This window comes from Eretmochelys imbricata, chromosome 6, assembly GCF_965152235.1.
Source record: "Eretmochelys imbricata isolate rEreImb1 chromosome 6, rEreImb1.hap1, whole genome shotgun sequence".
Lineage (NCBI taxonomy): Eukaryota > Metazoa > Chordata > Testudines > Cheloniidae > Eretmochelys > Eretmochelys imbricata.
In genome coordinates, this window is record NC_135577.1 from 2,183,171 (window position 1) to 2,253,607 (window position 70,437).

Here is a 70,437-nt window from a genome sequence, read left to right on the forward strand (position 1 = left end):
CTGCACATTCAGGATGAGATAATTAACCCCAAAGCTGCTGGGTAGTAGTGGAAAGTAAGATAAATGACAGTTAGGGAACAGCCCCCTAGTGAATGAGGACCCTGGGAGTTCAGAACCATGTCCATTCCCTGGGAGTTCAGAACCATGTCCCTCCCTGGAATATCTTTGGGTTTCTGCAGAGGGTTAATCCCTGATGCCACAATAGGACAGGGGCTTAGCTTTGCTCCTGATGATCTCTTTTCAGCTGGATGCACTAGACCGGTAATTACAGTGGGTGGATGGATACATGGGCTGAGGGATTAGTCGCATTGCCGGCACATATTGGTTGACTGGATGAACTTGACATTCATTGGTTGGTTGCTTGCACTGGCTACACATGTTGGTTGGACGTACATAAGGCGTTAGTTTCTTGAATACACCAGATGCACTAGATACATACACTGAATGGTTGGTTGGACGGATACATTGGATACATTGGTTGAATTGGTTGGAAGGTTGGCTGGATACGCTAAATAAATGTGTTGGTTTGCTGGTTACATGGGACAGCCTAAACACCTTCGTTGGCTGGTTGGCTGGTTGGCTGGCTGGCTTTTTACGTTGGATACGCTAGATAACATTTATTGTTTGTTTGGATGCACTGGCTACATTCATTGGTTGGTGGTTAGCTGGCTGAATATGTTGGATAACATAAATGAAACAATTTGTGGGTTGGTTGGCTGATGGTTGGTTTGATGGGGTGGGGCAGATAGGTTGGCTGCAGTAGGTATATATTTTGGTTAGTTGGTTGGATGGATACATTGCATGACTGGAATCACTGGACACACTGGTCTGATGGATCTGGGATATTTTCCCAGAGGAAGCTGTGAGGATGACGGGCCCACAGGAGAAGATCGTCTCTTGTGGCATAGGAGACACAGGTTCCCGAACAGGGGTGACAGCATGAAGCCCAGTAGCATCAGCAGAGCGGGAACTAGGAAATGCTCTGGGGGACAGGGGTGCTATTGATCAATTCACACCCATGCCCCTCTCCGATCCCCTGTCTGTGGGGTTCACCAGAAGGCCTCCACCTCCTTCCCCTTGGCTGTGCTCTGCTGGGGTGGCTGGGAGACATAGTCGAAGGAACTCTGACCCCCGAGGTGGGGCCCACAGCGCAGGCTGTACTGGAACCAGATGCGGCCGTGGTTCAGGTAGCAATCCTTCTGGTGGGGCCCCGCAGCCTCCAGCGGGATGTCGCAGCTTCCCAGCAGGTCATCGTCCCACTTGTTGTCCTTGTCCCAGACCTGGACTCGGATCTTGCTGGCACTGGTGATGCGGACGGTACCGAAGTCCAAGGGGACGCACCAGACGGGACTGTTGTTGTCCCAGATGGTGTCAGTTCGGATCTCCCTTCTCTCAAAGAAGACCTTGACAAAGGCATCCGTAGCAGTAGATTGGTCCCCTCACAGGCCACTGACCATCTTCACTGTCACCACCAGCTTCCCCAGGCCGCGCTCCCGCGAGCAGCACATGGTGTTGGTCATGGTATCCCCAAGGCAAACGCAGGAGCAGGAGTCATGGGCGCTGCGTTGAGTCCCTGAGGGGCAGCTTCGGGTGCAATTCCTCCACAGGGCCCTCTCACGGATGTACTCACTCACCGCCCACCTCAGCGCCTCCCGCTTGGGATTGTCCAGTGCCAGCAAGGTGTGGATGGGGTGCAGCGAATAGGACACCAGGCCAGGGCTGCCTTCGAGGCTCTCTATCCAGGCTGAGAAGAGTGTGGTGTCACTCCCGGAAAAGAGCATGTCAGTCATGCTCTCTCCTCCCTCCACCTCCACGTGGCACTCCCGATACATCTCATGGAAGCTCCCCTGGATCTTCCCCTTCTTCTTTTCCTCCTCACACTTGCTGTACCCACTCTTGAGCGAGCCCATTCCGATACGCACGGCCACCTCCATACTCAAGCAGTCCTTGATCTCGTTGTCAGTCAAGCTGCTCATTAACGCTTCGCAGACTAGCATGGCTGTCACGTCCCATGCCCAGCCCCCCAGTTGCAGTTGGGACAGGTAGTGGGTGCCATAGTTGCTGATTAGCTGCTGGTACTCCAGCTTGGATTTGCTGTCGTACTGCTCCGGGAGGTTCTCCAGCGCCAGAGTGAAATGGCTGGTGAGCGGGGGCATCTCGCTGACCCAGAACCTGGTCAAGGACACAAGAGGTGGATGGTGCTCAGCCCGGTGAGTCAGCTGAGGTCATTAGCTGCGTATCCTAAGGCCCCAGCCAACCCACAAGTAAGGATCTAAGCAGGTGGCTCCTACTCAAAGCAACCACCCACTCTACTGAATCTCACAAGCTTGCTGGGGATACTGCCGGCTGCTTGATAGTTATGACAGACTGCCCCAACTCTAGCCCCAACTCTGGCAGGTTGCTGGGCAGTCCTGAGACACAAGAGAAGAAAATCCCCCATAGCTGGCCAGTCACAGATGGTAGATAGTGCCTTCTAGAGGGGAAAGGCTCCGTGTCCCATTCCCTGCCCCACTGAGCCTGCCAGTCCCTCCCTTCTGGACCTAGATTGGAGCCAGCACCCCCTAAAGGAGAAAGGCCCCATATCTCTGTGTGGTGTTGCTGTGATCTGAATTCCAGGTGATGCCTCCTGACCCAGGCTGGCTCTCACCTGTAATAGCCGCAAGAGACCTCGTGGCTCACAAAGCTGTATTTGTCCATCAGTGTGTGGTTTACCACGAAAGTTGCCAGTTTGGAATGCGATCTGGCCAGCGCCACCTGGACCTTAACCTTGGGCTTCACAGGCATGTCCAGCCCCACCTTCCAGTCGTTCTGCACTGTGGATGCTGCGGACTCCATAATGCCCATCGCTGACTGCTGCACCGAGCTACTCAGCTTCCTGCGGCACGAGATGTGGACCCTCCAGTCCACTGCGGCCAGAGGCAGCCTCTGCCACTGGCCTCTGCAGTCGGTTCTGGCACAGGATGCAGGTACTGTCCTTTTGCTGCCAGTGGTTGTTGTCCACCAGATAAGCCCCCTTCCTGGCCATCGTGGTCACATCGATGCCCTCCCCAGCCAGGCTGTGCCCGGGCACAAAGGCCGTGTGATTCTTACATTCATTGACCGTGCCTGTGTGACAATGGGAGGAGGCCCCAAGGAAGATGAAGAGGAGGAGGGGGATGAAGGCACCAAATCTGGGCATGGCTGACATGACGGGTTCCCCCACCCAGTTGGGGCTGTTGGTTCTGAACGTCCCTAAAGGGAGAGACACACAGAGGTCCAGAATTAGTGACAATCCAGTTGCAGTCAGTTCCGTTGTTTAACTTTGTTGTAGAGACAGAGGCATCCACCTACCACCCATGACATCAGCCATGTTCTGTAGCACACCTATGAAAAATTTGAGATCTAGGAAGCCTGGAAGCATTATGCAAATGACGTGATATCTCGTTTGCATGTTTGACTTTGGATTACGTAATTTGCATCAATTCCCTCCCCTCCCTCTTTTCTGGGTGTTGTAATCCCAGCACTAACCACGAGGTGGGTATAGTTTCACATTCCCATCTAGAACATGCAATATAATAAGGGGCCACTGAAATTGCTCAGTGGAACCAATAGAGGGCAGTGCCATGTGGACAGAATCTGTGGCTGGGTCTGGCCACTAAGAGGAAGTGAGAAGCCACCCACAACCCGTGGCTTGCAAGACATTAGTCCCCCAGATGGTGGGTTTTATAGCCAGCGACACCAGTGGGAGCTTTGTCCATGCTGGCTGTGACTGGTTTCCCTGTAGAAGCTGCTGGGCCCTCCTAGTGGCCACACAGAGTTGTGGATTTGATTATGTTTAACGACCACCGAAGGGTCATTTTCTGGAGTTTCTCATGGTCAGAATCAGACCCAGCATACAGTGCTGTGTCCTTTACACTGTGGCTGTTGGGGAAAATGGCAGGAAACCCTACCACCCTGCAGGAGATCCTGGGCCCACCTAGCCCAGTATCCTGTCCCCACCCTTTTGCCCTGCATCAGGCTCATGGGCCCATCTAGCCTGGTATCCCGCCTCCTCCCTAAAACTCTGGAACAAACCCCAGGCCCATCTACTCTGGTATCCTGTCCCCTTCCTTCTGCCCCAGATGCTTTGACCACCTCACCCCTCTGTTTGCGTCCCTCTCGTTACTAACCACAAGGAATGCTGGGTTAAATGTAGATTTGAATTGTGTTTCACTTGGGTTGGAACTGTTCAGCAATGCTGGCTGTGGGGCAGGAAAGGGTGACAGCTCTGCATCCTGTCAGGGTAGCAGGCTCAGACTGGGAGAGGACAGTAAATGTGTGAATTTGCCCCAGCATCACTGGTCAGGAAAATCACATTTGAATATTAACTGCTTGGCTCTGCTGGTGCCTCTCAATCCTCACCCGTAGAAAGGTGACCAGATGTCCCGATTTTATAGGGACAGTCCAGATATTTGGGGATTTTTTTTATATGGGCTCCTATTACTCCCCACCCCCTGTCCCGATTTTTCACACGTGCTGTCTGGTCACCTTAACCTATAGCCCCCTGCTAGCCCAGCCTTGGCTTTCCACCCCCCTCCCCCCGCTCTGCCAGTGCGCCTCAGTCCCAACCTGCTGCCCCACTGCTTTGTTGAGAATAGAAAATCAAACAGCCTGCAATTGCAAGATGCCTCTGATATGAAAGATATCAACCGTGTAAATTAATTGTCAAAAGCTGATTGGCAACGTGGTCTAGGGGATAGAGCATTGGATTGAGAGCCAGGACTCATAAGAACATAAGAATGGCCAGACTGGGTCAGACCAAAGGTCCATCCAGCCCAGTATCCTGTCTACCAACAGTGGCCAATGTCAGGTGCCCCAGAGGGCGTGAACTCAACAGGTATTGATCAAGTGATCTCTCTCCAGCCATCCATCTCCACCCCCTGACAGACAGAGGCTTGGGACACCACTCCTTACCCATCCTGGCTAATAGCCATTAACGGATTTAACCTCCATGAATTTATCCAGTTCTCTTTTAATCCCTGTTATAGTCCAAGCCTTCACCACCTCCTCAGGCAAGGAGTTCCACAGGTTGACTGTGCGCTGTGTGAAGAAGAACTTCCTTTTATTTGTTTTAAACCTGCTGCCCGTTAATTTCATTTGGTGGCCCCTAATTCTTCTATTATGGGGACAAGTAAATAACTTTTCCTTCTTCACTTTCTCCACACCACTCATGAATTCATATACCTCTATCATATCCCCACTCAGTCTCCTCTTTTCCTAGCTGAAAAGTCCTAGTCTCTTTAATCTCTCCTCATATGGGACCCGTTCCAAACCCCTAATCATTTTAGTTGCCCTTCTCTGAACCTTTTCTCATGCCAGTATAGGCTTTTTGAGATGAGGAGACCACATCTGTATGCAGTATTCAAGATGTGGGCATACCATGGATTTATATAAGGGCAATAAGATAGTCTCCGTCTTATTCTCTATCCCCTTTTTAATGATTCCTAACATCTTGTTTGCTTTTTTGACTGCCGCTGCAAACTGCGTGGATGTCTTCAGAGAACTATCCACGATGACTCCAAGATCTCTTTCCTGATTTGTTGTAGCTAAGTTAGCCCCCATCGTATTGTAGGTATAATTGGGGTTATTTTTTCCAATGTGCATTACTTTACATTTATCCACTGTGACGGGGCAAGACCAGATGGCTATAGAAAAGTAGTGGGAGATAGATATATTAGCTCCAGGCTAAACAAATCCCTGGTACCAGGATAAGTGAAATGGCAGCTGCTCCAGGTCAATTAAGACACCTGGGGCCAATTAAGAACTTTCCAGAAGGCAGGGAGAATGCTAGGTTGATTGGGACACCTGAAGCCAATCAGGGGCTGGCTGAAACTAGTTAAAAGCCTCCCAGTCAGTCAGGTGGGTGTGCATGTCAGGAGCTGTGGGAGGAAGTTGTGCTGTTGGAGAGACTGAGCAGTACACGCCTATCAGGCACAAGGAAGGAGGCCCTGAGGTAAGGGTGAAGTGGAGCTTGAGGAGGTGAGGGCTGCTGTGGGGCAAGTAGCCCAGGGAATTGTACATGTCATGTTTCTAAAAGTTCAGCTACCATAGCTGATACTATTAGGGTCCCTGGCCTGGAGCCCGGAGTAGAGGGTGGGCCTGGGCTCCCCCCCCTTTGCCCCCTGATTAATCACTGAGACTGGGAGACAACAGAGACCGTGCAAGGAAGGATAACTTCTCCTCACCTCCCTTGCTGGCTTATGATGAAAATGGCTCAGTAGACTGTGACCCTTGTCTCCAGATAGAGAAGGGTTACATGGAGGGTCACAGTGAGCCTCTGAGGCTAGTGAAATCCACCAGGAAACGCGGGACCCATGGAGGCAAGGACAGATCTTTGTCACACCACATTAAATTTCATTTGCCATTTTGTTGCCCAATCACTTAGTTTTGTGAGATCTTTTTGAAGTTCTTCACAGTCTGCTTTGGCCTTAACTATCTTGAGCAGTTTAGTATCGTCTGCAAACTTTGCCACCTCACTGTTCACCCCTTTCTCCAGATCATTTATGAATAAGTTGAATAGGATTGGTCCTAGGACTGACCCTTGGGGAACACCACTAGTTACCCCTCCCCATTCTGAAAATTTACCATTTATTCCTACCCTTTGTTCCCTGTCTTTTAACCAGTTCTAAATGCATGAAAGGATCTTCCCTCTTATCCCAGGAAAACTTAATTTATGTAAGAGCCTTTGGCGAGGGACCTTGTCAAAGGCTTTCTGGAAATCCTATGTCCTATGTCCACTGGATCCTATGTCCACTGGATCCCCCTTGTCCACATGTTTGTTGACCCCCTCAAAGAACTCTAATAGATTAGTAAGACAGTAAGATTAATAAGTTTCTCCCTTTACAGAAACCATGTTGACTTTTGCACAATAATTTATGTTCTTCTACATGTCTGACAATTTTATTCTTTAATATTGTTTCAATTAATTTGCCAAGTACTGACGTTAGACTTACCAGTCTGCAATTGCCAGGATCACCTCTAGAGCCCGTTTTAAATATTGGCGTTACATTAGCTATCTTCCAGTCACTGGGTACAGAAGCTGATTTAAAGGACAGGTTACAAACCATAGTTAATAGTTCCGCAATTTCACATTTGAGTTCTTTTAGAACTCTTGGGCAAATGCCATCTGGTCCCGGTGACTTGTTACTGTTCAGTTTATCAATTAATTCCAAAACCTCCTCTAATGACACTTCAATCTGTGACAATTCCTCAGATTTGTCACCTACAAAGGACAGTTCAGGTTTGGGAATCTCCCTAACATCCTCAGCCGTGAAGACTGAAGCAAAGAATTCATTTAGTTTCTCCGCACTGACTTTGTCGTCTTTAAGTGCTCCTTTTGTATCTCGATCGTCCAGGGGCCCCACTGGTTGTTTAGCAAGCTTCCTGCTTCTGATGTACTTAAAAAACATTTTGTTATTACCTTTTGAATTTTTGGCTAGCTGTTCTTCAAACTCCTTTTTGGCTTTTCTTTTTACATGTTGACACTTAATTTGGCAGTGTTTATGCTCCTTTCTATTTACCTCACTAGGATTTGACTTCCACTTTTTAAAAGATGCCTTTTTATCTCTCACTGCTTTTTTTACAGGGTTGTTAAGCCATGGTGGCTCTTTTTTAGTTCTTTTACTGTGTTTTTTAATTTGGGGTATACATTTAAGTTGGGCCTCTATTATGGTGTCTTTGAAAAGTGTCCATGCAGCTTGCAGGGATTTCACTCTACTCACTGTTTCAGAGTAGCAGCCATGTTAGTCTGTATCCACAAAAAGAAAAGGAGGACTTGTGGCACCTTAGAGACTAACAAATTTATTTGAGCATAAGCTTTCATGAGCTACAGCTCACTTCATACCTTTTAATTTCTGTTTAACTAATCTCCTCATTTTTGCAAAGTTCCCCTTTCTGAAATTAAATGCCACAGTGTTAGGCTGCTCAGGTGTTCTTCCCACCACAGGAATGTTAAATGTTATTAAATGTTATTATATTATGGTCACTATTTCCAAGCCAAGTGGGGTCGAATGGGTTAAAGGGGGGGGGGACTGGGGACCAGGATGCCTGGGTGTGACTCTCTGTATCTCGGGGGAACAGTCTGCACCCCCATATGCAGGCTTATAATATAATTGTGTGGTATCCAATGCAAAATTTGTCATGTTGGGTGTCTTCGGAATGCTCTTGATGCACCGAGCATTGTTGTTATAGTACTGTTATAGGTTGTAATTTCATGTATATAGTTATGAGGCTAAAAATGTGTCCTCATGGCTTAAAACAAGCCCAGTAAAAACTCTCCAGGAACAGAGGGGCAGTTCACACCTCATCAGGGCATGTATGGGACAAACCCAGCCCAGCCTCTCAGGAACAAAGGACACTGGCCTAGGCAGCAAGAAAGGATCTGCTGGACTCTCGAGTGAGTCACCTCCCTTCCCTTGGTCAGTTTGGGATTATGATGAGGTAATGCTCAGCTGACTCTGAAGGGGGGGTGCAAAGCCAAGGGATGAAAGGACATGATAAAAGGGAGAGACGTTTGTCATACTGGCTCTTTCTTCCATCTACATCTACAGACACCACCACAAAGGGACTGAAGCGCTGATCAAAGGGGAGAGCCTGGCTGAAAAGCAACCAGCCAGCCTGTGGTGAGAAGCATCTAAGTTTATAAGAGCACTGAAGGTGTTAAGATCAGCTTAGAATGCGTTTTGCTTTTATTTCATTTGACCAAATCTGATTTCTTGTGCTTTGACGTTTTATCACATAAAAAATCTACTTTTTGTAGTTAATAAATTTGTTTGTTTATTCTACCCGAAGCAGTGTGTTTGGTTTGAAGCATGTCAGAGATTCCCTTTGGGATAACAAGACTGTTAAATATCAATTTCTTTGTTAAATTGATGAACTCATATAAACTTGCAGCATCCAGCGGGCATAACTGGACACTGCAAGATGGAGGTTCCTAGGGTTGTGTCTGGGACCGGAGATAGTGGCTAGTGCCATTTGGTTGCACAATCCAAGCAGCGGCTGGCCAGAAGTGCTCACTCATGTAGCTGGGAGCAGCTTACATGCCAGAGGCTGTGTGTGAACAGCCCAGGAGTGGGGGTTCTCACAGCAGAGCAGGGAAAGGCTGGCTCCCAGAGTCGAGGATTGGCGTGACCTAGCAGATCACCAGTCCAGATAACACCAGGGGACTGTCACACCAGGTTCTATCCACAGCCCTGGGAGTAGAGTGGGGTCTGGAGGGTGAGAGCAGTGGGGGGACTGGGAGCCCTGATCTTGGTTGAGGTCTGTGCGATGCCCACTGTGATGGGGACTCCAATCTCAGTTGGGGTCTAATAAGTGCCCGGCACAATGGGGTCCCCAGTCTTGGTTGGGGTGGGGGCGGGTGGGGGGGTTGTGCACTGCCTAGAGTGATGGAGGCCCTGATCTCAGTTGGGGTCTAAGCATTGCCCAGCGTGATGGGTTCCCCTGATGATGGCCACAGTCTGAGCACACCCACCCATCACTCATCTGTCTCAGGAGCTGAGCTGTTCTGCCATGACTCCTACCGGCGGCCAGGGCTGGGCTGTGTCTCTGTTCAGAGAGACACACTTTGAAGATGGATCAAGGCACCAGAAAAAGTCTCCTGAGGTTCTTCTCACTGTCTCACCCCAGCTGGGCGTGAAGGTGTGGCTGGCAAATATTCCACCAACGGGGTGGATCAAACGCGCCTCCCATGGGTCCCCATCCAGGGTGTGAGGAGATAGACAGGGTGCAGGGGAACCTGTAGTGAGAGAAGCCCTGAACAGGGGCATTGGGGGGAAGCACTGTCTGCTGGGGGAAATTTGCCCCCTGCTGAGCCCCTATCCTGCAGCATAACACCCCCTAGTGCCGCACTGTAGCCAGCACCTAGTGCCTCAGGGACCCTACTGTAAATACAGAGCCACCCCACCGATGCCAATGGAATCAGGCCAGGATTCTGATCCCTGGGTAAATCTGGATCAAGCCCGATGCCCTGGCCCTGTGGGGCAGGCTGTGGTGGGAGTGGGGAGATGGGGCACTGCGGGCGGGGTGGAAGGGAGATGGCCCTGGGCTGCTGTAGAGCAGGTCTGAGGTTTCCTTCTCTCTCTGTTCTCCCGTGTTTTGTTCTATCCATGCTTTCATCCCCTGGGACTCCAACCCCAGGGTCCCACAGCCCCCATGATAGCCCCTGTGTGCCCCCCATCAGAGGATTCTGTCACTCCAACCCACTGCTGATATGACCCCATCCCCCTGCACCCCCATTATCTTGCCAGAGGTCCTCCCACTGCCTAAACTTCACATTTATCTTGCCAGGGGTCACCTCACTGCCTGAACCCCCCATTATTCTGCCAGGGGTCCCCCTCACTCCATCCCAGGCTGCCCCCTGCTTTTCTCTCTCCTGATCCCCCATGCATTTACAAGCTGGGGGTGGAGGTATGCTACTCTGTACCTCAAAATAACACCTGGGAACCACTGTGTTATGACTGAGAGGTTTTGTACAATACATGCTTTGTGAGATATCATTGAAGAAGTCATGATCTGTTGAACATGAATATCCTGTTGAACGGTGAGTGCTATCATTGTAAGTGAGGTTATCAAGTGTTGCTATGTTTGCTTTTGAAACATGTGGTAAATGGGAAACGCCTTTCAGTGGCAACAAAGGCATAACAAACAAGACACATTTATATGAGAATGGGCCAGACCCCTGGTGATGGCCCATCAAGAAGAATCCAGACTCCCAGTGACATCACCACTTGGCCTCTCTCCTCCCCCATTTCAACATCGTTGGGAAGACAAAGACTTTGAACTGGGGAGATTGGTCCCAGGCTGAGAAGGGAATCCAGCCTGTGTACAGAGAACTGTCAACTGCCTGGAACACCCAGTGGGGTGAGAAAAGTTCTTGGATTCAAATCTTCTAAGTTTAACAGACTAAGCAATTTAGACTGCAATTCTATTTTTATTTATTGTTTAACCAACTTTGACCTCTGTGTCTAACATTTCTAATCACCTAAAATCTATCTTTCTGTAGTTAATAAACTGACTTTAACATTTTATCCTTACCAGTGAGTTTGCCTAGAGGGTTTGGGGAATCGGCTCAAGTTACAAAGGCTGGCGCATGTCCACTTTCCTTTGACAAAGTGGTGAACAAATTAATGAGCTTGAATTGTTCAAGAGAATTTCTTGAGCCATGTAAAATGGTACATTTCTGTGGTGCAAGGCTGGGGAGATTTGCTGGTGTCTGTCTCTGTCTAATTAGAGTATTCATGCAATTTAGCTGGGTGTCCCCTTGCCTATTGTTGGCAGAGTGAAAGGGGTTTTGCTGCTTGTGACTGGCAAAGCATTGTTAGTGTTAAGGAAAAGTTAGCACATGTGACTCCATTTTGGTTTGGGGCTCACCATTGTTTAAATGCCAGCACATCATACACCAGGAGAAGTGATCCTTAGATACTGAATCCCTGTGAAAATCCTCCTCCTTGTCTCCAGCCTGCCTTGACTCCCAGTATCTGGTTTTTGTCAGTCTCTAACTCCCTGTCTCTTGGCCTTGATGTGAGGCCTCCCATCCTGATAATAAAAGTTACTGATGCATGGCTTTAGGACCATGCTGTGTAATTAACATACTGGTATAGCATGAGGAATGCACCAAGCAGGGATAGGTGGTAGATAAGACAAGGGTTTGTTTATTGGCTAAGGTTTCCGATGCACGAGGGCAACATGCTTTGCTAAAAAGTATATAACCTTTGTATAATCTGTATTCGGGGTCCCCTCCTGGCTAGCAAGGGGGCACCACGCTCGAGTGTAATAAACTTAGTGTCTTTTGGGAACTCTGCAGTTGTGGACTTTGTTTCTGTGCCTCAGCCTAGATTCGAACTGTGCGTGACCTATCAGGTATAATTCGCAGCATTGGTGTGCGTGTCCTACCAGGTGTAATTCGCAGCATTAGAGACAGCCCAGGTTGGAGAGTTAAGGGGGCACAGTGGCACCCCAGTTTGAGTTTCTACCTTGGGGATCCAGTCACAGGAGGCCTATCAGAGGCATGGGGAATAAACTGCTTTGGGGTTTGCTTTCCCTGCCAGCTTAAAGCATGGCCCAGGGCGCTGCAGCAACTAGCTGATTCATACTCTACCTCTCCTAGCCCCAGGGCACTGGGGTATGGGGAAGGGCTAGGGCCAGGGGGCAGTGGACTGAAGGTGGGCCATGCCAGATAGGGCCATTTACTCTGCAGGGACTTGCTCTGAAGCCACTGGGTGTGCGGCAGGGCAGAAGGCGGCTATGGAAAGATCCTCTCCTCTCCACCATGCATCACAGCAGCACTCCTGGAGCCGCCCCATCTCTCAGCCTCTGCACCAGGATCCCAGGCTTCATTCCAGGGGCAGATCAGGAGCTTATCCCCCAGCTCCCTAGCTAACACCTTCCATGCTCTCTCAGAACTGACCTGCAAGATGGATTTAGCTGATCAACCGACTCCGGGCTGCACGAGTCCAGGATGCCACCTGCTGGCGGGAATTGGAGTTGTACCATTGGAGGAGGACTATTACCCTAATTCCCCAGTGCCCGCAGCCAGCCATGTCATGGGGCCAGATCAGAACCAGCGCCGCCTAGAGGGGAAAGGCCCCATGTCCCATTCCCTAGCCTCCTGAGCCAGCCAATCCCCCTGCCCTAGAGCCAGCTCAGAGTAGAATCCCCTTAGAAGGATACTTTCTCATATCCCCTCATGGATCTCTTGGCAATAGCAGTGTCTTGCAAAAATCATCTGTGGGATATTAATACCCTCTAATAATACTGCCCATCTCCCTGTATTTCTTTCCCACCCACCCCACTCTGTGCCCGACAGAAGCCATTTGCTTTGACTGGAGTTAGCCACATTACACTCTATTCGCCGTTTCAGCAAATTCATCCAGCTGTCTAGCTCCCCTGTCTTGCCATACCTCACTCCTCCCTAGCCCAGAGCTCCCCCGACTGTTCCCAAGAGTGTATTGCAGCCACTTGTTTCTACTCTACATCTGGGTCCAGCCCACTGGGGTTAGAAGAATGATAAGGCTTTCTGCTTACAAATTTGCTTTCACAAATGTTTATTGAAGCAGGGAGATACACTTGCAAGAATTCAGAGAGCTGGAATCATCCCAGAAGCAAATCATTTTGCAGTGGTGCTGCAAATCTGCATGTCAGTTTTCCAGGCTGGAGATATTTAACTTGCAGTCAGTAGGGTTCAGAGTTAACCCCCCCTCCATCAGTGAGGTACAGCATGGAGCTATTGATCTAGGCTCTCAAGAGATGCAGATAGGGATGAGACAGGAAGAATCTTCAATCCACGAATTAGGGAGAATTTGCTTAGGAAACAGTCCCCTAATGAATCCTCCCCCCGGGACCCCGGCTCATCTGCTGGGTGTTTAGAACCATGCCCACCCTGGAATATTTTAGGGTTTCTACAGGGGGTTTATCACTGAAACTGCAATAGGACAGGCCTGAGTTGTGCACCTTATCCCCTCCTGTAGAGACAATCAATTTTCAAATGGATACACTAAGCAGATAAATACATTTCGTGGATGGACACATGGGGCGGTGGATTGGTTGCCCGGCCTGCACATATTAGCTGACTGGTTGGTTGGATGCACTTAGGACATTCATTGGTTGGGTGGTTGCACTGGCTACACATATTGGTTGGTTGGTTGGCTGGATGTACTTAAGATCTAAGTTGGTTGGTTGGTTGGTTGGCTACGCTGGATGCACTAGATCAGTAGTTCTCAACCGGTGGCCCGTGAGTCACTTGTGCCTCAATCAGCACACAGCTGCAGCCCGTGTCACATCCTAAGGGCCATACAGATAGTATAATGTGATTGTGGCCCACATAACACATAGAGAGATGCCTATGCAGTCCACAATGGTAAATAGCTTGAGAATATGTATGCACTAGGTACATACGCTGGTAAGTTGGCTGGATGGATGCATGGGATACATTGGTTGGCATATAGATTTGGATATGCTAAATATATTTGTTAGTTGGCTGGTTACATTGGACACACTAAATACATTTGTTTATTGGCTGGCTGGATATTTTATATATAATAAATACGTTCATGGGTTGGTTGGCTGGCTGGCTTTCACATTGCATGCTCTAGATAAATTCATTGATTGGTTGGATGCACTGGATACATTCATTGGTGGGCTAGTTGCATACATTGGAGGCACGAGATTAGTGGTTCTCAAACTTTTGTACTGGTGATCCCTTTCACATAGCAAGCCTCTGAATGAACCCCCCCCTTATAAATTAAAACCACTTTTAAACTTATTTATCACCATTATAAATGCTGGAGGAAAAGCAGGGTTTGGGGTGAGGCTGACAACTCACGACCCCCCCCCCATGTAATAACCTTGCAACCGCCTGAGGGGTCCTGACCCCCAGTTTGAGAACCCCTGCACTGGATACATGCTTTAGTAAGTTGGATGGATGGATGGATGGATATGGCGGATGCACTGGATACGTTCTTTGATTGGTTGGCTGGATGGATAAATTGGATACACTAAATCCAGTTTGTGGTTTACTGGTTGAATACCTTGGATAAACTAAATGCAACCATTTGTTGGTTGGTTGGCTGGATGGGGGAGGGGCAGATAGTTTGGATGCGGTAGGTACATACGTTGATTTGTCGATTAGATGGATACATTGGATGTTTGGAATCATTGGAGACACTGGTCTGATGGATTATAAATGGACGGTGCATGATGGGATGTTTTCCCAGAGTGGGGATGACGGGCCCACAGGAGCAGATCGTCTCTTATGGGCATAGGAAACACCGATTTCCAAGCAGGAGGGACAGCATGAAGCCCAGTAGCATCAGCAGAGCGGGAACTAGGAAATGCTCTGGGGGACAGGGGTGCTATTGATCAATGCACACCCATGCCCCTCTCGGATCCCCTGTCTAAGGGGCTCACCAGAAGGCCTCCACCTCCTTCCCCTTGGCTGTGCTCTGCTGGGGTGGCTGGGAGACATAGTCGAAGCAGGTCCGGCCCCCGAGGTGGGGCCCACAGCGCAGGCTGTACTGGAACCAGATGCGGCCGTGGTTCAGGTAGCAATCCTTCTGGTGGGGCCCCCCAGCCTCCAGCGGGATGTCGCAGCTTCCCAGCAGGTCATCGTTCCACTTGTCCTCGTCCCAGACCTCTATGCGGATCTTGCTGGTGCTGGTGATGCGGACGGTACCGAAGTCCAAGTGGACGTACCAGATGGGACTGTTGTTGTTCCGGATGGTGCCGGTCCGGATCTCCCTTCTCTCAAAGAAGACCTTGACAAAGGCATCCGTAGCAGTAGATTGGTCCCCCCAGAGGCCACTGGCCTTCTTCACTGTCACCATCAGCTTGCCCAGACCGCGCTCCCGCGAGCAGCACATGGTGTCGGTCATGGTATCCCCGGGGCAGAGGCAGGAGCAGGGGTCATGGGCGCTGCATTGAGTCCCTGGGGGGCAGCTTCGGGTGCAATTCCTCCACAGGGCCCTCTCACGGATGTACTCACTCACCGCCCGCCTCAGCGCCTCCTGCTTGGGATCGTCCTGCTCCACCAGGATGTGGATGGGGTGCAGCGAATAGGACACCAGGCCGGGGCTGGCTTTGAGGCTCTCCATCCAGGCCGAGAAGACCTCGGCATCACTGCCAGAGAAAAGCATATCAGTTGTGCTCTCTCCTCCCTCCACCTCCACGTGGCGCTCCTGATACGTCTCGTGGAAGCTCCCCTGGACCTTCCCCTTCTTCTTCTCCTCCTCGCACTTGCTGTGCCCACCCTTGACTGAGCCCATTCCGATACTCCTGGCCGCCTCCATGCTCAAGCAGTCCTTGATCTCGTCGTCAGTCAAGCAGCTCATTGCCGCTTCGCAGACCCTCACGGCCATCACGTCCCGCGCCTGGCCCCCCAGCTGCAGCTGGGACAAGTAATGGGTGCCGTAGTTGCTGATTAGCTGCTGGTACTCCAGCTTGGATTTGCTGTCGTACTGGTCGGGGAGGTTTTCCAGCGCCAGAGTGAAATGGCTGGTGGGGGGGGCATCTCGCTGACCCGGAACCTGGTCAGGGACACAAGGGGAGGAGTGTGCTCAGCCCGGTTATCAGCTGAGATCATTAGCTGTGCATTCTGATCATTAGCATCAGCCATCCAGTCTGCTGAACCTCACAACTTGCTGGGGATACTGCCAGCTGCTTGACTGTTCTGGCAGACTGCCCCCGCTCTGGTCCCGGCAGGTCACTGGGCTGTCCTGAGACATAAGAGAGGAAAATCCCCCTGTCATAAATATAAAAGGAAGGGCAAACACCTTTAAAATCCCTCCTGGCCAGAGGAAAAATCCTCTCACCTGTAAAGGGTTAAGAAGCTAAAGGTAACCTTGCTGGCACCTGACCAATATGACCAATGAGGAGACAAGATACTTTCAAAAGCTGGGAGGAGGGAGAAAAACAAAGGGTCTGTGTCTGTCTGTGTGATGCTTTTGCTGGGGCCAGAACAGGAATGGAGTCTTAGAACTTAGTAAGTAATCTAGCTAGATATGCGTTAGATTCTGATTTCTTTAAATGGCTGAGAAAATAAGTTGTGCTGAATGGAATGGATATTCCTGTCTGTGTGTCCTTTTTGGTAACTTAAGGTTTTGCCTAGAGGGATTCTCTATGTTCTGAATCTAATTATCCTGTAAGGTATTCACCATCCTGATTTTACAGAGGTAATTCTTTTTTACTTCTATTAAAAGTCTTATTGTAAGGAAACTGAATGCTTTTTCATTGTTCTAAGATCCAAGGGTTTGGGTCTGTGGTCACCTATGCAAATTGGTGAGGATTTTTACCAAACCTTCCCCAGGAAGTGGGGTGCAAGGTTTTGGTGAGGATTTTGGGGGGAAGAGATGTTTCCAAACAACGCTTTCCCAGTAACCCAGATAAACCTTTGGTGGTGGCAGTGGAAGTCCAAGGGCAAAGGGTAAAATAGTTTGGACCTTGGGGAAGTTTTAACCTAAGCTGGTAAAAGTGAGCTTGGGGGGTTTTCATGCAGGTCCCCACATCTGTACCCTAGAGTTCAGAGTGGGGAAGGAACCTTGACACCCCCATATCTGTCCACTCCCAGGTGGGAGCCAGCACCCCCTAGAGGTCAAAAAAGTCCCATATCACTGTGTGGTGTTGCACTGATACCAGTTCTAGGTGAGCCCTCCTGACCAATGTTCCCTCCAATTATTGACAGGTCGTGTGTACAAAAAATGTTTTCTGTGCAAATTTTTGTGCTTGTGTGCAAATATTTGTGTGCGCGGTGTTTCGCCGTGTATGTGGGGTTTAGTATCTGTGTGTGCACGCCCAGGCACACAGCTTAGAGAGAACAGTGCTCCTGACCCAGGCTGGCTCTTACCTGTAATAGCCACAAGAGACCTCGTGGCTCACGAAGCTGTATTTGTCCATCCGCGTGTGACCTACAACAAAACTGGCCAGTTTGGAATGTGATCCGGCCAGGGCCACCTGGACATTAACCTTGGGCTTCACAGGCACGTCCAGCCCCACCTTCCAGTCGTTCTGCACCGCAGATGCCGTGGACTCCATCATGCCCATCGCTGACTGCTGCACCGAACTGCTCAGCTTCCGGCGGCATGAGACGTGGACCCGCCAGTCCACTGCGGCCAGCGGCAGCCTCTGCCACTGCCCTCCTTGAAGTCGGTTCCGGCACAGAGTGCAGGTGCCGTCCTGGTGTTTCCAGAGGCTGCTGTCAACCAGGTAGGCCCCCTTCCTGCCCATTGTGGTCACATCGATGCCCTCCCCAGCCAGGCTGTGCCCGGGCACGAAGGCCGTGTGCTTCTTGCATTCATTGACCGTGCCTGTGTGACAATGGGAGGAGGCCCCGGGGAAGATGAAGAGGAGGAGGAGGGGGATGAAGGCACCAAATCTGGGCATGGCTGATGTGACGGGTTCCCCCACCCAGGTGGGGTTGTCGGCCTCTGAACCCTCCTGCAGGGAGAGACACACAGAGGTCCAGAATTAGTGACTATCTAGTGGCAGGCAGTTCTCTTGGTTAATTCTGTTGTAGAGACAGAGACATCCACTTATCACCCACGACATCTGCCATATTTTATTGCACACCTATGAAAACTCTAGGCTCTAAGAAACCTGGAGGCATTACACAAATGACCTGATGCCTCATTTGCATGTTTGACGACAGATTATCTAATTTTTATCAATTCCCTCTCCTCTTTGTTTTCCAGATGTTGGAATTCCATCACTAACTACGAGGAGGAGGTACAGTTTCACATGCCCATTCTACAGCGTGCAATATAATAATGGGTCATTGCAATTCCTCAATGGGGCCACTAGAGGACGGTGCCACATGGACAGTGTCCGTGGCTTGTACTTAGTGAGCTGATTCAGTGGCTGGGTCTGGCCACTAGGGGGAAGTTCAAAGCCAGGCACAACCCGTAGATTGGGAGTGGTGGCTTTCATAACCAGCGAGAGCAGTGGGAGCTTGGGCCACGCTAGCCAAGACTGGCCTCACTGTAGAATCTTCTGGGTCCCCCTTCTGGTCACGCCAAGTGGTGGTTTTGGTAATGTTTAACCACTGATGGAGGGTCATTTTCTGGGGTTTCTCATGGTCAGCGTCAGCCCCAGCATCTAGCGCTGTCAGCTTTACGCTGTGGCTGTTGGGGAAAGAGGGAAGGAAATGCCACCGCCCCGGAATAGATCCTGGGCCCATCCAGCCCAGTAACCTGCTCCCTCCCTTTTGCCCTGGATAAGGCCCATGGGCCCATCTAGCCTGGTATCCTGCCCCCTCCCTACCATGCAAGAGCAGATCCATGGGCCCATCTACTCTGGTATCCTGTCCCCTTCCTTTCTCACCAGGTACCTGACCACCTCACCTTTCTCTTTGTGTCCCTCCCCTTACTAACCACAAGGGATGCTGGGTTAAATGTAGATTTGAATTGTGTTCCACTTGGGTTGGAACTGCACAGCAATGCTGGCTATGGGGCAGGAAAGGGTGTCCGCTCTGCTATGATTGTAGCAGGCTCTGACTGGGAGGGGACAGTAAATGTTTGAACTCATCCCAGCAGAACCGGGCAGGAAAAACTCACTTGAATATTGACTGCTTGATTCTGCCCGGCCTGCAGCCCTCTGCAAGTCCTTCCTTGGGGTTCCCTCTCCAACTCTGCTGGTGCTCCTCAGTCCCGACCTGCTGCCCCACTGCTTTGTTGCCAATAGAAAATCAAACAGCCTGAAATTGCAAGATGCCCCTGATATGAAAGGTATAAAAGACATAAATTAATTATCAAAAGCTGAATGGCAACGTGGTCCAGAGCAGTGGTTTTCAAACTTATTTTCTGGTGACCCAGCTGAAGAAAATGGTTGATTCCCATGACCCAACGGGGCTGGTGATCAGGGATTTGGGGTGTGGGAGGGCTCATGGCTAGGGCAGAGGGTTGGGGTATGGGGGTGAGGGCTGTGGGATGGGGCCGGGAATGAGGGGTTCAGGGTGTAGGAGGGTGATCTGGGCTGGGGCAGGGGGTTAGGGTGAGGGAGGGGGTCAGGGCTCTGGGCTGGGGGTGCAAGCTTTGGGTGGGGCCAGGGAAGAGGGGGTTTGGTGTGCAGGAAGGGTCTCTGGGTGGGTCCGGCTCCTAGGCGGAGGTTCACAAGTGGCTCTGCGTGGCTCTTGCCTGCAGGCACCCCCACCCCCCACAGCTCGCAGTGGCTGGGAACTGGCCAATGGGAGTGCAGAGCTGCTGGTCGGTGTGAGAGCAGCGCACGGAGCCCTGTGGCCCCCCCGCCTAAGAGCCAGACCTGCTGCTGGCCGCTTCAGGGTCGCAAAGCGGTGTCAGAACAGATAGGGATTAGTCTGTCTTAGCCAGGCAGCATCACAACCACCTGGACTTTTAAGAGCCTAGTCGTCAGTGCTGACCACAGCCGCCACGACCCAGTGCCTTACATTCTGCCACCCAGTACTGGGTTGCCACCCGCAGTTTTATAACCACTGCTCTAGTGGGTAGAGCGCGGGATTGACAGTCAGGACTCCTGGGTTCTCTTGTCACACTAGGAGGGGAGTGGGATCAAGTGGGTTAGAGCAGGAGGGAGTGGGGACCATGATATTGGTTGAGGTCTGTGGAGCACATGGGGTGAACAGGCTGGGACTGGGGGGGATCTGTGCAGTGCCCGGCATTAGTGGGGCCTCAATCTCAGCACAGTCCTCATTTCAGCCAGGATTTGTGCAGCACCCAGTGCAATGGGGTTCCCCATCTCGGCCGAGGTCTGAGCAGCATCCTGCACGATGGGGTCCCCGATCTTGGCCAGGGTCTGAGTAGACCCACCCATCACTTACCTGCTTCAGGAACTGAGCTGAGGTATATTTCGGCCCTGGGGCCTGTCGGCGTCCCGGGCAGGTCTGTGTCTCTGCTGGGAGAGATGAGCTCTGAAGGTGGATCAAGGCACCACAAAGGGGCTCCTGTGTTCTCAGTGTCTCAGCCGTCCTCACGCTCCCCGCAGCGCTGAATTCCTGCTCCCCTTCACACCCCCAGCCACAGCCAGCTCGACAGGAAGCTGTGGCCAGCAATTATTCCACCCCTGTGGTGGATCAAACGCAGTTCCCATGGGTCTTGACCCAGTGTATGATGAGCTAGAGAGTCTGCAAAGGAAACCACAGAGACAAACTCTGCACTGAGTCATTGGGGCCAGCACTTCCTCCCGGGGAGAGTGGCCCCCTCCTGAGCACCCCGCCCTGCAGCACAGCACCCCCTAGTGCTACACTGGGGCCAGCACTGCCTTTCGGGGAGAGTGTCCCCCATTGAGCCCCCACCCTGCAGTAGAGAAGCCCCTAATGCCACACTGGGGCATTGGGGCCAGCATTGCCTGCCGAGGGAGAGCGCCCCCTGCTGAGCCCCCCCACCCTGAAGCACAGCGCACCAGTGTGAGGAAGTGGAACGGGTGAGCACAACCTTGTAAAATTGTTCCCTTGGCACAGTTCGGAAATGAACCGGTTTCAAGGCGCGCAGGCGGCTCGGCCTATGGAGAGTAGGGGGGGCCGGCAGTCAGGGGCTTGTGGGATAGTGGCCAGACTAAAAGCTCTGGAGGCCCTGGGGTGAGGGGTGGGTGGGGAGCACCCCCTCGCAGGACCTGCTCAAGGAAAACCTGAGAGGTGGGCAATAAGGCTGCCCCCACCTCCTGGAGTACGCACACAGGAGTGGAGGGTGGAGAAGGGTGGAGAGCCCCAGGCACCAAATGAGTGCTCAGGGATCCACCCAGTCCCTCCTGTTGTAGTCCAGGAAGTCTCAGATTCTTGTGGTTTCTGCCAGGACCAGCCTTTGGCTAATCAAGGGCGACTCCGCCACTTACATACTGGGGGTCATGCAGCAGGGGCTCCGCGAGCAGGTCTGCCCCCTCGGTGGCCACAACAGACCTGGTTGCCGAGAACAGCTTGCAGGTCCGGAGGAGGTCCTGGTAGAAGACCAGCAGCTTGGAGAGATCTTGGAGGACCCCTCGGACAGAGAAAAAAGAGCTGCCGGTCGTATCGGAGCCCTCGGAGGCAGCGGAGGAAGGCGTGTGCCAATGTGCTGCATGCCAGACTATCTGCACCATAAAGGAGTCTCTGCAGGACCTGGAGGTGGAAGACATGGACCTGGCTGCAGAGACAGACCAGGTCCTGTTCTCCCTCCTCCAGGGGTAGACTCAGAACCCCCGCAGAGACCCTGTGCAGTCCTGGCCAGAAGAACTCCAGAGCCATCCTCTGAAGCCTGGCCAGGATCCCTGGAACTGGGCTCAGGGCGTTGAGTCGGTGCCAAAGCATGGACAGGACCAGCTGGTTGAGCACCAGTGCCCTCTCCCACAGGGAAAGGCAACGGAGCAGTCCTGTCCACCTCCGCAGCCACTCACCCACCCTGGCCTCCAAATCTTGCCAGTTCTCCAGTGGAAAAGGATATATGGCGGAAAGGTAACCGCCAAGATAGGGCAGTGGACCCGCACTCCACCGAATGGCTTGAAGCGTGGGTGGGAGGGAGTTCATCTGGCACCCATCTCTGACCATCAGGACAGAGCCATTGACCCAGCTGACCCGGACAAAGGAGACCACTGAGTAGATCCCCTGGGAGGCCTCCACCCGCACCAGGTCTCTTTGGTCCTGGACCAGCCGCAACTCTGGCTCACGAATCACCAACCGTGTCATCCTCCGGTGGAGGAGACAGAGGAAGGGCTTGATTGTAGAGTATACAGCAGGCCTGACAGTGGACAGCCCTGATGGACCCCTGGCTCGAAGCTGACAGTTTGGTCAGGTCCAGTGTAGCCTGACCAAACACTCCACAAAAGCATCCAGCACCTGGAGAAAATCCACAAACTGGGGCCCAAAGCTAAATGCCCGTAGAGTACCCAGGAGATACCTGTGGTTTAACTTGTCAAACACCTTGTCCTAGTCCAGAAACAGGAGGACGAATGACAGACCATCCGTACACCCAAGATCCAGGAGGTCCTGGACCAAATACAAATGATCAAAGATGGTGCGGCCTGGGACAGTCTAGGTTTCGTTGGATGGACCATGTCCGCCAGCACAGACCCCAGCCGCAGCAAGATGGCCTTTGCTATGACTTTGTAGTCCATGCTGAGGAGTGAGAGGGGATGCCAATTCTGAAGGTCGCAGAGGTCCCCCTTCTTTGGTAGCAAGGCGAGCACGGCTCGCCTGCACAACAGAGGGAGGACCCCGCTCCCCAAGGACTAGCCCCAGACAATGGCAAGGTCCGGGCCGAGGATGTCCCAGAACACACAGTAGAACACCACGGTCAGCCCATCCATGCTCAGAGATGTATTGGTAGGTGTCAAGGTTCCTTTCCCACTCTGAACTCTAGGGTACAGATGTGGGGACCTGCATGAAAGACTCCCTAAGCTTATTCTTACCAGCTTAGGTTAAAAACTTCTTCAAGGTACAAACTTTGCCTTGTCCTTGAACCCTCTGCTGCCACCACTCTCTGTTTTTAACTAACTTTACACCCGAGAGTTAAAAAAACCCAAAAAACTGGCTTGTAATTTTTTTTTTTGTGCTGTAATGTGATACCTATGTTCTCTGATAGCTATTCTCAGCCTACAGAAAAATCCTTTGTCTCCAGGCAAATAGTCAGAAAAACGAAAGCTCATGCTCAAATAAATTGGTTAGTCTCTAAGGTGCCACAAGTACTCCTTTTCTTTTTGCGAAAAACGCTCTAGTTGCTCTTACCTAAAAAAACCAAAACAACCTCTTCAGGTCTGTGAAAAACTTGTGAATTTCCCTGCAGGAGGTTAACTACCTTGCCTTGAGATACAGAAAACTCCAGCTCAAAAAAGACAAATCCCTTTTGTCTCTGCTCTGGCCCCCAGGCAGAGACAAAAAAACCTCTAACTGCTTTCAGCTTAAAACCTGTTTCCAAGCAGCCCAAAGGGAAAAAAATGTCCTTTTAAAATCCTACTGTGCTTCTGCTTCAAATGATTGAAAAAAAAAATCTCAAAATTATCTAAAAAAAAAAAATCTTAAAATGATCCCACCGCTCTGCCACCATGTCAAGGTTCCTTCCCCACTCTGAACTCTAGGGTACAGATGTGGGGACCTGCATGAAAGACCCCCTAAGCTTATTCTTACCAGCTTAGGTTAAAAACTTCCTCAAGGTACAAACTTTACCTTGTCCTTGAACCCTCTGCTGCCACCCCCAAGCGTGTTAAACAAAGAACAGGGAAAGAGCCCACTTGGAGACATCTTCCCCCCAAAATATCCCCCAAGCCCTACACCCCCTTTCCTGGGGAAGGCTTGATAAAAATCCTCACCAATTGGTACAGGTGAACACAGACCCAAACCCTTGGATTTTAAGAACAATGAAAAAGCAAACAGGTTGTTAAATGAAGAATATTAATTAAAGAAAAAGTACAAGAAACAGCTCTGTAAAATCAGGATGGTAAATACCTTACAGGGTAATCCGATTCAAAACATAGAGAATCCCTATAGGCAAAACCTTAAGTTACAAAAAGACACAAAAACAGGAATATCCATTCCATTCAGCACAGCTTATTTACCAGCCTTTTAAACAAAAGAAAATCTAACGCATTTCTAGCTAGATTACTTACTAACTTAACAGAAGTTCTGAAGAGCATTCCTGACCTGGTCCCGGCAAAAGCATCACACAGACAGACAGACAGACCCTTTGTTCCCCCACCCCCTCCAGCTTTGAAAGTAACTTGTCTCCTCATTGGTGATTTTGGGTCAGGTGCCAGCAAGGTTATCTTAGCTTCTTAACCCTTTACAGGTGAAAGGGTTTTGCCTCTGGCCAGGAGTGATTTTATAGTTCTGTACACAGAAAGGTGGTTACCCTTCCCTTTATATTTATGACAGTGGGCATGAGATGGAGGGCTACCGAGAACTTGGCCAGAGCAAGAAGTAGCACAAGCCAGTCCCAGTCACCCACGCTGACCATTGTGAGTTCATTACAGAGCACTCATAAAGGCTCATAATGTTTGCCCCCTCCCTCAGTGTGGAGAACAGCCTTTGCCCCTTGAGCTATGAGTCCCATACACTTCCCTTCAACTCACTGGGAGAAAGTTTGGGTACAGAAGGGGTACAGGTTCTGGGAGGTAGTTTGGGTGCTGGGTGCTGACTCAGAGGGTTGAGGTGCAGGAGGGGAGCGGGGTGTGGGCTCTGGGAGGTAGTTTGGGTGCAAGAGGTGGTTTGGGGTGCAGGTTTTGGGAGAGAGTTTGGGTGCGAGCTCTGGGAGGGAGTTTGGGTGCTGGGTGTGGGCTCTGGGCTGGTACAGGGGATTGGGGTACAGGAGGGGGTGCCGGGGGAGTTTGGAGTACTGGGTGCAAGAGGGGGTTTGGGTGCTAGGTGCAGGCTTTCGGAGGGGGTTTGGGTGCTGGCTGCGGGCTCTAGGCTGGGACAAAGAGTTGGGATGTGGGGAATGGGACTGGGCTGGGGATGAAGAGTTTGGGGTGGATCAGGCAGGCTGCCCTGGGGCTGTGGGCCAGAGAGGAGGACTCCCCCAAGCCTCCTCCCCGCCAGCAGCAGCGAGCTCCATTGGAGGGGAGGCCCTCCCTGGACCCCCTGGCCCAACACTCACCCAAGCCCCCCAGGCTGCTACTCAGGAGGTCCAGCCAGGATAAGCCCTACCCCCCGGAGTTGACTTGGAGTCGCCTCAGCTCGCCCCTGACACTGCTCCCTTGTAGCCAGCTGCGCCAGTGGCCGGTAAGGGAGCACAGTGCGGAGCTGCAGGGGGCAGCCACCCACTGCCCAGGGCAGGTAGGGGAGGTGCGTGGGGGAAGCAGGCGAGGCCCGGGGACACTCCGGGGGAGGTGTGCAGGGGCAGCAGGTGGGGACGGGGGAGAGACCTGGCCCCTAACATTGGTGGAGCTGTGCCCACCAGACCCTGAATTTGCTAGACCCCGGGGCCCATGGGCTAATACAACTTGCCACCCCTGTAGAATTTCCTGCTTAGAAATTTGATTTCACACATGTTTATTGAGGCAGGGAGATACATTTGCAAAGATCCAGAGACCTGGAATCCTCCCAGAAACAAATCATTTTGCAGTGGTGTTGCAAAGCTGCTTAGCAGTTTTCCAGGCTGGAGATGTTTAACTTGCAGTCAGTAGGGTTCAGAGTTAACCACCCCCACTCCATCAGTGAGGTGCACCATGGAGCTATTGATCTAGGCTCTCAACAGATGCAGATGGGGTGAGACAGGAAGAAGCTTTAATCCACGAATTAGGGAGAATTTGCCCTTCCAAATGTGACCCCAATGTAGGACCATCTCCCTGAGCCTGCTGACAGCCTGACACAATAGCCTTGTGGTGTGTTCTCCTGTGTATTAACTCTGAAGCCTACTGATGGTGAGTGATACATCACCATCTTTCTTTACAATCTGAGCAGAGAACATCCAGCTGGGTGGTGGTCGGGGCCTGTGTATTCATGATGATATAACTAACCCCAAAGCAGCTGAGTAATTGTGGAAAGCAACAGAAACAACACTTAGGGAACAGCCCCCTAATGAATCCTCCCCTCAGGACCCCGGCCCATCCGCTGGGTGTTTAGAACCCTGTCCACCCTGGAACATCTTAGGGTTTCTATAGAGGGTTAATCACTGAACCACAATAGGACAGGCCTGAGCTTTGCACCTTTTCCTTTGTTAAGGAAAAGTTAGCACATATGACTCCATTTTGGTTTGGGGCCCACCATTGTTTAAATGCCAGCACATCATACACCAGGAGGAGTGATCCTTAGATACTGAATCCCTGTGAAAATCCTCCTCCTTGTCTCCAGCCTGCCTTGACTCCCAGTATCTGGTTTTTGTCAGTCTCTAACTCCCTGTCTCTTGGCCTTGATGTGAGGCCTCCCATCCTGATAATAAAAGTTACTGATGCATGGCTTTAGGACCATGCTGTGTAATTAACATACTGGTATAGCACGAGGAATGCACCAAGCAGGGATAGGTGGTAGATAAGACAAGGGTTTGTTTATTGGCTAAGGTTTCCGATGCATGAGGGCAACATGCTTTGCTAAAAAGTATATAACCTTTGTATAATCTGTATTCAGGGTCCCCCCCTGGCTAGCAGGGGGGCACCACACTCGAGCGTAATAAACTTAGTGTCTTTTGGGAACTCTGCAGTTGTGGACTTTGTTTCTGTGCCTCAGCCTAGATTCGAACTGTGCGTGACCTATCAGGTATAATTCGCAGCATTGGTGTGCGTGTCCTATCAGGTGTAATTCGTAACACCTTTCCCATAGAGACAATCGGTTTTCAAGTGGATACACTAGACAGATAAATACAGTTGGTGGATGGATACATGGGGCTGTGGATTGGTTTCACCGCCTGCACATATTGGTTGACTGGTTGGTTGGATGCACTTAGGACATTTGTGGGTTGGTTGGTTGCACTGGCTACACCTAGTGGTTGGCTGGCTGGATGTACGTAAGTCTTTAGTTGGTTGGTTGGTTAGTTACACTGGATGCACTAGATCAGTAGTCCTTAACCCGTGGCCCATGGGCCGCTTGTGCCCCAATCGGAACACAGCTGTAGCCCGTATCACATCCCGAGGGCCATACAGATAATATATATATATTGTGGATGTGGCCCACATAACACATAGAGAGCTGTGTATGCATCCCACAATGGTAAATAGGTTGAGAATAGATCTGCACTAGATACATACACTGGTTAGTTGGCAGGTAGGCTGGATATGCTAAATATATTTGATATAGTTGGCTGGTTACACTGGACACACTAAATACATTTGTTGGTTGGCTGGCTGGAAATTTTCTATATAATAAACTCATTCACTGGTTGGTTGGCTGGCTGGCTGGCTTTTACATCGCATGCTCAAGATAAATTCATTGGTTCTTTGGATGTACTGGATACCTATGCTCAAGTAAGTGTTCTGATGCCTGGATCCAAACTCTGCATCAGGTCCATTGGGACTTCAGCTTCTCCTGATTGATTGTGCTGGGGGCCCTGCCTGTCTCCCGCACTCCGGACTCTCAGATACTACCACCACCTGGGACCCCCGATCGATTCAAGCTTAATGGAGTGGTAAAAACGGATCTCTCTCTCCCTCTCTCTCTCTGTCTCGGTAGAGCCTTCTGACCCTGACTTGTGTGATCAGTTATAGTTTTGTAAACCCGACTTTTATAACCAAATTTAAGTTAGATTTAATATTATCACTGTTTTGCTTGTTTGGCTCCCCTGTGGTTATTACCTAGCAATAAATAACTTTCATGGTTAAGCTGGTTGCTTCTCTCTCTCTCTCTCTCTCCCTCCCCCTTGTGGGTGGTTTTTTTTTGGTTTCCTCATTCGCTCTGCAGCAATGCTCCTCTTACCTAAGCTAAAAAATCCCTGCAGCGCCCAAAAATCCTGTGGGGTTTTCTCATCAAGTGGGTTACTACCAGAAAAATTGTAATGTGAAAGTGGGTCTAGAGACATGCTGAACCAGGGGCCTATGAGGGTGGCAGATTGAAAGTGCTGCTCAACCCGGCCTGCTCAGACGTGCTCTATTCCGGTGCAGTGCCCATGGCATAGGAGGGTGACCGCTTGGAAGTGCTGCTCGACCCCGCCTGCTGAAGTCAGTGACATATAAGGGGTCAGCTTGGGGCCCCCCAGCCACCAGCGGGATGTTGCAGCTTCCCAGCAGGTCATCATCCCAATTGTTGTCCTCGTCCCAGACCTGGACTCGGATCTTGCTGGCACTGGTGATGCAGACGGTACCGAAGTCCAAGTGGACATTCCAGATGGGATTGTTGTTGTTCCAGATGGTGCCAGTCCAGATTTCCTTGCTCTCAAAGAAGATCTTGACGAAGGCATCTGTAGCAGTCAAGTGGTCTGCCCAGAGGTCACTGGCCTGCTTCACAATCATCGTCAGCTTCCCCAGGATGCACTCCTGTGATCAGCACATGGTGTTGGTTGTGGCATTCCCAGGGCAGATGCAGGAGCTGCATTAGGTCCCTGGGGGGCAGTGCTGGGTGCAATTCCTCCACAGGGCCCTCTCGGTGATGTACTCACTCACCGCCTGCCTCATGCCATGCCAGCTAGGACCATGTACCCTGCAGGGGCTTGCTCTGAAGCCACTGGGTGTGTGGTGGAGCAGAAGGAGGCTATGGAAAGATCCTCTCCTGTCCACCATGCATCACAACCGCACTCCCATCGGCTCTCCGGAGCCTCCCCATCTCTCAGCCTCTGCACCAGGATCCCAGCCTTCATTCCATGTGCAGGTCAGGAACTCAGAGCCGTTCCCCACCCCCTGATAACACCTTCCATGCACCGTTAGAACTGACGTGCAAGATGCATTTAGCTCGGGGTGGCCACATATCGGAGATTGTATGGACGAATGCTGACAAAATTGGAGATTGGGGTGCAGGAGCAGGTGAGGGCTCTGCCTCAGGGTGTGGGATCTGAGGTGGGGCCAGAAATGAGGAGTTCATGGTGTACAAGGGGGCTCTGGGCTGGAGCAGGGGGTTGAGGTGCAGTGAGGGTGAGGGCTCTGCCTGGGGTGGTGTGCTCCGGGGTGGGGCTGGGGATGAGGGGTTTGGGGTACAGGAGGGTGCTCTGGGCTGGGACCAAGGGGTTCTGAGGGCAGGAGGAGGATTGGGGCTGGGACAGGGGGTTGGGGGTCTGGGAAGGGGTCAGGAGTGAAGGCTCCAGGTGGTGCTTACCTCAAGCAGCTCCCGGAAGAAGCAGCATGTCCCCCCTTTGGCTCCTACATAGAGGCGTGGCACCGCTCAGATGGCTCTGCATACTCCCGCGTCCGCAGTTCACCGCCCCTACCCGTCCCATTGGCGGTGGTTCCCAGCCAATGGGAGCTGTGGAGGGCGGCGCTTGGGGTGTGCAGAGCCTCATGACTGCCCCTATGGGTAGGAGCCAGAGCGCGGACATGCCAAGGCTTCCGGGAGCCACACGGAAATCCCCCGGTGGGAGCTTGAGGGCCAGATCAAAAGGTCTGATGGGCCAGATGTGGGCCTTAGTTTGCCTACCCCTGATTTAGTTGATCAACCGGTTGGGGGCTATATGAGAACAGGCTGCCATCTGCTGGCGGGAATCGGAGCTGTACCATTAAAGGAGGACTATTACTTCTAATTCTCCAGGCCCCGGAGCCAGCCATGTCATGGGGCCAGATCAGAACCAGCGCCCCCTAGAGGGGAAAGGCCCTGTGTCCCATCCCCCAGCCTCCTGAGCCAGCCAATCCCCCTGCTGAAGAGTCAGCTCAGAGCTGAATCCCCTTAGAGGTAAAAATCCTCATATCCCCTCATGGATCCCTTGGCAATAGCAGTGTCTTGCTAATATCAGCTTTGGGATATTAATGCACCCCTAAGAACATGGCTCATCTCCCTGTATCTCTTTCCCACCCACCCCACTCTGTCCCCAACAGAAGCCACTCCCTTTGACTGGCTTTAACCACATTACACTGGATTCCCTATATCAGCAAATTTGTCCAGCTGTCTAGCTCCCCTGTCATGCCATGCTACACTCCCCTCCAGCCCAGAGCTCCCCATACTGTTCCCAAGCGTATAGTGCAGCCACTCATTTCTACTCTACATCTGGGTCCAGCCCACTGAGGCTGGAAGAATGACAAGGCTTTTTGCTTAGAAATTTGCTTTCACAAATGTTTATTGAAGCAGGGAGATACATTTGAAAGAATTCAGAGATCTAGAATCCTCCCAGAAGCAAGTAATTTTGACGTGGAGCTGCAAAGCAGCATGGCGGTTTTCCAGGCAGAGGAGATATTTAACTTGCAGTCGGTAGGGTTCAGAGTTAACAACCCTCATTCACCAGTTAATTGCACAATGGCGCTATTTATCTAGGATCCCACAGATGCAGATTGGGGTGAACCAGGAAGATGCTTTAATCTCCGCATTAGAGGCAGATGCCCTTCCCAATGCGACCCCAATACGGTGCCTTCTCTCTGAGCTTGCTGACAGCCGGAATCAGCAGTCCTGTGGCATGACTTCCATCATTTAACTCTGATTTCTATGGATGGCAAGTGATATATCAGCATCGCTCCTGATCATCTGAGGAATGAACATCCAGCTGGATGGTGGGTGGGGCCTGAACATTCAGGATGAGATAATTAACCCCAGAGCTGCTGGGTAATAGTGGAAAGCAAGAAAAATCACAACCAGGAAACAGCCTCCGAGTGAATCTTCCTTCTGGGAGCCCATCCCATGCCCTGGGTGTTTAGAACTGTGCCCATCGCTGGAGTATCGTCGCGTTTCTGCAGAGGGTTAATCCCTGATGCCACAATAGGACAGGGGGTGAGCTTTGCTCCTGATAATCTCTTTTCAGCTCGATGCACTAGACAGGTAATGACCGTGGGTGAATGGATACGTGGGCTGGGGGATTAGTCGCACTGCCGGCACGTATTGGTTGACTGGATGAACTTGACATTCATGGGTTGGTTGGTTGCACTGGCTACACAGGTTGGTTGGACGTACGTAAGGCATTAGTTGGTTGGATACACCAGATGGACGAGGTACATACACTGGTTGGTTGGCTGGTTGGATACATTGGATGCAGTGGATACGTCGGTTGAATAGTTTGGCAGGTTGGCTGGATATGCTCAACACATTTGTTGGTTGACTGGTTACATCTGACAGCCTGAACATATCCACTGGTTGGTTAGCTGGCGGGCTGGCTTTTTTACATTGGCAGCTCTCGATAAAATGTGTAGGTTGTATGGATATACTGGATACATTCATTGGTTGATGGCTTGGTGGTTGAATATGTTGGATAAAGTAAATGCAACAATTGGTTGGTTGGCTGGCAGTTGGCTGGATGTGGGGGGCAGATAGGTTGGATGCAGAAGGTAAATACTTTGGTTTGTTGGTTGGATGTATACATTGGATGACTGGAATCATCGGGCACACTGGTCTGAGGGATCTGGAATGGGCGGTTCATGGTGGGGTATTTTCCCAGAGGGAGCTGTGAGGATGATGGGCCCACAGGAGCAGGCCGTCTCTTGTGGCATAAGAGACACAGATTCCCGAGCAGGGATGACAGCATGAAGCCCAGTAGCATCAGCGAAGGGGGAACTAGGAAATGCTCTGGGGGACAGGGAGCACGAACAATCAATGCACACCCATGCCCCTCTCGGATCCCCTGTCTCAGGGGCTCACCAGAAGGCCTCCACCTCCTTCCCCTTGGCTGTGCTCTGCTGGGATGGCTGGGAGACATAGTCGAAGCAGCTCCGGCCCCCGAGGTGGGGCCCACAGCGCAGGCTGTACTGGAACCAGATGCGGCCGTGGTTCAGGTAGCAATCCTTCTGGTGGGGCCCCCCAGACACCAGCGGGATGTCGCAGCTTCCCAGCAATTCATTCTTCCACTTGTCTTTGTCCCAGACCTGGACACGGATCTTGCTGGCACTGGTGATGCGGACGGTTCCGAAGTCCAACTGGACGTTCCAGACGGGACTGTTGTTGTCGCAGATAGTGTCGGTCCCACTCTCCCTTCTCTCAAAGAAGACTTTGACAAAGGCATCTGTAGCGGAAAAGTAATCCCCCCACAGGCCGCTAGCCCGCTTCACTGTCACCATGAGCTTCCCCAGGCCGCGCTCCCGTGAGCAGCACATGGTGTTGGTCATGGTATCCCCGGGGCAGAGGCAGGAGCAGGGGTCATGGGCGCTGCGTTGAGTCCCTGGGGGGCAGCTTCGGGTGCAATTCCTCCACAGGGCCCTCTCACGGATGTACTCACTCACCGCCCACCTCAGCGCCTCCCGCTTGCGGTTGCCCTGCTCCACCAGGATGTGGATAGGGTGCAGCGAATAGGACACCAGGCCGGGGCTGGCTTTGAGGCTCTCTATCCAGGTGGAGAAAACCTTGGCATCACTCCCGAAGAGCACATCAGTCGTGCTCTCTCCTCCCTCCACCTCCACGTGGCGATCCCGATACGTCTCATGGAAGCTCCCCTGGACCTTCCCCTTCTTCTTCTCCTCCTCGCACTTGCTGTACCCACCCTTGACTGAGCCCATTCCGATACTCACACCCGCCTCTATACTCAAGCAGTCCTTGATTTCGTCGTCACTCAAGCTGCTCATTGACGCTTCGCAGACCCGCACGGCCGTCACGTCCCGTGCCCGGCCCCCCAGCTGCAGTTGGGACATGTAGTGGGTGCCGTAGTTGTTGATTAGCTGCTGATACTCCACCTTGGATTTGCTGTTGTACTGCTCTGGGAGGTTCTTCAGCGCCCGAGTGAAATGGCTGGTGAGCGGGGGCGTCTCGCTGACCCGGAATCTGGTCAGGGACACAAGGCAAGGAGTGTGCTTAGCCTACTGAGACAGCAGTGTATCCTAAGGCCCTAACCAACCCACAAGCAATGATCTAAGCAGGTAGCTCCTACTCAAAGCAGTCACCCAGTCAGCTGAACTTGACCACATTGCTGGGGATACTGTCAGCTGCTTGATAGTTGAGACAGACATCCCCTACTCTGGCCACAGCAGGTCGCCAGGCTGTCCTGACACACACGAGAAGAAAATCCCCCATAGCTGTCCAGTCCTAGGTGGTAACCGCCATCTCCTAGACGGGAAGGGCTCCATGTCCCAATCCCTGCTGCCTTCCTAGCCAGGCAGTTCCCCGCCCTGGGGCCAGATTGAATCTGGCATTCCCTAGAGAGGAAACGTTCTGTGTCACATTCAATGGACCCCTGAGACAGCCAGTCCCCCGTCCTGGGCATGGATCAGAGCCAGTACCCCAGTATCAGATAGAGGGGAAAGGCCCCGTATCTCTGTGTGGTATTGCTCTGATCCCAATTCCAGATCAGCCCTCCTGACCCAAGCTGGCTCTCACCCGTAATAGCCGCAGGAGACCTCGTGGCTCATGAAGCTGTATTTGTCCTTCCGCGTGTGGGCTACCACGAAACTGGCCAGTTTGGAGTGCGATCCAGCCTGGGCCACCTGCACATTAACCTTGGGCTTCACAGGCACGTCCAGCCCCACCTTCCAGTCGTTCTGCACTGCGGACGCTGCCGAATCCATCATGCCCATCGCCGACTGCTGCACCGAGCTGCTCAGCTTCCGGCGGCACGAGACGCGGACCCGCCAGTCCACCACGGCCAGTGGCAGCCTCTGCCACTGCCCTCCTTGAAGTCGGTTCTGGCACAGGGTGCAGGTGCTGTCCTGGTGTTGCCAGAGGCTGCTGTCTACCAGATAGGCCCCCTTTCTGGCCATCGTGGTCACATCGATGCCCTCCCCAGCCAGGCTGTGCCCGGGCACAAAGGCCGTGTGCTTCTTGCATTCGTTGACCGTGCCTGTGTGACAATGGGAGGAGGCCCCAGGGAAGATGAAGAGGAGGAGGGGGATGAAGGCACCAAATCTGGGCATGGCTGATATGATGGGTTCCCGCACCAAGGAGAGGCCGTCAGCCTCTGAACAGCCTAGAGGAACAGACACACAGAGGTCCAGAATTAGTGACAATCCAGTGGCAGGCGGTTCTGTAAGTTATCTCTGTTGTAGAGACAGAGACATCCACCTACCACCGACGACATCAGCCATGTTTTATTGCACACCTACGAAAACTCTGGGCTCTAGGAGGCATTACACAAATGACGTGATGCCTCATTTGCATGTTTGACTACAGAGGATCCAATTTGCCTCAGTTCCCTCTCCTCCTTGTTTTCCAGATGTTGTAATTCCATCACTAACTACGAGGAGGAGGTACAGTTTCACATGCCCATTCTACGGCGTGCAATATAATAATGGATCATTGCAATTCGTCAATGGGGCCACTAGAGGGCGGTGCCATGGTGACAGAGTCCGTGGCTTGTAAATAGTGAGCCAATGTAGTTGCTGGGTGTGGCCACTAGGGGGCAGTGCAACGCCAAAACAACCCGTGGCTTGCAAGCGGTGGCTTTTGTAGCCAGCAAAAACAGCGGCAGCTTGCAGCATGCTAGGCATTAATGGGCTTGCCGTAGAAACTGCTGAGGCCCCCTTGTGGCCACGCCCAGTAGTGGATTCGGTTATGTTTAACCACTGACAAAGGGTCATTTTCTGGGGTTTCTCATGGTCAGCATCAGCCCCTGTGTCTGGCGTTGCCACCTTTACACTGTGGCTGTCGGAGAAAGATGGCGGGAAACCCTAGCGCCCTGAATCAGGCCCATCTAGCCCAGTATCCTGGCCCTGGATCAGGTCCATGGGCCCATCTAGCCTGCTTCCTACGATTGTGGAGCAAACCCCGGGCCCATCTACTCTGGTATCCTGTCCCCTTCCTTCTGCCCCAGATGCTTTGAGCACCTCATACTTCTCTTTGCGTCCCTCCCCCTACTAACCACAAGGGATGCTGTGTTAAATGTTGATTTGAACTGTTTTCAACTTGGGTTGGAACAGTACAGCAAAGCTGGCTGTGGGGCAGGAAAGGGTAACAGCTCTGCATCCTGTCAGGGTAGCAGGCTCGGACTGGGAGGGGACATAAATGTTTGAACTCACTCCAGCAGAACCAGGCAGGAAAAACGCATTTGAATATGGACTGCTTGTTTCTGCCAGCCCCCAGTCCCCCTGCAATCCGAGCCTTGGGGTTCCCTCCCCCCCAACTCTGCCGGTGCTCCTCAGTCCAGATCTGCTGTCCCCCACTGCTTCGTTGCCAATAGAAAATCAAACAGCCTGAAATTGCAAGATGCCCTGATATGAAAGGTATCAACTACGCAAATTAATTATCAAAAACTGAGTGGCAACATGGGCTAGTGTATAGAGCCCAGGATTGAGCGGCAGGACTCCTGGGTTCTATTTTCGCTCTGGCGGGGGAGTGGGGTGAAGCGGGTTAGAGCAGAAGAGACTGGGAACCACGATCTTGGTTGAGGTCTGTGCAGCACCCGGTGTGACAGGGTTCCCAACCTCAATGGGGTGTGGGGGGGTCTGTGCAGAGCCCGGCATTAGCGGGGGGGGGGGGGGGATCTCAGTTGGGATGGGTCTGTGCAGCACCCAGAGTGATGGGGTCCTCAATCTTGGCCGGGGTTTGTGCAGCACCTGGTGCGATGGGGTCCCTGGTCTTGGTCAAGGTTTGTGCAGTGCCCAGCACGATGGGGTTCCTGATCTGGGTCTGATCTCAGCCGGGGTCTGTGCAGGACCCGTCGCGATGGGGTTCCTGATCTGGGTCTGGGTTCTGTACAGTGCCCAGCACGATGGGGTTCCTGATCTGGGTCTGATCTCGGCTGGGGTCTGTGCAGGACCTGTCACGATGGGGTTCCTGATCTGGGTCTGGGTTCTGTACAGTGCCCAGCATGATGAGGTTCCTGATCTGGGTCTGATCTCAGCCGGGGTCTGTGCAGGACCCGTCGCGATGGGGTTCCTGATCTGGGTCTGGGTTCTGTACAGTGCCCAGCATGATGGGGTTCCTGATCTGGGTCTGATCTCAGCCGGGGTCTGTGCAGGACCCGTCGCGATGGGGTTCCTGATCTGGGTCTGGGTTCTGTACAGTGCCCAGCACGATGGGGTTCCTGATCTGGGTCTGATCTCGGCTGGGGTCTGTGCAGGACCCGTCGCGATGGGGTTCCTGGTCTGGGTCAGGTTCTGTGAAGGACCCGTTGCGATGGGGTTCCTGATCTTGGCCGGGGTCTGTGCAATGCCCGGCATGAAGGGGTCTCTGATCTCAGTCAGGGTCTGTGCAGAGCCTGGCACAATGGAGTTCCCGATCTCAGCCATGATCTGTGCAGACCCACCCATCACTCACCTGTCTGAGGAGCCAAGCTGAGGTATATTTAGGATCCGGGGCCCGTCGGCAGCCAGGGCTGGGATGTGTCTCTGCTGGGAGAGACCCGCTTTGAAGATGGCTCAAGGCACCGCAAAAGGGCTCCTGTGTTCTCAGTGTCTCAGCCGTCATCACGCTTCCCACAGCGCTGAGTTCCTGCCCCCCTTTCACACCCCCAGCCACAGCCAGCTGGGAAGGAAGCTGTGGCCACCAATTTTTCCACCCCTGTGGTGGATCAAACGCGCCTCCTGTGAGTCTCGTCCCAGGGTATGAGGAGCTAGAGAGGCTGCAAAGGAAACTACAGTGAGCCAAACCCTGCACCGAGTCATTGGGGCCATTGTGTACCCGAGGAGAATGCCCCCTGCTAAGCCCCCTGCCCAGCAGCACAGCGCCCCCTAACGCCACACTGGGGCATTGCGGCCAGCACTGCCTGTCGGGGAGAGCGCCCCCTGCTGAGCCCCCAGCCCTGCAGCACAGCGCCCCCTAGTGCCGCACTGGGGCCAGCACCTAGCGCCTCAGGGACCCCACTGTAAATACAGAGCCACCCCACCGATGCCAATGGAATCAGGCCAGGATTCTGACCCCTGGGTAAATCTGGAGCAAGCCCAATGCCCTGGCCCTGTGGGGCAGGCTGGGGCGGAGGTGGGGAAATTGGACATTGAGGGAGAGATGACGACCCTGGACTGCTGTAGAGCAGGTTTGAGGTTTCCTTCTGTCTCTCTGTTCCCCCGAGTTTTGTTCTATCCATACTTTCATTTCCTGGGACTTCAACCCCAGGGACCCACAGCCCGCACAGGAGCCCCTGTACTCCCCACTTCAGGGGATTCTGCTCACTCCTTCACCCCACTGCTGGGAGGATCCCTGTCCCGCTGCACCTCCAATATCTTTCCAGGGGTCATGCCCAATCCTTGTACCCCTCATTATTTTGCTGGGGTCACCCCCACTTTCTGCATCCCCATATAGTCTACCAGGGGTCTCCCTAACTCCATCCCAGCATGCCCCCCATCCGCTGTTGTCTCCTTCTCCCCCATGGAGTTCCACCTGGGGGTGGGGGTGTGACACGCTGTACCTCAAAATAACAGCCAAGAACCCCCATATTCAACACTGTGATATGACAATGAAATGTTTTGCACAATACCTGCCTTGTGAGGTATCGTTTAAGAAGTCTTGCTCTGCTGAATAGTAATATCCTGTTGAATGGTGAGTCCTACATTGTAGGTGAGGTTATCAAGTGTTGCAATGTGTTTGCTCCTGAGATATGTGGAAGGGGGAAATGCCCACAGTGACAACAAAAGTTCAACAAACAAGACACATTTACATGAGGCTGGGCCGGACCCATGTTGGTGGCCCATCAAGAAGAATCCAGACTCCGAGTGACATCACCACTTGGCCTCTCTCCTCCCCCATCTCAACATCCTTGGGAAGACAAAGACTTTGCACTGAGGAGACTGGTCCCAGGCTGAGAAGGGAATCCATCCAGCCTGTGTAAGTTTCATGTTTTATCCTTACCGGTGAGTTTGCATATAGGGTTTGGGGAATCGGCTCAGGCTAGAAAGGCTGGTGCATGTCCACTTTCCTTTGACAAAGTGGTGTACTAATTAATGAACTTGCACTATTCAAGAGAAGGTCTTGAGCCATGTGAAAAGGTACATTTCCTGGGTACAAGGCTGGGGAGATTTGCTGATGTCTGTCTCTTTAATTAGAGCATTTGTGCAATTGAGCTGGGTGTCTCCCTGCCTGTTGTTGGCAGAGTGACCTCAGTGCCTGGGGGGGGGGTTGGCTTCTTGTCACTGGCAAAGCATTGTAAGTGACAGCCCATGCTGGAGAGTTGGGGAGGGGGGAACGGTCTGGACGCAGGGTCCCCCCCTGCCTGGGAGCACAGAGCCGTACTCCCAGGGCTGGGGAGGGGCCCCAGGGATGAGACAGCCACACCCTTCAAGGTACGGCAAGGGGATTGGAAGTGCAGAGATAGGTCCCAGGAGAGAAGGAGCCTCTGGCAAGGGCCCCAGAAAGGGCGAGGAGCACCAGGGCATGAGAATCATGATCCCATGAGGGTATCACACAGCCACACTTCTTCAGTAAGGGGATGGGGCATGGGACCATACAGCCATATCTCATACGGTTCAGGAAGGGGAGGGGCTTAGGCAGGCAGCTGGTGGGGGTGGGGGGGGTGAGGGTGGGTTTGCCCATTTCAGGGAACGGCCCACCCCAGGTCCAGCCTCCAGCACAGGACTCCTGGGTTCTGGCCCCTGCTTTGAGAGTGGAGTGGGGTCTAGTAGGCTAGAGTAAGGGGGCTGGGAGCCAGGACTCCTGGCTATCTGGTTCTATCCAGTCTCTGGGAGGGGAGGATTCACACAAGCCCCCGGCGACAAAAAGGGGTGTTGCTTTCATATTTCTTTCACAGCATCACCGCGAGGCTGGTTTAGAAAGAAGCTTTGGGCAGGGGTTACCATGAGCTTCCCTTAACTGTTAAGTTCGAAACCCTCAGCCGGACAATCCCTTCCAGCCCCGCTGCACCCCCACACCACTGCACTGCAGGGAATCAATAAATTGGTTTGAGCATTGGGCTGCTAAACCCAGGGTTGTGAGTTCAATCCTTGAGGGGGCCATTTAGGGATCTCGGGCAAAAATTGGGGATTGGTCCTGCTTTGAGGAGGGAGTTACACGAGATGGTCTCCTGAGGTCCCTTCCAACCCTGATATTCTGTGATTCTGGGAATTGCTCTCACAGACTGCTCCAATTCCCTCCAGCAGGGGGCAGTGCCCCCCTCACCCCCCCACACACTTACATGGATAAGGACAGTGTATTACCAGGCGGAGGCAGCCATGCCCGATGGGGTGGGGCCTGGGAGCACAGAGCCACGCCCCCTGGGGAGGGAGGGGCCAGTACAGCCACACCCCCTGTGAAGGGTGGGGCCTATACAGCCACACCCAGGGAGGGAGGGGCATTGAACCATGTGCTGTGCTACTTTCATAAATCTCCCCCGCCCTCCCCAGAGAGAGCAGAGGGACAAGAGAAGGAGACGGCTCATTGTAGAGCCCACCCTCAGTTGGGGAACAGGCCCTGCATCTCTTGGGGAACAAAAAGCAGCCCCCCGCATGGGGGCTGAGGAAAGGGAGAGGACCGGGGGATGAGACAGTTACATCCCCTGGAGGGAGTGTCCGATAGCCACGCCCTTAGAGTGAAGGGGAGGAGCCTGGGAGCTCAGAGCCACGCCCCCATGGACCCAGAAGAGGGAGGGGCTCTAGGGGAGGAGACAGCTATGTCCCAGAGAAAGAGGAGCATAGGAGCTCAGAGACATGCCCCCCAGGGACTCAGGATGGGGAGGAGCCCTGGGGGGCACAGAGCCATAGAGAGGGCTGAGTAGAGCAAGGAGCCCCAGGGAGATCAGAGGGACACACCAACCTGAGTGTGTGTGTGTGGGGGGGGTTACCAAAGAGCCAAGCCCCCAGAAGGGGCGGGCCCCAGCGGCCCACAGAGCTGCACCCCCCAAGAGGGGGGATTGGCCCCAGTGGTGCACAGAGCCAAGCCCCCAAAAGAGGGGGGGGGCCCCCAGTGATGCAGAGAGCCACCCTCAAAGACAGAGGAGGGGCCACAGCAATGCACCGGGCCACGGTGCCTAGACTGCGGAGTGGGGCTCAGGCCGGCGCGGTCAGAGAAGCCCTTGCTGCACTCGGGGTACGGGAAGGGGCACAGGATGAGGTGGAGCTCCCTGTGCTTCCGCAGGTCGCAGGGCAAGGAGAGGGCCTCCCCATATTTGGCGCAGGTGGGTGCCCCGGGGCCTACCTGCAGGTGCTGCCCCGCTGGTGGTACCACAGCGCCCCGGCTTCCTCCCCCTCCCCACCCCGCCCCACTGCTCGCCGTGCCTCTGCTCGTGCTCGTGGAGGCTGGAGGGGACGACAAAGTTCTTTCTGCAGCAGCCGTGCTGGAAGGGCCGCTCGCTCGAGTGCACCAGCTGGGGCCACTTGAGATCCCAGGAGGCCAGGAAGGTCTTGTCACACGGCAGGCACGCGTAGGGGTGCTCGCCGGTGTGGTCCATGGCCAGGACGGCCGGCTAGCGGAGCGTCTTGCTGGACTGGTCACATCGAGATGGCTTAACTCCTCTCCACTAGGCTGAAGGCAGGACAGGCGGGTGCCCATGGGGGGCAGGGGGCGCAGGGAGGCCAGTTGAGGCAGGGGGGTGGGGCACAATCACCGGCAGGGTGGGGATGCTGCCTCCTCTGGATGCCCTGGGAAGGGCAGGGAGTACAATATCACTGTGGGTGTGGGCATGCAGTGAACAGAGGGGGGCAACGTAGAAGGGAAAGAAGTGCTTAGGAAGAGGATATGGGCTCACGAAGCAAGGGGACTGAGTGGGGGCGCAATGGAAGGTAAGGGGGAAAAGGGTCAGGACTGGAAACAGGATGTGGGTGGGGGCAGGTAAAGCACAGGGAGGACCCACAGGATTGAGGGCGGGACAGGCAAACCAACAGACACTGACGGGCTGGGGAGGGGCAGGCAAACTCACAAACACGCAGGGGGTGGGGCAGGGCCGGGAAAGTAACCAAAAACTCCTAAGGGGGCAAGTCGACAGGAGGGACGGGAAGCAAAATGGGCAGCAAGGGGCGGGCGAGGCAGGCAACAACAGGCAAGGGGGCAAAATGCTGCAGGGAAGCGGGTGAGCAAAACGGGGTGGGGGTGGGGGTGGGGGCTCACTTTATAATGCAGCAGGGTAGGGAAGGGGGAAAAGGCACGAGCATTTGCACAAGTCCTTGCCAGCAACCCCAGATGGAGAAGCAGGGCAAAACAAACAGCTGAATATCATAGACTATCAGGGTTGGAAGGGACCTCAGGAGGTCATCTAGTCCAACCCCCTGCTCAAAGCAGGACCAGTCCCCAGTGTTTGCCCCAGATCCCTAAATGGCCCCCTCAAGGATTGAACTCACCACCCTGGGTTTAGCAGGCCAATGCTCAAACCCCTGAGCTATCCCTGCCCCGTGTGGAGGGCTGAAGAGCAGGTCCAGATGGTAAGTGGGGGTGCTGGAGGTGGGAGCAGATGGGCCAGGGGGAGGGCCCCACACCACTCCCCCCGCTCCCCACAACTGTTGCTACCACCACCCCAGGAGCAAAGAGGAAAGTCACTCAGTTCAGCAACGAAGCTCCTCCACGGTGTCCAGCACCCGTCTGCGCGCTCCCCCAACAGGGTCCTCCTCCTGAATGGTAACAGCAGCCGGCTCCGAGGGAGCAGCAGCAAGCAACCCGCAGCCAGCCAGGAGAGACCCCAGAGATGGAGGTGGGGTCAGCCGCTGGCCCCCGGAGGGCAGGCCGGCAGGGCCACCCCGAGCAGCAACAGCAGCCGGAGCCGGGGAGACCTCCAGCCAGCGGAGCAGCCAGAGGGAACTCGCCCGCCACTAGCGTGAGGCCTTCTTGACATCCCGGGAGGCGGGCGGGCTCTTGCCCTTTTTCTTCCCCTGGCCCTTTTTATCAGCCAAGGAGGCTCCCCGCAAACTGGAGGGGGCCGTGGCCATGGCAGCTGGGGAGTCCGGATCCGTGTCCAGCAGCGCCCCATCAGGGGCGGAGGCAGAGGGGCCGGTGGTGGTGGTGAAGAGATTAGCCACAGGGAGAGATGGGGGATTTGGCAGGGGTGGGGCCACCGGGTCAAGGTGAGGGGCCCAACCCACAGTTTCCCCCAGTATTTTGGCACGAGGCAGGAGAGAGAAGGGATGGTTAGGGGAGAAGGGAAAGGTGAACCACTTGTCCCCGCTAGGGTACGGACAGGGGAGGGGAAGGATACCAAGAGGGTGGGGCGTTGGAAGGTCTATCGAGGCGGGGGGGGGCATGATCAGCAGCATGGGATAGGGATACTGGCTCCTCCGGCTGCACTGGGGAGAGAGAGACTACAATATCAATGGGGGGATAGTGAACAGTGTGTGTGGGGGCAATGTAAAGGGGGCACAAGCACTTAGGGAGGGGGCATGGGCGCACAAAGCAAGGCGGTTGAAGAAGGGGGGGGCAATGGAAGATAAGGGGAACAACGTGGAGACAGGCAGGGGGTGGGGCAGGAAAAACACTGGGACAAACTTTGACTTCCTGGGTCCACGGAAACAGTATGAATATGTGAAGAGGTGGGGGGGGGAAAGTGCAGCCCGAATGGCAGTGGGAGGTTCTGGAGGAGCTGCAATTGGGGCTGCAGGTTCTTAAGGGGCCAGCTGCATTTGCTTTACATCTTGGAAGCCCCAGGTCTTACATACCCAGGCTAAAAATCCCTTTAGCCTGGCTCCAGCACTTCCCCCAGTTTAGTCTTTGTTTCTCAGGTGTTTCCAGGAGTCTTCTTGTGTGGAGAGTGAAGAACCAGATGATGTCACTCTCTGCCTTATATAGCTTTAGCTTAGGGTGGGAACTCTTTGTTTCAAAGCTTGGTTCCCAGACCAGTTTGTGGAAAAATACTGACATCCCAAGATGGAGTCCAGAGACATGTGCTCCGATCACATGCCCTTGCATTGTTGTAGCAGCCATTGTTTACAAGCTGGCCAAAATGCCCACGGGAAGGTTAAGCTGTTCCACAGTCCGGCTTCGCCATTGTTGTACCAGAAAGTCTAGTTGTGGGTGTCACGCAGAATCAGCATGATTGAAATACAGAGATATAGCCAATATTCCTAAATTTAGATACAAAAATGATACATGCATACACATAGGATAATCACATTCAGAAAATCCTAACTTTTCAAATGATACCTCAAATGACCTATCTTGTACAAAATGCATCATAATTATGCCATAATCATATCATAATAATATTATGATGACAAATATGGCGTGCAGTGTCACACCCCCGAGTTCAGCTCGCCTGGTATCCTACCCCTACCCCGCCACTCCTGATCAGACCCATGGGCCCCTCTAGCCTGGTATCCTGCCGCCGGTCAGATCCATGGGATGATGTAGCCTTGTATTTTGCCCCGCCATGTACTCTGATTCTCGGGATAGGACTATGCCCTTGACATGCTCTTTGTCGGTCGCAGGGGCTGATGTTGAAGATCTCTTTGACCAAGAACTTTTTCTTGATCAAACTTCTGTCATTCGGGGTGTGTGTGTGTTTTTTTCACACCTCTGCATGACAGAAGTTTTACCCACAAGAGTGCAGTGTAGACAAAGCCAGAGTCATATAAGATGATAGATCGATAGATATGAGGGTGTATGGGGATAGATAGACAGACAGACAGACAGAGAGAGAGGTGGATGGGGATAGTGTGGGGGAGTGTATGGGGATAGATAGCTAGTTACGAGGGTGTATGGGGATAGGTAGAGAGATAGATAGACAGACAGAGGGAGGTGGATGGGGATCGAGGGGGGTGTATGGGGATAGATAGATAGTTACGAGGGTGTATGGGGATAGATAGAGATAGATCGAGAGACAGATAGATAGAGGGGGGTGTATGGGGGTGTATGCATAAATAGAAAGGGGGTGTATGGAGATAGATAGATCTGTAAATATGTTATGGGGACAGATAGATAGAACTTAACACATTAAACATTTCATATCTCCGGGTTCTAGATTTGGGAGAGAGAAACAATTCTCCTGATGAGAAAGACCCAGGCTTGGACGGCGGGGCAGCTCTGACTGGCGCGGCAGCGGGTGTGGCAGGGAGCTCTGGGATCTCCCCTCACTCCCCCATCCCTGACTCACATGTGCTCTATCCCTGCCCCAGCGCCGTGCAGCTGCAGAGAGGGGCGGGGGGAAGCCTGTGGTCAGAACCGCTCTTCCTGCCGCTAGAAACTCAGATGTGAGGCTCTAGCACTGCCCGATGCTGCAGCTTGAGTCTGAGGGGCTACATGTGCCAGACAGGGGGGCCATGACCATAGGCGCCAACTTTACCTGGCGCCGGTGGGTGCTTACGCCCCCCCGGCCCCACCCCGACTCCACCCCTTCCCCGCCCCTGCCCTGCCACCATTCCAACCCCTTCCCTAAAGTCCCTGCCCCAACTCCGCCCCCTCCCTTCCCCATTAGACCCCTCCCCAAATCCCCGCCCTGGCCCCGCCTCTTCCCTGCGTGCGCCGCGTTCCCCCTCCCTCCCAGCGTTTGCTGCGCGAAACACCTGTTTCACGGCGGCAAGCGCTGGGAGGGAGGGGGGAGAAGCGGGACGCAGCGCGCTCAGGGGAAGGAGGCGGAGCAGAGGTGGAAGGGAGCTGGGGTGGGGGTGCAGGGGGCTGCCAGTGGGTGCAGAGCACCCACCAGTAGTGTCAGTAGAGCGGGAACTAGGAAATGCTCTGGGGGACAGGGGTGCTATTGACCAATGCACACCCATGCCCCTCTCCGATCCCCTATCTATGGGGCTCACCAGAAGGCCTCCACCTCCTTCCCCTTGGCTCTTCCCAGCTGGGGTGGCTGGGAGACATAGTCGAAGCAGGTCCGGCCCCCGAGGTGGGGCCCACAGCGCAGGCTGTACTGGAACCAGATGCGGCCGTGGTTCAGGTAGCAATCCTTCTGGTGGGGCCCCCCAGCCTCCAGCGGGATGTCGCAGCTTCCCAGCAGGTCATCGTCCCACTTGTTGTCCTCGTCCCAGACCTCTATGCGGATCTTGCTGGCGCTGGTGATGCGGACGGTACCGAAGTCCAAGGGGACGCACCAGATGGGACTGTTGTTGTTCCAGATGGTGTCAGTTCGGATCTCCCTTCTCTCAAAGAAGACCTTGACAAAGGCATCCGTAGCAGTAAAGTAATCCCCCCACAGGCCGCTGGCCGTCTTCACTGTCACCACCAGCTTCCCCAGGCCGCGCTCCCGCGAGCAGCACATGGTGTCGGTCATGGTATCCCCGGGGCAGACGCAGGAGCAGGAGTCATGGGCGCTGCGTTGAGTCCCTGGGGGGCAGCTTCGGGTGCAATTCCTCCACAGGGCCCTCTCACGGATGTACTCACTCACTGCCCGCCTTAGCGCCTCCCGCTTGGGGTCGTCCTGCTCCAGCAGGATGTGGATGGGGTGCAGCGAATAGGACACCAGGCCAGGATTGCCTTTGAGGCTCTCCATCCAGGCTGAATAGACCTTGGTATCACTCCTGGAAAAGATCACGTCAGTCGTGCTGTTTTCTCCGTCCACCTCCACATGGCGCTCTCGATACGTCTCATGGAAGCTCCCCTGGACCTTCCCCTTCTTCTCCTCCTCGCACTTGCTGTGCCCACCCTTGACTGAGCCCATTCCGATACTCTTGGCTGCCTCCATGCTCAAGCAGTCCTTGATCTCGTCGTCAGACAAGCTGCTCATTGCCGCTTTGCAGACCCGCACGGCCGTCACGTCCCGTGCCCGGCCCCCCAGCTGTAGCTCGGACATGTAGTGGGTGCCATAGTTGCTGATTAGCTGCTGGTACTCCAGCTTGGATTTTCTGTCGTACTCCTCCGGGAGGTTCTCCAGCCCAGAGTGAAATGGCTGGTGAGCGGGGGCATCTTGCTGACCAGGAACCTGGTCAGGGACACAGGAGAAGAAGTGTGCTCATCCCGGTGAGTCAGCTGAGGTCATTAGCTGTGCATCCTAAGGTCCCAGCTAACCCACAAGTAAGGATATAAGCAGGTGGATCAAAGCAACCACCCAGTCTGCCAAACCTCACAACCTTCGTGGGGATACTGCCGGCTGCTTGATAGCCCTGACAGACTGCCCATGCTCTGGCCACTGCAGGCCTCTGGGCTGTCCTGGCACACAGGACAAGAACATCCTCCATAGCTGGCCAGCCCAGATGTGAACTGGCGCCTCCTACAGAAGAAAGGCCCCATGTCTCATTCCCTGCTTCCCTAAACCAGCTAGTCTCCTGTCCTGGGGCCGGATGGGAACCAGAGCCCACTAGAGGGGAAAGGCCCTGTGTCACCTTGTGGTGTTGCTGTGATCCCATCTCCAGGTGAGCCCTCCTGACTCAGGCTGGCTCTCACCTGTAATAGCCGCAGGAGACCTCATGGCTCATGAAGCTGTATTTGTCCTTCCGCGTGTGGTCTGGCAGGAAACTGGCCAGTTTGGAATGTGATCCGGCCAGCGCCACCTGGACATTAACCTTGGGCTTCACAGGCACGTCCAGCCCCACCTTCCAGTCGTTCTGCACCGTGGACTCCGCCAACTCCAACATGCCCATGGCCGACTGCTGCACCGAGCTACTCAGCTTCCATCAGCACGAGACGCGGACCCTCCAGTCCACCACGGCCAGCGTCAGCCTCTGCCACTGCCCTCCCTGCAGTTGGTTCCAGCACGGGGTGCAGGTGCCATTTGGATGCTTCCAGTCGCTGCTGTCCACCAGATCAGCCCCCTTCCTGGCCATCGTGGTCACATCGATGATCCTTCCTACCAAGCTGTGCCCTGGGACGAAGGCTGTGTGCTTCTTGCATTCATTTTCCATGCCTGTGTGATAATGGGAGGAGGCCCCGGGGAAGATGAAGAGGAGGAGGGGGATGAAGGCACCAAATCTGGGCATGGCTGATGTGATGGGTTCCACCACCCAGAAGGGGCCGTCTGCTTCTGACCTCCCCTAGAGGAAGAGAGACAGAGAGATCCATAATTAGTGACAATCCAGTGGCAGGCAGTTCCGTTGGTTAACTCTGTTGTAGCAACAGAGACATCCACTTACCATCCATGACAACAACCATGTTCTGTAGCACACCTACAAAAAACTCTGGGCTCTAGGAACTCTGGTGGCATTACACAAATGACCTGGTGCCTCATTTGCATGTTTGATTGCAGATTATCTAATTTGTATCAATTCCTCCCCTCCCTGTTTCCCAGATGTTGTAATACCAGCACTAACTACGAGGAGGAGGTATAGTTTCACATGCCAACTCTACAGCGTGCAATATAATAATGGGTCATTGCAGTTCCTCAATGGGGCCATTAAAGGACGGTGCAATGTGGACAGATTCTGTGGTTTATAATTAGTGAGCCGAGGTAGTGGCTGGGTCTGGCCACTAGGGGGCAGTGCACTGTGAAAAGAATCCGTGGCTCATAATTAGTGGGCTGATGCAGTGGCTGGGTCTGGCCTCTAGTAGGCAGTGCAAAGCCACACACAACCCGTGGATTGCGAGTGGTGGCTTTTATAGCCAGCCAGAGCAGTGGGAGCTTGGGCCATGCTAGGCGTGACTGGCGTTGCTGTAGATACTGGTGGTGCCCCCTTGTGGCCAGCCCTAACCGCCAACAGGCCCCGGAGCTAAAATGTTCCTCAGCTCAGTTCCTGAGGCAGGTGAGTGATGGGTGGGTCTGCTCAGACCCTAGCTGAGATCAGGAAACTCATTGCACCAGGCCCTGCACAGACCCTGACAGAGATCAGGGACCCCATGATGCCGGGTGCTGCACAGTCCCCGACTGAGATCAGGGACCCCATTGCGCCGGGTGCTGCACAGTCTTACCGACCGAGGTTGAGGACCTTGTCTCTCTTGGTGCTGCACAGACCCATCCCAACTGAAATCGGGGGGCCCCCTAATGCCGGGCTCTGCACAGACCCCCTCTATTGAGATTGGGGGCCCTGTCACATTGGGTTCTACACAGACCGCAACCAAGATCATGGTCCCCAGTCCCTCCTGCTCCAACCCACTCGATCCCACTCCCCACCCAGTGCAACAATAGAGCTCAACAGTCCTGATTCCCTGCCCCGCATCCTCTAACCAACTCCACCCCACTCCCCTGCCAGAGCGACAATAGAACCCAGGAGTCCTGACCTTCTCTGCTGGGAGAGACGCACCTTGAGGGTGGATCAAGGCAGTGCACAAGGTCTCCCTCTGATTCGGGGGGCCAGGACTACGCCCCTGACATGCTGTTTGTGGATCGCAGGTGTTGACATTGAAGATGTGAAAATCTCTTTGACCAAGAGCTGTTCACACCAGCACTTTCTGTTAGTAAAACTTGTTTGGTGGGGCAGTGTTTTTCACACAATTGAATGACAGAAGTGATACCCACAAAAGTGCAGTTTACTGAAAGCCAGAGACTTATAAGATGATAGATAGATATGAGGGTGTATTGGGAGAGAGAGAGAGAGAGAGAGAGAGAAAGATGGGGGTGAATGTGGATGGATAGATAGATTAGATTGATCTGTAAATATGTTATGGGGACAGATAGCTAGAACTTCTTAAGACATTGAACATTTCATATCTCTGGGGTCTAGATCTGGGAGAAAGAAGCAATTTAACAGATCTCACAGTAAAGATTTCTACCTCTCCAGTGAGTGCTCATGACAAAGGCTTAATGTTTGGGGTGAGCTGGGTGGGTGGGAGGCAGGACCCCTGGGTTCTCTCCTGACGAGAAAGGCCCAGGCTTGGACGGAGGGGCAGCTCTGACTGTCCTGACAGCGGGCGTGGCAGGGAGCTCTGGGGTCTCCCCCCACAACCCAATCATTGACATCACAGGCGCTCTCTCCCTGCCCCAGTGCCGAGCAGCTGCGGAGAGGGGCAAGAGGAAGCCACGTGGTCAGAACCGCTCTTCCTGCCTCTAGAAACTCGGCTGTGTGGCTCTGATGCTATAGCTTGACTCATAGGGGCTACATTTGCCAGGCAGGGGGCCATGAGTCTAGGGGAGGGGGATACGGGAACCCCACCCCCGTCGTGTCACATCTCCCAGGCCCCCTTTTCTCCTGGTCTCCTTCCCAGCAGGAGCATTCTGCTCTGGGATGGGCTATGTCCCAGCTCCATACTGGCGTGGGCCGCATGGCTCCCAATTTCCCGACCTGGGCTCCGTGACCTTAGCGTTCAGCCCCTTGGAGCAGAGGTAGCCTACAGATGGGAGCATGCTGCACTGGGCTCTCCTGCCTCCCAGCCCCCATCCTGACCTGGTCTTTGTGGCTCCCCGTTTCCTGATCTGGGCTCTGGGATGAATTTTTGCACCCCACCCCCTACCCCCCCAACCACGAGTGGGTCTATGAGGAGAGCAACACTACGAGTCACCTATATTGGCCCCAGTGTCTCATCAGCCTCACCATGTCCTTATCTCCTCTCCCATTCATCTCGGCTCCACCACCTGCCATGGGACGCCCACTTTTGCCCAGCCTGCTTTCCCTGTCAGGGCGCTTCAGCAACTAGCTGATTCACACTCAGTGTGAATCCTAGCCCCAGGGCACTGGGGTAGAGGGAAGGGCTAGGGCCAGGGGGTAGTGGGTTGGAAGTGGGCCGTGCCAGCTAAGGCCAGGTACTTTGCAGGGACATGCTCTGAAGCCACTCGGTGTGTAGTGGGGCAGGAGGACGCTACGGAAAGATCCTCACCAGTCCACCATGCTGTGACATTATTGACATGAACTGTGACCGTATAGATCATTGTTGCAACCAGGGTCCTATGGCTGCACCAAGTCTTGTACAGAGGAGGTCAAATTGGGTGTCTATGGAAAGACTGTATTTGCTGGTTATGCTTATGCTGTTTGTATGTGTGTACCATTTTTGTATTTTAAGTTATGAATATTGGCTATGGACTTGTATCTCAATGTGTTTGATTCTAATTAGCCTCAGGGAAGCATTTGGTCAGCTTCTTGAGAAAGGACTATTCTCAGTAAGTGCCTAGTCAAGAAATATTTAATTGACAGTGGACTTTGGGAGACGCCAATCCACATGTGAGCTGTCCTTGGGAACGTTCAAACTAACATGTAAACACTGATGTCGGCCTGCAAAAAGCTGAATCATTCATGGACGTGTGATTTGTCCATGTGGCTACAAACTCCATCTTGTTGCTGTGATTTTGCACACAAGAACAAGGGGTTTCTGGCCAGAAGAGGAAGAATATAAAAGGCCCTGGAACCCCCTCCATTTTGTCTTCAGCTCGCTCAAGAGATGGCCTCTCCACCCACAAGAGATGCCTGAAAGAGACTGGAACAAAGGCCCAGATCAGAGTCATGGGGCCAGATCAGAACCAGCACCCCCAAGAGCGGAAGGGCCTTGTGTCCCATTCCCCAGCCCCCTGAGATAGCCAATCCTCCTGCTCTAGGGCCAGATCAGAGCTGAATCCCCTTAGAAGGAAAATTCCTCATATCCCCTTCTGGATCCCTTGGCAATAGCAGTGTCTTGCAAATATCAGCTGGGGGATATTAATACCCCCTAATAACACGGCCCATCTCCCTGTAGCTTTTTCCCACTGTGACGTTCCCCTCTGGTGTCATCTGGACTGGTGATCTGCTAGGTCACGCCAATGCTTGATTCTGGGAGCCAGCCTTACCCTGCTCTGCTGTGAGAACCCCCACTCCCGGGCTGTTCACACACAACCTCTCGCATTCAAGCTGCTCTTTGTATTGTGCAACCGAACGACACGAGCCAATATCTCCGGTCCCAGACACTACCCTGGGAACCTCCGTCTGGCAGTGTCCAGTTATGCCCGCTGGATGCTGCAAGCGTATATAAGTTTGTCAATTTAACAATAAAATTGATATGTACCAGGCTTGTTATCGCAAGGGGAGTCTCTGACACGCTTCAAACCGAATGCACTGCATCAGGTAGAATACACAAACAGATATATTACTATAAAGATAAATTTTAACTGATTATCAGTCAAAGCACAAGAAGTCAGTATCAGTCAAATGAAATAAAAGCAAAACACATTCTAAGCTGATCTTAACGCTTTCAATGCCCTTACAAACTTAGGGCCTGGCTACATTTGCCGATGTAGAGTGCTGTGAGTTAAACCCGCCTTCGTAGAGCACAGTAGGGAAAGCCCTGCAGTCTGTCCACAGGGACTGCTCACTGGCGTGGCCACATTTGCAGCACTTGCAGCGGCATTGGGAGCGGTGCATTGTGGGCAGCTATCCCAGCATGCAAGTGGCTGCAATGTGCTTTTTAAATGGGGGGAAGGGGGGTGAAGTGTGACAGGGAGTGTGTTGTGTGTATGTGGGGGGAGAGAGAGTGGGTTTTTGGGGTTCTGAGAGTGTGTCTGCATGCTGTCTTGTAAGTTCAGACCCCCCTTCTGCCCCCCACCTCTCTCTCACTCACTCAAAGCAAACAGTAAATGTTTACTTTTTCTCCGGCTTCTCCGAAACGGAGCTTTCAACGGGCATTTCCGCATTCCTGCAGCCGACTTCACAACAATGACAAGAGTGGCCACTTGACTTAAGGGGATGATGGGACGTTTCCGGAGGCCGACGAGTAATGCAACACCTCGTTCACATTGGCGCCGTGGCGCTCCGGGGGGGTGCGGCAAACGCTATTCCACTCGCCGAGGTGGAGACCAGCAACGCTGTAGCCGTGGAGTCAGAGCGCTCTACGTGCCTGGCCCGTGTGGACGGGGAGTGAGCTAGGGCGCCCGGGGCTCCTTTACTGCGCTGTAACTTGCAAGTGTAGCCAAGCCCTTAGATGCTTCTTACCACAGGCTGGCTGGCTGCTCCGCAGCCAAACTCTCCCCTTTGATCAGCCCTTCATTCGCTTGGTGTAGTGTCCGTAGATGTAGGTGGAAGAGAGAGAGAGAGAGCATGGCAAATGTCTCTCCCTTTTACCATGTCCTTTCTTCTCTCTTGGCTTTGCCCCCCCGACCCCCTTCAGAGTCAGGTGAGCATTACCTCATTGCAGTCCCAAACTGACCAAAGGAAGGGGGTGACTCCCTCGAAAGTCTAACAGATTCTTTTGTTGTTGCCTAGGTCAGCAACCTAGGATGTTCCCCCGAGGTACAGAGCGTCACGCCCACCCACCACACCACACCAGACAGAAACCACTTCCTTTGACGGGCATTAGCCACATTACACCAGATTCCCCATTGCAGCAAATTCATCCAGCTGTCTAGCTCCCCTGTCTTGCCAGCCTTGCTTCCCTATATCCCAGAGCTCCCCGTAGTGTTCCCAAGCATGTATTGTAGCCGCTCGTTTCTACTCTAGATCTAGGTCCAGCCCACTGTTAAGGAAAAGTTAGCACATGTGACTCCATTTTGGTTTGGGGCCCACCATTGTTTAAATGCCAGCACATCATACACCAGGAGGAGTGATCCTTAGATACTGAATCCCTGTGAAAATCTTCCTCCTTGTCTCCAGCCTGCCTTGACTCCCAATATCTGGTTTTTGTCAGTCTCTAACTCCCTGTCTCTTGGCCTTGATGTGAGGCCTCCCATCCTGATAATAAAAGTTACTGATGCATGGCTTTAGGACCATGCTGTGTAATTAACATACTGGTATAGCACGAGGAATGCACCAAGCAGGGATAGGTGGTAGATAAGACAAGGGTTTGTTTATTGGCTAAGGTTTCCGATGCACGAGGGCAACATGCTTTGCTAAAAGGTGTATAACCTTTGTATAATCTGCATTCAGGGTCCCCTCCTGGCTAGCAGGGGGGCACCACACTCGATCGTAATAAACTTAGTGTCTTTTGGGAACTCTGCAGTTGTGGATTTTATTTCTGTGCCTCAGCCTAGATTCGAACTGTGCATGACCTATCAGGTGTAATTTGTAGCACTTGTGTGCGTGTCCTACCAGGTATAATTCTCAGCAGTTGTGTGCGTGTCCTACAAGGTGTAATTCGTAACACCACTGAGGTTAGAAAAATCACAAGACTTCCTGCTTAGAAATTTGATTTCACACATGTTTATTGAGGCAGGGAGATACATTTGCAAAGATCCAGAGACCTGGAATCCTCCCAGAAACAAATCATTTTGCAGTGGTGCTGCAAAGCTGCATGGCAGTTTTCCAGGCTGGAGATGTTTAACTTGCAGTCAGTAGGGTTCAGAGTTAACCACACCCATCATCAGTGAGGTGCACTGTGGAGCTATTGATCTAGGCTCTCAACAGATGCAGGTAGAAGTGAGACAGGAAGAATCTTTAATCCCTGAATTAGGGAGAATTTGCTCTTCCCAAATGTGACCCCAATACAATGCCATCTCCCTGAGCCTGCTGACAGCCTCAATCAATAGCCCTGTGGCATGTTCTCCTGGGTATTAACTCTGAAGCTTCCTGACGGTGAGTGATACGTCATCATCTGTGACGACCATTTGAGCAGAGAACATCCAGCTGGTTGGTGGGTGGGGCCTGTGTATTTATAATGATATAACTAACCCCAAAGCAGCTGGGTAATTGTGGAAAGCAACAGAAACAACATTTAGGGAACAGCCCCCTAATGAATCCTCCCCCTGGAACCCCGGCCCATCTGCTGGGTGTTTTGAACCATGTCCACCCTGGAATATCTTCAGATTTCTACAGAGGGTTGATCACTGAAGCCGCAATAGGACAGGGCTAAGCTCTGGACCTTATCCCTTCCTGCAGAGAACATCAGTTTTCCAGTGGATACACTAGACAGATAAATACCGTTGGTGGCTGAAGACATGGGGAGGTGGATTGGTTGCCCGGCCTGCTCATCTTGGTTGACTGGTTGGTTGGATGTACTTGGGACATTCATTGGTTGGTTGGTTGCACTGGCTACACATATTGGTTGGTTGGTTGGATGTACTTAAGACCTTAGTTGGTTGCTTGGTTAGTTATATTGGATGCACTAGATCAGTAGTTCTCAACCCGCAGCTGCTTGTGCCCCAGTCAGTGCACAGCTGACGCTCGTGTCACATCTGAGGGCCAAACAGATAATATATATGCACTGCGGATGTGGCCAAAATAACACATAGAGAGCCGCATATGCAACCCACAATGCAACCTCCCCTGCATATGCAACCCAAAATGGTAAATAGGTTGAGAACAGGTATGCAGTAGGTACATACATTAGTTTGTTGATTGGATGGATACATTGGATGCTTGGAACCATTGGACAGGCTGGTCTGATGGATTTGAAATGGACGGTTCTTGATGGGATGTTTTCCCAGAGGGAGCTGTGAGGATAACGGACCCACAGGAGCAGACGTCACTTATGGGCATAGGAGACCCCGATTCCCAAGCAGGAGGGACAGCATGAAGCTCAGCAGCATCAGCAGAGCGGGAACTAGCAAATGGTTGGACAGGAAGTGCTATTGACCAATGCACACCCATGCCCCTCTCCGATCCCCTATCTATGGGGCTCACCAGAAGGCCTCCACCTCCTTCCCCTTGGCTCTTCCCAGCTGGGGTGGCTGGGAGACATAATCAGAGCAGCTCGGCCCCCCGAGGTGGGGCCCACAGCGCAGGCTGTACTGGAACCAGATGCGGCCGTGGTTCAGGTAGCAATCCTTCTGGTGGGGCCCCCCAGACACCAGCGGGATGTCGCAGCTTCCCAGCAGGTCATCGTCCCACTTGTTGTCCTCGTCCCAGACCTCTATGCGGATCTTGCTGGCACTGGTGATGCGGACGGTACCGAAGTCCAAGGGGACGTACCAGACGGGACTGTTGTTGTTCCAGATGGTGCCGGTCCGGATCTCCCTTCTCTCAAAGAAGACCTTGACAAAGGCATCCGTAGCAGTAAAGTAATCACCCCACAGGCCGCTGGCCGTCTTCACTGTCACCGTGAGCTTCCCCAGGCCGCGCTCCCGCGAGCAGCACATGGTGTTGGTCATGGTATCCCCGGGGCAGACGCAGGAGCAGGGGTCATGGGCGCTGCGTTGAGTCCCTGGGGGGCAGCTTCGGGTGCAATTCCTCCACAGGGCCCTCTCACGGATGTACTCACTCACCGCCCGCCTCAGCGCCTCCCGCTTGGGGTCGTCCTGCTCCAGCAGGATGTGGATGGGGTGCAGCAAATAGGACACCAGACCAGGGCTGGCTTTGAGGCTCTCCTTCCAGGCCGAGAAGACCTTGGCATCACTCCTGGAGAACAGCACATCAGTCGTGCTCTCTCCTCCCTCCACCTCCACGTGGCGCTCCCGATACGTCTCGTGGAAGCTCCCCTGGACCTTCCCCTTCTTCTTATTCTCCTCGCACTTGCTGGACCCACTCTTGACTGAGCCCATTCCGATACTCACGGCTGCCTCCATGCTCAAGCAGTCCTTGATCTCGTCGTCACTCAAGCTGCTCATTGACGCTTCGCAGACCCGCACGGCCGTCACGTCCCGTGCCCGGCCCCCCAGCTGCAGCTGGGACAGGTAGTGGGTGCCGTAGTTGCTGATTAGCTGCTGGTACTCCAGCTTGGATTTGCTGTCGTACTGCTCCGGGAGGTTCTCCAGCGCCAGAGTGAAATGACTGGTGAGCGGGGGCGTCTCGCTGACCCGGAACCTGGTCAGGGACACAAGAGGTGGATTGTGCGCCCGGTGAGTCAGCTGAGGTTATTAGCTGCCAGTCCTAAGGCCCCAGCCAACCCACAAGTAAGGATCTAAGCAGGTGGCTCCTACTCAAAACAACCACCCACTGTGCTGAACCTCACAAGCTTGCTGGGGATACTGCCGGCTGCTTGATTGTTCTGAGAAACTGCCCCCGCTCTGGTCATAGGAGGTCACCGGGCTGTCCTGACATGCATGAGAAGAAAATCCCCATAACTGTCCAGTCCCACGTGGGAGCCAGTGCCCCCTAGAGGGAAAAGGTCCTGTGTAGCATTCCCTGCCTTCCTAGCTAACCAGTCCCCTGGCCTGGGGCCAGATTGGAGATGGTGCCTGCTAGAGGGGAAAGGTCCTGTGTCCCATTCCCCATTATCCTGAATCAGTCCCCCATCCTGGTGCCAGATTGAAGCCAGTGTTCCCTAGAGAGGAAAGGTTCTGTGTCACATTCTCTGCCCCCCTGAGCCAGCCCTCCTAGGCCTGGATCAGAGCTGGTGCCCCATAGAGGGGAAAGACCCCGTATCACTGTGTGGTGTTGCTGTGATCCCAATTTGAGGTGAGCCCTCCCGACCCAGGCTGGCTCTCACCTGTAATAGCCACAGGAGACCTCGTGGCTCATGAAGCTGTATTTGTCCATTCGCGCGTGGTCTACCACGAAACTGGCCAGTTTGGAATGCGATCCAGCCAGGGCCACCTGCACATTAACCTTGGGCTTCACAGGCACGTCCAGCCCCACCTTCCAGTCATTCTGCACCGCGGATGCCGCCGAATCCATCATGCCCATCGCCGACTGCTGCACCGAGCTGCTCAGCTTCCGGCGGCACGAGACGCGGACCCTCCAGTCCACCATGGCCAGTGGCAGCCTCTGCCACTGCCCTCCTTGAAGTCGGTTCTGGCACAGGGTGCAGGTGCTGTCCTGGTGTTGCCAGAGGCTGCTGTCTACCAGATAGGCCCCCTTTCTGGCCATCGTGGTCACATCGATGCCCTCCCCAGCCAGGCTGTGCCCGGGCACAAAGGCCGTGTGCTTCTTGCATTCGTTGACCGTGCCTGTGTGACAATGGGAGGAGGCCCCAGGGAAGATGAAGAGGAGGAGGGGGATGAAGGCACCAAATCTGGGCATGGCTGATATGATGGGTTCCCGCACCAAGGAGAGGCCGTCAGCCTCTGAACAGCCTAGAGGAACAGACACACAGAGGTCCAGAATTAGTGACAATCCAGTGGCAGGCGGTTCTGTAAGTTATCTCTGTTGTAGAGACAGAGACATCCACCTACCACCGACGACATCAGCCATGTTTTATTGCACACCTACGAAAACTCTGGGCTCTAGGAGGCATTACACAAATGACATGATGCCTCATTTGCATGTTTGACTACAGAGGATTTAATTTGCCTCAATTCCCTCTCCTCCTTGTTTTCCAGACGTTGGAATTCCATCACTAACTACGAGGAGGAGGTATAGTTTCACATGCCCATTCTACAGCGTGCAATATAATAATGGATCATTGCAATTCGTCAATGGGGCCACTAGAGGGCGGTGCCACGTGGCTTGTCCTGAGTGAGCTGATTCAGTGGCTGGGTCTGGCCACTAGGGGACAGTGCAAAGCCACGCACAACCCATGTCGTGGCTTTTTAACCGGCAAGAGCAGCGGGAGCTTGGGTCATGCTAGGCATGACTGGCTTTGCCGTAGAACCTACTGGGGCCCCCTTGTGGCCACGCCATGTGGTGGATTTGGTTATGTTGGACTACTGATGGAGGGTCATTTTCTGGGGTTATTCATGGTCAGCATCAGCCCTAGCCTCTGTCGCTGCCACCTTGACACTGCAGCTGTTGGGGAAAGACGGCAGGAAATGTTACCACCCCGGAAGAGATCCTGGGCCCATCTAACCTCTTATCTTGCTCCCTCCGTTTTGCCCTAGATCAGGCCCATGGGCCCATCTAGCCCAATATCCTGACCCCTCCCTGCTACCCAGAGTAGACCCATAGAATAATAGAATCATAGAACTGGAAGAGACCTCGAGAGGTCATCTAGTCCAGTCCCATGCACTCAAGGCAGGGGTAAGTATTATCTAGACCATCCCTGACAGGTGTTTGTCCAAGCTGCTCTTAAAAATCCCCAGTGATGGAGATTCCACAACCTCCCTAGGCGATTGATTCCAGGGCTTAACCACCCTGACAGGTAGGAAGTTTTTCCTAATGTCCAACCTAAACTGCCCTTGCTGCAATTAGGCCCATTGCGTCTTGTCCCATCCTCAGAGGTTAAGAAGAACAATTTTTCTCCCTCCTCCTTGTAACAACCTTTTATGTACTTGACAACTGTTATCACATCCCCCTCAGTCTTCTCTTCTCCAGACTAAAGAAACTCAGTTCTTTCAATCTTCCCTCGTAGGTCATGTTTTCTAGACGTTTAATCATTTTTGTTGCTCTTCTCTGGACTCTCTCCAATTTGTCCACACCCTTCCTGAAATGTGGCGCCCAGAACTGGACACAATACTCCACTTGAGGCCTAATCAGTGCAGAGTAGAGTGGAAGAATTACTTCTCGTGTCTTGTTTACAACACTCCTGCTAATACATTGTCAAGGTTTCTTCCCCACTCTGAACTCTAGGGTCCAGATGTGGGGACATGCATGAAAACCTTCTAAGCTTACTTTTACCAGCTTAGGTTAAAACTTCCCCAAGGTACAAACTATTTTACCCTTTGCCCTTGGACTTCCACTGCCACCACCAAACGTTTATCCGGGTTCCTGAAAAAACGTAGTTTGGAAACATCTTTCCCCCAAAAATCCTCCCAACCCTTGCACCCCACTTCCTGGGGAAGGTTTGGTAAAAATCCTCACCAATCTGCATAGGTGACCACAGACCCAAATCCTTGGATCTTAGAACAATGAAAAAGCATTCAGTTTCCTTACAAGAAGATTTTTAATAGAAGAAAAAAAAAGAATCACCTCTGTAAAATCAGGATGGTAAATACCTTACAGGGTAATTAGATCAAAACATAGAGAATCCATCTAGGCAAAACCTTAAGTTACAAAAAAGACACACAGACAGGAATAGTCAATAGTCAAAAGAGCACAGCTCTTTTCTCAGCCATTTAAAGAAATCATAATCTAACACATATCTAGCTAGATTATTTACTAAGTTCTAAGACTCCATTCCTGTTCTGTCTCTGGCAAAAGCATCACACAGACAGACACAGACCCTTTGTTTTTCTCCCTCCTCCCAGCTTTTGAAAGTATCTTGTCTCCTCATTGGTCATTTTGGTCAGGTGCCAGCAAGGTTACCTTTAGCTTCTTAACCCTTTACAGGTGAGAGGATTTTTCCTCTGGCCAGGAGGGATTTTAAAGGGGTTTACCCTTCCCTTTATATTTATGACAACATCCCAGAATGATTGCTTTTTTTGCAACAGTGTTACACTGTTGACTCATATTTAGCTTGTGATCTGCTCTGACCCCCAGATCCCTGTCCGCAGTCCTCCTTTCTCGGCCGTCATTTCCCATTCTGTATGTGTGCAACTGATTGTTCCTTCCTAAGTGGAGTACTTTGCATTTTTCCTTTTTGAATTTCATCCTATTGACTTCAGACCATTTCTCCAGTTTGTCCAGAGCATTTTGAATTTTCATCCTATCCTCCAAAGCACTTGCAACCCTTCCCAGTTTGGTATCGTCCCCAAACTTTATCAGTGCACTCTCTATGCCATTATCTAAAACATTGATGAAGATATTGAACAGAACCAGACCCAGAACCCATTCCTGTGAGACCCCACTTGTTATGCCCTTCCAGCCTGTGAACCACTGATAACTACTCTCTGGGAACAGTTTTCCAGCCAGTTTTGCACCCACCTTATACTAGCTCCATCTAGGTTGTATTTCCCTAGTTTGTTTATGAGAAGGTCATGCGAGAAGGTATCAAAAGCCTTACTAAAGGGACCATCTAGCCTGCTATCCTGTCTTCTTCCTTCCGCCCCAGATGCTTTGAGCACCTCACACTTCTCTTTGCATCCCCTGCCTTACTAACCACAAGGGATGCTGTGTTAAATGTCGATTTGAATTATGTTCCACTTGGGTTGGAACTGTACAGCAATGCTGGCTGTGGGGCAGGAAAGGGTAACAGCTCTGCATCCTGTCAGGGTAGCAGGCTCGGACTGGGAGGAGACAGTAAATGTTTGAACTCACCCCAGCGGAACCAGGCAGGAAAAACGCATTTGAATATGGACTGCTTGGTTCTGGCCAGCCCCCAGTCCCCCTGCAATCCGAGCGTTGGGGTTCCCTCCCCCCCCACTCTGCCGGTGCTCCTCAGTCCAGATCTGCTGTCCCCCACTGCTTTGTTGCCAATAGAAAATCAAACAGCCTGAAATTGCAAGATGCCCCTGATATGAAGGGTATCAACTACGTAAATTAATGATCAAAAGCTGAGTGGCAACGTGGTCTAGTGGCTGGAGCACTGGATTGAGACTCAGGACTCCTGGGTTCTTTTGTTGCTCTGGCAGGGGTTTGGGGTGAAATGGGTTAGAGGATGTAGGGTGGAGGGGGAGTCAGGACTCCTGGGTTCTATTGTCGTACTGGGAGGGGAGTGGGATCGAGTGGGTTATGGCAGGAGGGACTGGGGACCATGATCTTGGTTGAGTTCTGTGTAGCACCTGGTGTGACAGAGCCCCCAGTCTCAATGGGGGGGGTTCTGTGCAGTGCCCAGCATTAGGGGGCCCAGATCTCAGTTGGGATGGGTCTGTGCAGCACCCAGACTGATGGGGTCCTCAATCTTGGCCGGGGTTTGTGCAGTGCCCGGCGCGATAGGGTCCCTGATCTTGGTCGGGGTCTGTGCAGGGCCTGGTGCAGTGGAGTTCCCGATCTCAGCTGGGGTATGAGCAGACCCACCCATCACTCACCTGCCTCAGGATTCAAGCTGAGGTATATTTCGGCTCTGGGGCCCGTCGGCAGCCAGGGTTGGTCTGTGTCTCTGCTGGGAGAGATGCGCTTTGAAGGTGGATCAAGGCACCGCAAAAGGTCTCCTGTGTTCTCAGTGGCTCAACCATCCTCACGCTCCACCCAGCACTGAGCTCCTGCCCCCCTTTACACCCCCAGCCACAGCTAGCTGGGAAGGAAGCTGTGGCCAGCAATTGTTCCACTCATGTAGTGAATCAAATGCACCTACCGTGGGTGTCAACCCAGGTTATGAGGAGCTAGAGAGGCTGAAAAGGAACCCACAGTGAGACAAATCCTGCAATGAGTCATTGGGGCCAGCACTGCATGCCCGGGAAGAGCGCCCCCTATTGAGCCGCAGCCCTGCAGCACAGCGCCCCCTAGTGCCACACTGGGGCCAGCACCTAGTGCCTCAGGGACCCTACTGTAAATACAGAGCCACCCCACCGATGCCAATGGAATCAGGCCAGGATTCTGATCCCTGGGTAAATCCAGAGCAAGCTCAATGCCCTGGCCCTGTGGGGCAGGCTGGGGCGGAGGTGGGGAAATTAGGCACTGAGCGGGGGACAATGACCCTTGGCTGCAATAGAGCAGGTTTGAGGTTTCTTTCTCTGTCTCTGTTCTCCCAAGTTTTGTTCTATCCACCCTTTCATGCCCTGGAACTCCAACCCCAGGGTCCCACAGTTCCCATATTCCCCCATCAGGGGATTCTGCTCACTCCTTCACCCCTTGCTGGTAGGACCCCATCACCCTTCACCCCCATTATCTTGCCAGGGGTCACCCCACTTTCTGCATCTCCATATATTCTACCAAGGGTCTCCCTCACTCCATCCCAGCATGCCCCCATCCGCTTTTGTCTCCTTCCCCCCCAAGCTGGGGGTGGGGGTGTTGCACGCTGTACCTCAAAATAACAGCCAGGAACCCCCATATTCAACACTGTGATATGACAATGAAATGTTTTGTACAATACATGCTGTCAAGGTTCCTTCCCCACTCTGAACTCTAGGGTACAGATGTGGGGACCTGCATGAAACCCCCCCCCCAATATCCTGCCCCCCAAATGAGAGTACATGGAGGGGCAAAATGCAAGGCTAGATCGGCCCGTGGCTCTTCTCGGGGGCAGGATAACAGGCTAGAAGGGCCCATGGGTCTAATCCAGAGTGGCACGGAGGGGGAAGGATACCGGGCTAGATGGGACCATGGGTCTGTTCAGGAGTGGTGCGGTTGGAGCAGGATACTGGGCTAGCTGGACCCATGGGTGTGACACTGCATGCCATATTTCTCATCGTAATATTATTATGATATGATTATGGCATAATTATAATGCATTTTCTACAAGACAGGTCATGTGAGGTGTCATTGGAAAAGATACAATTTTCTGAATGTGATTATCCTATGTGTATGCATGTATCATTTTTGTATCTAAATTTAGGAATATTGACGATATCTCTGTATTTCAATCTTGCTTATTCTACGTGACACGCACAACTAGACTTTCTGGTACAACAATGAAGAAGCCGGACGGTGCTGGTGGCCCATCAGCAAAGACAATGGACTGGAATAGCTTAACCTTCCTGTGGGCATTTTGGCCAGCTTGTAAACAAACAACGCAAGGGCATGTGATCAGACCACAGGTCTCTGGATTCCACTTGGGATGTCAGTATTTTTCCACAAACTGGTCTGGGGACCAAGCTTTGAAACAAAGAGTTCCCACCGTATGCCTACCAATAAATCTCTGGGCATGGACGGGCTGACCGTGGGGTTCTACTGCGTATTCTGGGACATGCTCGGCCTGACCTTGTCACTGTCTGGGGCTAGTCCTCGGGGAGCAGGATCCTCCCTCTGTCGTGCAGGCGAGCCGTGCTCGCCTTGCTACCGAAGAAGGGGGACCTCTGTGACCTTCAGAATTGGCATCCCGTCTTCCTCCTCAGTACGGACTACAACGTCGTTGCGAAGGCCATCTCGCTGCAGCGGGGGTCCGTGCTGGTGGACGTGGTCCATCCAACCAGACCTACACCATCCCAGGCCGCACCGTCTTTGATCATTTGTTTTTGGTCCGGGACCTCCTGGAGCTCGGGCGTAGGGATGGTCTGTCGCTCGCCCTCCTGTTCTTGGACCAGGAGAAGACATTCGACAGGACGGAGCAGCGGATCCCCACCGGCGAGCGCCCCTCCACGTGCCCGCAGGGCGACGAGACCTTCCTGGCCTCCTGGGATCTCACGCGGCACCACCGGGCGCAGCGAAACCTCTGTGGTCTCCTCCAGCCTCCACGAGCACGAGCGGACGCATGGCTAGCGGCGGGACGGGGAAGGAGGCAGGGGCCATGGCGCTGTACGGCTGCTGCCTCTGCCGGGCCGCCTTCCCTGATGCCGGGGCAGAGTGGTGCCGCCAGCAGGGGGAGCACCAGGAGGCAGGTCCCGGGGCGCCCACCTGCCCCGGGGGCGGGGAGGCCTTCGCCTTGCCCTACGATCTGCGCCAGCCCGAACGTCTCTGCCCCTGCCTGCGAATGACCCAAATGCAGCAAGGGCTTCTCCAACCGTGCCGGCCTGAGCCCCACACCCCTTCTCGACAGCGTGGCTCTGTGCGCGGCTGCGGCCCCTCCCTGCTCTGGGGGCATGGCTCTCTGCGTCACTGGGGCCCCTCGCCCCTCTTTGCGGGGGGTGGCTCTGTGTGCCGCTGGGGCCCACCCCCTCTGGGGGCTTGGCTCTTTGGTAACCCCCGCCCCTAACGTTGGCATGGCCCTCTGATGCTCCTGGGGCTCCTTGCTCTGCTCAGCCCTCATAGGATCCCCACCCCTCTATATGGCTATATGCCCCCCAGGGCTCCTCCCCCTTCTGAGTCCCTGGGGGGCATGGCTCCGAGCCCCTAACCCACACTTTCTCTGGGCTGTCTGCTCCCCTAGAACCCTTAATTCTTCTGGGTCCATGGGGGCATGGCTCTGTGCTCCCAGGCTGCTCCCCCTCACTCCAAGGGCGTGGCTATGAGACACTTCTTCCTGGGGCTGTAACTGTCTCATCTCCTGGACCCCTCCCTCTCCTGAGCCCCCACGGGGGTTTGCTTTTTGTTCCCCAAGACATGGGGGGGCCTGTTCCCCAACTGAGCACGGGCTCTACACCAAGCAGCCTCCTTCTCTTGTCCCTCTGCTGCCCTGGGGAGGGGTAGGAGGCTGGGGAGATTATGAAAGGAGAACAGGTCGTGCGAGGGGGGGCAGAGGAGTGGCACTATATGTGAAAGAAAATGTAGAATCAAATGAAGTAAAAATCTTAAATGAATCCACATGTTCCATAGAATCTCTGTGGATAGTAATTCCAGGCTCGAATAAGAATATAACAGTAGGGATCTATTGTCGACCACCTGACCAGGAGAGTAATAATGACGATGAAATGCTGTGGTGGGAAGAACACCTCAACAGCCCAACACTGTGGCATTTAATTTCAGAAAGGGGAACTATGCAAAAATGAGGGGGTTAGTTAAACAGAAATTAAAAGGTACAGTGACTAGAGTGAAATCCCTGCAAGCTGCATGGGCACTTTTCAAAGAAAACCCTAATAGAGGCCCAACTTAAATGTACATCCCAAATTAAAAAACACAGTCAAAGAACTAAAAAAGAGCCACCGTGGCTTAACAACCCTGTAAAAAAAGCAGTGAGAGATAAAAAGGCATCTTGTAAATAGTGGAAGTCAAATCCTAGTGAGGTAAATAGAAAGGAGCATAAACACTGCCAAATTAAGTGTCAACATGTAATAAGAAAAGCCAAAAAGGAGTTTGAAGAACAGCTAGCCAAAAGCTCAAAAGATAATAACAAAATGTTTTTTAAGTACATCAGAAGCAGGAAGCTTGCTAAACAACAAGTGGGGCCCCTGGACGATCGAGATACAAAAGGAGCACTTAAAGACGACAAAGTCAGTGCGGAGAAACTAATTGAATTCTTTGCTTCAGTCTTCATGGCTGAGGATGGTAGAGAGATTCCCAAACCTGAACCGTCCTTTGTAGGTGACAAATCTGAGGAATTGTCACAGATTGAAGTGTCATTAGAGGAGGTTTTGGAATTAATTGATAAACTGAACAGTAACAAGTCACCGGGACCAGATGGCATTTGCCCAAGAGTTCTAAAAGAACTCAAATGTGACATTGCGGAACTATTAACTATGGTTTGTAACCTGTCCTTTAAATCAGCTTCTGTACCCAGTGACTGGAAGATAGCTAATGTAACGCCAATATTTAAGAAAGGCTCTAGAGGTGATCCTGGCAATTACAGACCGGTAAGTCTAACGTCAGTACCGGGCAGATTAGTTGAAACAATAGTAAATGTAAGGGGACTGTTGCCCCCTTACTAACATTCAGTGGGGGTGTCTTAGTTGCTAGCTCCCAGTACTAAAAGGGGGAATGGTCAATGGGAAACCAGGACCCTGAGACTCACAGTCCCCAGGAACAATGGGGAAAGGCCAATGCTCCTGGTCAGCCTGAATGACAGGGCGGGCAGGCTAATCAGTGAGTCAGGAGGCCAGGGAGGTCCCGTCCTCCCTGTGAGCTGGATTTGCCTGGGTCAGACAGAGTGGGGCCGAGCTAAGAAGAAAGCAGGGGCCCAAGCTGAGCTGGGGAGCAGAGCTGGGCCAGATCCAGAGGGACCAGAAAAGCAGCCCAGAGAGAGCAGACTTGCCCTGGGAGCAGAGCTGCAGCAACCAGAGCCAGAGGGGCCAGAGAATCCGCCCAGGGAGCTGGAGGCAGCAGCAGCCGTGCAGAGACCGAGTGGTGGAGCTGGGGCTGGAGCAGTCCGGAGCTGGGTGCGGTGAGCAGCTGGGGAGAGCGAGGGGGACCCTGGGCAGCGGGCCCAGCCCAGGGAGATGCCTCAGCCAAGAGGCTCTGCAGGCCAGGCTTGGATTGTAACCCCGACAGGGCAGGGGCGACACTGGGTCCTACCACTTAGAGCCTGAGAGCGTGTGGCCACCCCAGAGCGAGTGTCCAGCCCACAGCATCCCTGCGGCACAGCCAGGGCTGGAGAAGAAGGCCTGGGACTTACAAGGAGCAGACTGTGAACCGCCCTGACGTTCCAGAGACACTGTTTGTGATGTTACCTGCCACAGGGCGGGGTGATGTGTTTCCTTTAACCTTTCCCGTGTTTCCTTATTCTTTTTTAAATTAATTGTTGATGAAATAACTTGCATTTGCTTTAACTTGTATGTAATGGTCAGTGGGTCAGAGAAGTGCCCAGTGCAGAGAGAGTGCCCTGGAGTGGGGACACCCTAGCCCCTGTCCTAGGTGACCACAGCAGGGTTGGGGGTCGAACCCCTCAGGAATCCTGGGCCCAGACTTGTTGGGGTTACGAGGACTCTGCCAGACAGGAGAGTGGAAGGGGAGTCCTCAAGGGCAGGGAGGCCACTGGGTAAAGGAAGTGGGAGCGAGGACTCGGATCCTTTCACTAACCCACTTCACCGGGGTAGTGCAGAAGCCAGGAAAGTTCCCCACAATAGCGGGACTATTCCCCCGTTTACATAAAGAATAAAATTATCAGACACATAGAAGAACATAAATTGTTGGGCAAAAGTCAATATGGTTTCTGTAAAGGGAGATTGTGTCTTACTAATCTATTAAAGTTCTTTGAGGGGGTCAACAAACGTGTGGACAAGGGAGATCCAGTGGACATAGTGTACTTGGATTTCCAGAAAGCCTTTGACAAGGTCCCTCACCAAAGGCTCTTCCGTAAATTAAGTTGTCCTGCGATAAGAGGGAAGATCCTTTCATGGATTGAGAACTGGTTAAAAGACAGGGAACAAAGGGTAGGAAAAAATGGTAAATTTTCAGAATGGGGAGGGATAACTAGTGGTGTTCCCCAAGGGTCAGTCCTAGGACCAATCCTATTCAACTTATTCATAAATGATCTGGAGAAAGGGGTAAACAGTGAGGTGGCCAAGTTTCCAGAGTATACTAAACTGCTCAAGATAGTTAAGACCAAAGCAGACTGTGAAGAACTTCAAAAAGATCTCACAAAACTAAGTGATTGGGCAACAAAATGGCAAATGAAAGGTAATGTGGATAAATGTAAAGTAATGCACATTGGAAAAAATAACCCCAACTATACTTACAATATGATGGGGGCTAATTTAGCTACAACAAATCAGGAAAGAGATCTTGGAGTCATCATGGATTGTTCTCTGAAGACGTCCACGCAGTGTGCAGCGGCAGTCAAAAAAGCTAACAGGATGTTAGGAATCATTAAAAAAAAGATAAAGAATAAGATGGAGAATATCTTATTGCCCTTTATAAATCCATGGTACGCCCACATCTTGAATATTGCATACAGATGTGGTCTTCTTATCTCAAAAATATATATACTGGCATTAGAAAAGTTTCAGAGAAGGGCAACTAAAATGATTCAGGGTTTGGAATGGGTCCCATATGAGGAGAGATTAAAGAGACTAGGACTTTTCAGCTAGGAAAAGAGGAAACTGAGTGGGGATATGATAGATGTATATGAATTCATGAGTGGTGTGGAGAAAGTGAAGAAGGAAAAGTTATTTACTTGTCCCCATAATAGAAGAACTAGGGGCCACCAAATGAAATTAACGGGCAGCAAGTTTAAAACAAATAAAAGGAAGTTCTTCTTCACACAGCGCACAGTCAACCTGTGGAACTCCTTGCCTGAGGAGGTGGTGAAGGCTCGGACTATAACAGGGTTTAAAAGAGAACTAGATAAATTCACGGAGGTTAAGTCCATTAATAGCTATTTGCCAGGATGGGTGAGGAATGGTGTCCCTAGCTTCTGTTTTTCAGAGGGTGGAGATGGAGGGCAGGAGAGAGATCACTTGATCTTTGCCTGTTAGGTTTGCTCCCTCTGGGGCACCTGGCATTGGCCACTGTTGGCAAACAGGATACTGGGCTGGATGGACCTTTGGTCTGACCCAGTCTGGCCATTCTTATATTCTTAACAGCACATGGTTCAATGCCCCTTTCCCCCCGGGATTGTGGCTCTACTGGCCCCTCACACCCCAGGGGGCGTGGCTCTGTGGTTCCAGGCCCCACCCCATCGGGCGTGTCTGACTGGTGAAATACCGTCCTCATGTGCATAAGTGTGTGTGGGGTGGCACTGCCCCCTGGAGGGAATTGGAGCAGTCTGTGAGAGCAATTCATTGATACCCTGCGGCGCTGTGGAGTGGGGGTGCAGCGGGGCTGGAAGGGATTGTTGGGCTGAGGGTTTTGAACTTAACCGTAAAGGGAAGCTCCTGGTAACCCCCGTCCAAAGCTTCTTTGTAAACCGGCCTCGCGCTGATGCTGTGAAAAGAATATGAAATCAACATCTCTTTTTGTTACTGGGGGCTTCTGTGATTCCTCCCCACCCAGAGACAGCAGAGAACCCTGGCTCCCAGCACCCCTACTCTGTCCCACTAGACCCCACACCCCTCTCATAACAGGGGCCAGAACCCAGGAGTTCTGTGCTGGGGCTGGACCTGAGGTCGCCTCTTTCCCTGAAATGGGCAGACTCACACTAACCCCCCCCAGCTGCCTGCCTAAGCCCCCCTTCCTGAACCCCATGGGATGTGGCTGTATGGTCCCAAGTCCCAACCCCTCACTGAAGAGGCATGGCTGTTTGATACCCTCATGGGAGCATGATTCTCATGCCCTAGTGCTCCTCGCCCTTTCTGGGGCTCTTCCCAGAGGCTCCTCCTCTCCTGGGGTCATCTCCCTAGACTAGAAGGGCGTGGCTGTCTCATCCCTGGGGTCCCTTCCCTCCAACTCCAGTTCTGGGAGTGTGGGTCTGTACTCCCAAGTAGGGTGGCACTGTACTTCCATAGCCGCCCCCTCTCCCGAAGAGGGCATGGTGTTCTCTGCTCCTGGGCCCCTCCTCCAAGGGGGTGTGACTCTGAGTTCTCCTGGACCCTCCCCAATTTATTTCCCATGCCTCTGTACTGCCCCCTGTGACTGCATCCCCAGGGTAGAACCTTGAATTGGGGCACCACTGTGCCCTCTTACCTCTCCAACCCAGACTGTCTCTTACAATGCTTTGCCAGTGACAAGCAGCAAAACCCATCCAGGGGCTGAGCTCACTCTGCCAACAACAGGCAAGGAGACACCCAGCTAAATTGCATGAATGTTCTAATTAGACAGATACAAACATCTGCAAATCTCCCCAGCCTTGGACCCAGGAAATGTACCGTTTTACATGGCTCAAGACCTTCTCTTAAACAGCGCAAGTTCATTATTTACTTCAGCACTTTGTCAAAGGAAAGTGGACATGCACCAGCCTTTCTAGCCTGAGCTGATTCCCCAAGCCCTCTAGGCAAACTCACTGGTAAGGATAAAATGTTAAAGTCAGTTTATTAACTACAGAAAGATAGATTTTAGGTGATTAGAAGTGATAAACACAGAGGTCAATGTTGGTTACACAAGAAATAAAAATAGAATCGCAGTCTAAATTGCTTAGCCTGTTAAACTTAGAAGATTTGAATCCAAGAACATTTCTCACCCCACTGGGTGTTCCAGGCTGTTGACAGTTCTCTGTACACAGGCTGGATTCCCTTCTCAGCCTGGGACCAATCTCCCCACTTCAAAGTCTTTGTCTTCCCAATGATATTGAGATGCGGAAGAAAAGAGGCCAAGTGGTGATGTCACTAGGAGTCTGGATTCTTCTTGATTGGCCATCAATACGTGTCCGGCCCAGCCTCAGATAAATGTGGATAAGGAATACTGTGCATTTCCCACTTACCACATATTTCAGAAGCAAATGTATTGAAATACTTGTAACTTCACCTACAGTGATAACACTCACCATTGAGCAGAATATTCATGTTCAACAGAGCAAGACTTCTTAAATGATACCTCACAAGGCATGTGTCATAAATATAAAGGGAAGGGTAAACACCTTTAAAATCCCTCCTGGCCAGAGGGAAAATCCTCTCACCTGTAAAGGGTTAAGAAGCTAGGATAACTTCGCTGGCACCTCACCAAAATGACCAATGAGGAGACAAGATACTTTCAAAAGCTGGGAGGAGGAAGAAAAACAAAGGGTCTGTGTCTGTCTGTGTGATGCTTTTGCCGGGGACAGAACAGGAATGGAGTCTTAGAATTTAGTAAGTAATCTAGGTAGATATGCATTAGATTCTGATTTCTTTAAATGGCTGAGAAAATAAGCTGTGCTGAATGGAATGGATATTCCTGTTTTTGTGTCTTTTTGTAACTTAAGGTTTTGCCTAAAGAGATTCTCTGTGTTTTGAATCTAATTACCCTGTAAGGTATTTACCATCTTGATTTTACAGAGGTGATTCTTTTACTTTTTCTTCAATTAAAATTCTTCTTTTAAGAACATGATTGCTTTTTCTTTGTTCTTAAGATCCAAGGGTTTGGGTCTGTGTTCACCTATGCAAATTGGTGAGGATTTTTATCAAGCCTTCCCCAGGAAAGGGGGTGTAGGGTTTGGGGAGGATTTTGCGGGGAAAGACATTTCCAAGCGGGCTCTTTCCCTGTTATATATTTGTTCATAGATACTAAGGTCAGAAGGGACCGTTATGATCATCTAGTCTGACCTCCTGCACAACGCAGGCCACAGAATCTCACCCACCGACTCCTGCGAAAAACCTCTCACCTATGTCTGAGCTATTGAAGTCCTCAAATCGTGGTTGAAAGACTTCAAGGAGCAGAGAATCCTCCAACAAGTGACCCGTGCCCCATGCTACAGAGGAAGGTGAAAAACCTCCAGGGCCTCTTCCAATCTGCCCTGGAGGAAAATTCCTTCCCGACCCCAAATATGGTGATCAGCTAAACCCTGAGCATATGGGCAAGATTCACCAGCCAGATACTACAGACAATTCTTTCCTGGGTAACTTAGATCCCACCCCATCTAACATCCCATCCCAGGCCATTAGGCCTATTTACCATAAATATTTAAAGATCAGTTAATTACCAAATCATGTTATCCCATCATACCATCTCCTCCATAAACTTACCGAGTTTAATCTTAAAGCCCGATAGATCTTTTGCCCCCACGGCTTCCCTAGGAAGGCTATTCCAAAACTTCACTCCTCTGATGGTTAGAAACCTTTGTTTAATTTCAAGTCTAAACTTCCCAATGACCAGTTTATATCCATTTGTTCTTGTGTCCATATTGGTACTGAGCTTAAATAATTCCTCTCCCTCTCCGGTATTTATCCCTCTGATATATTTATAGAGAGCAATCATATCTCCCCTCAGCCTTCTTTTGGTCAGGCTAAACAAGCCAAGCTCCTTGAGTCTCCTTTCATAAGACAAGTTTTCCATTCCTCGGATCATCCTAGTAGCCCATCTCTGTACCTGTTCCAGTTTGAATTCATCCTTCTTAAACATGGGAGACCAGAACTGCACACAGTATTCCAGGTG

At 52.6% G+C, this 70,437-nt stretch overlaps 2 protein-coding genes and 3 pseudogenes across 2 annotated transcripts; all 5 read right to left on the bottom strand.

Moving 5' to 3' along the window:
* Positions 1 to 1,049: 1,049 nt before the first annotated feature.
* Positions 1,050 to 4,144, bottom strand: LOC144266734 (perforin-1-like; annotated as a pseudogene).
* Positions 4,145 to 14,918: 10,774 nt separating this feature from the next.
* Positions 14,919 to 20,437, bottom strand: LOC144266611 (perforin-1-like; annotated as a pseudogene).
* An 11,129-nt stretch (positions 20,438 to 31,566) lies between these two features.
* Positions 31,567 to 36,190, bottom strand: LOC144266651 (perforin-1-like). Its single transcript, XM_077820104.1, has 3 exons — positions 36,110 to 36,190; positions 33,236 to 33,821; positions 31,567 to 32,683 (listed from the first exon to the last, which is right to left on the bottom strand). The coding sequence occupies exons 2-3, from the start codon at positions 33,766 to 33,768 to the stop codon at positions 31,567 to 31,569; spliced, it is 1,650 nt and encodes a 549-aa protein (XP_077676230.1). The 5' UTR covers positions 33,769 to 33,821; positions 36,110 to 36,190.
* Positions 36,191 to 44,438: 8,248 nt separating this feature from the next.
* On the bottom strand, positions 44,439 to 46,551 carry LOC144266416 (perforin-1-like; annotated as a pseudogene).
* Positions 46,552 to 54,014: 7,463 nt separating this feature from the next.
* LOC144266586 (perforin-1-like) lies at positions 54,015 to 60,116 on the bottom strand. Its single transcript, XM_077820017.1, has 3 exons — positions 60,057 to 60,116; positions 55,763 to 56,348; positions 54,015 to 55,137 (listed from the first exon to the last, which is right to left on the bottom strand). The coding sequence occupies exons 2-3, from the start codon at positions 56,293 to 56,295 to the stop codon at positions 54,015 to 54,017; spliced, it is 1,656 nt and encodes a 551-aa protein (XP_077676143.1). The 5' UTR covers positions 56,296 to 56,348; positions 60,057 to 60,116.
* Positions 60,117 to 70,437: the final 10,321 nt, after the last annotated feature.

What these genes read in the sequence shown, in the direction of transcription:
- LOC144266586 (XM_077820017.1), bottom strand. Translation starts at nt 56,295, where the DNA reads ATGCCCAGATTTGGTGCCTTCATCCCCCTCCTCCTCTTCATCTTCCCT. An exon ending in GTCTCCTGTGGCTATTACAG is followed by an intron (nt 55,138 to 55,762) that starts GTGAGAGCCAGC and finishes GTCCCTGACCAG; the next exon opens with GTTCCGGGTCAGCGAGACGC.
- LOC144266651 (XM_077820104.1), bottom strand. Translation starts at nt 33,768, where the DNA reads ATGCCCAGATTTGGTGCCTTCATCCCCCTCCTCCTCTTCATCTTCCCT. An exon ending in GTCTCCTGCGGCTATTACGG is followed by an intron (nt 32,684 to 33,235) that starts GTGAGAGCCAGC and finishes GTCCCTGACCAG; the next exon opens with ATTCCGGGTCAGCGAGACGC.